General features: G+C 39.3%; 4 protein-coding genes across 6 annotated transcripts; 2 read left to right on the forward strand and 2 right to left on the reverse strand.

The window, feature by feature from the left end:
- Positions 1–4,653: 4,653 nt before the first annotated feature.
- On the forward strand, positions 4,654–13,073 carry clec14a (C-type lectin domain containing 14A). Its single transcript, XM_036593015.1, has 2 exons — positions 4,654–5,932; positions 12,357–13,073. Exon 1 carries the CDS (start codon positions 4,805–4,807, stop codon positions 5,930–5,932), a length of 1,128 nt encoding a protein of 375 aa, XP_036448908.1. The 5' UTR covers positions 4,654–4,804; the 3' UTR covers positions 12,357–13,073.
- On the reverse strand, positions 9,032–10,709 carry sstr1a (somatostatin receptor 1a). The gene has a single exon (XM_036593016.1). It carries the CDS (start codon positions 10,572–10,574, stop codon positions 9,480–9,482), a length of 1,095 nt encoding a protein of 364 aa, XP_036448909.1. The 5' UTR covers positions 10,575–10,709; the 3' UTR covers positions 9,032–9,479.
- A 120-nt stretch (positions 13,074–13,193) lies between the features above and the next one.
- On the reverse strand, positions 13,194–52,973 carry ttc6 (tetratricopeptide repeat domain 6). The gene is made up of 31 exons (XM_036592626.1): positions 52,883–52,973; positions 51,930–52,798; positions 49,883–50,068; positions 49,601–49,731; positions 47,266–47,430; positions 46,851–47,010; positions 44,395–44,499; positions 43,805–43,906; positions 42,061–42,156; positions 40,201–40,607; positions 39,446–39,932; positions 38,988–39,117; positions 38,580–38,755; positions 36,321–36,457; positions 35,921–36,090; positions 34,080–34,200; positions 33,568–33,718; positions 33,337–33,419; positions 32,886–32,962; positions 31,429–31,586; positions 31,035–31,154; positions 30,734–30,907; positions 28,028–28,168; positions 27,766–27,879; positions 27,500–27,619; positions 26,937–27,010; positions 22,896–23,106; positions 18,559–18,711; positions 17,175–17,348; positions 16,814–17,039; positions 13,194–13,410 (listed from the first exon to the last, which is right to left on the reverse strand). The coding sequence occupies exons 1-31, from the start codon at positions 52,971–52,973 to the stop codon at positions 13,253–13,255; spliced, it is 5,667 nt and encodes a 1,888-aa protein (XP_036448519.1). The 3' UTR covers positions 13,194–13,252.
- An 8,450-nt stretch (positions 52,974–61,423) lies between these two features.
- foxa1 (forkhead box A1) lies at positions 61,424–65,209 on the forward strand. 3 transcript variants are annotated; one of them, XM_036593930.1, is made up of 3 exons: positions 61,424–61,795; positions 61,881–62,207; positions 63,445–65,209. In XM_036593930.1, exons 2-3 carry the CDS (start codon positions 62,136–62,138, stop codon positions 64,699–64,701), a joined length of 1,329 nt encoding a protein of 442 aa, XP_036449823.1. In that variant the 5' UTR covers positions 61,424–61,795; positions 61,881–62,135; the 3' UTR covers positions 64,702–65,209. The 3 variants fall into 3 exon arrangements, with proteins under 3 accessions (XP_036449823.1, XP_036449822.1, XP_036449824.1); XM_036593931.1 differs by having other exon boundaries at positions 61,434–61,515; XM_036593929.1 differs by having other exon boundaries at positions 61,424–62,207.
- The last annotated feature ends 4,244 nt before the right edge of the window (positions 65,210–69,453 follow it).

A 69,453-nucleotide genomic window follows, 5' to 3' on the forward strand; every position in this document is an offset into this window, starting at 1 on the left:
CCAGCAGCTTCTTTACAGCCACAGCTACAGTGTTGTCTCCTAACAGTGGAAGGATGGACAGAAACACCTGGGGATTTTTTCAAATCTGAAGCAAGAGTGGAGCTTGCTTCAGCTTTAAGTGCTGCTTATCTGATGGTGATAGTGTTGGTTGTCTACCAGCTCTTGCAGGGTTGTTAGGAGTCCCATTTTCTTTATATCTTTTAAACATTTTTTGAACTTCAGTTTTGGAAATTTCATGTCTCTTATCAGTATAATGGATGTATCTTAATTTCTTCTGAAATACCTTCTTAAAAATGAAAAACGTACTTCATGTCTGTTTTGACTGGAAATTAAATAAATGAAGGGTGTTTTCTCACCTTTACACAGTATTGTTGGAGTACAAAACTGGACACTAAACAGAACTGTAGTTCATAATGTGTCAGCTGTAAAATACAGTTTGCTGCTGATTCAGTTGCAGTAGTTAGAGTCTTGGAAATCTTTCATCAACACACTGCTCTTGAACACAAGCTGAAAAGACATGCAAGCAAGACATTTAACCAGAGAAGGACATGGTTATTAGTTGAAATATGAATGGGAAAGCGCATAATGCTCAACATGGCATCTGTCTACAGAGAAAGTCCTGCACTGCAGTAAAAAGAGCCAATCAGCTTGCTTGCAATCAGCACAGTAGCCATAACAACCCAAAAAAATGTTTTTTTTTTGTGTGTTATTCAGCCAAACACTACAAACTATTTATGAGGATTTGTCGGTGGTTTCCAATCTGTTTTTGAAATGGTAATTTGGCCTTCAGGTTTGAATTCTTAGGTCTCTCCTTATTCAAAGAGAGAGGAGTCTGGTCTTGTACGGCTGGAAATAACTTCCCAGATGAGTTGCCAAGATGGCCGTCGAGTGAACAGACTTTCCTATAATGATACAATTATGGACAGATTCGATCATTACATTTATATTGCAATAATGTAAGCTTTAGAAACAAAACTAAATATGTTCTACCTCTGCTTCCATATTCAGTTTAAATTAAAGGGTTTTCCACGTAAAAACAATCAAACTGCTGAAAAGGGCTGAATATGTGATGGATTGTTTTCTAATTTTACACTGTATAATCAGACTTGAAGCATGGGGTGAGATTAATTGATAGTTCGAATTTTTTTATTTAATCCACACATAGGAATGCAAAAAAGACCGCACTTTTCAGATATGGATATGCACGACTCAGCAGACGGACTGTGTCCATGCATGTGCCATGGCTCAGATGGCCAGGCACTTCCTCCTACACGTCTAAACATGCTGAACATACTGACATCATTCATTATACAGTCACACAGCAGTGTCAGCTTCTGTGTGCCTGCTGCTCCTACAGCTCCATTACTAAAATAAAGCAATTAGCTCCATTATTGGCCAGAAATAAGAACTGACATATCATAGTATGTTTGTACAGCTAAAGACACTGAATAAATTCCAAACAATACCACTGCTTAGTCTCGCTGACATCATATAACAATACGCCTACTATTTTTTTTTCCAGAAGTTCATTACATTACTCATTGCCACCGAGTGTGGTAAGAATGTAGGTCATTATACAATGAATCTGCTGTAGGACACAGACTGTAGATAACAGTTACAACAGAACAGCCTGAACTCCAAACACACTCCAAACTTCAATGCTCCCTGAAAATGTGCTACATGATGGAAAACAGTCCCAATACAAATTGTGTCTTGCTCACACTTATGGTACTGGGCAAAAGTCTTAGGCAGCTAAGTAAATTGTTTAAAACTATTTATCTCAGCAGTAAGTGTGTTTTTGCCAGTAAAACAACTTTGAATGTTAGAATACAAACAAACAGTTTTTTTTGTTTTCAAAGAAAGAAGTTACTATCTTTTGAGCTAGAAGAACAAAATTTGGCTGCAGATTTCTCCCTAGTTCCCCCTGCTATTGCTCGAATTTGTTAATCACCAGGTCACCCGCTTTAACATAAAGAAGTACTGATTAGCCAAATTATGCGTTGGATTTTGACAACCATGCTGAGCCCATGGCAAATCATGGGACAGAAACTAATATTGTGTAGGAATCTTTCTAGCCTAGCAAAGTGCAGCAACACAACGTGACATCGATTCCACAAGTGGACAGAAGACGCGTGGAGGGATGTTGAGCCATGCTGTCCAGATGGCCACCCACAGCTCTGTGGTATTTGTAGGTTCAGGATCTGGGGTGTGAATGGACCTCTCCACCACATCCCATAAATGCTGGATTGGGCTCATGTCAGGTGAACGTGCAGGACACACCAAACATCTGAACACTCCAGAATGCTCCTTGAAGGCACAGTGCATTATCCTGCTGGAATATCCCATCATTGTGGCGGTACATGAAGTCCGTCAAAGGCTGCAAACGGTCACCAAGCAGTGGAACATAGCACTCACTGGTGAATGACGTGTTTAGGCAGACCAGTGGACCCAACCCATGCCATGAGAACACACCCCAAACCAGTATGGAACAACCACCAGCCTGCAAAATGCCTTGTTGACAACTGGGTTCCATGGCTCCATGGGCTCTGTGCCACGCACAAACCCTACCATCAGCCCGAAACAGTTGGTACCATGACCCATTGGACCATGCCACATGTTGCCAGTCCGCTAGGGTCCAGTTAGCAACCTCACAAGCCCAGGTGAGGCGCTGTGTCCAGTGTTCTGGTGTTAACAGAGGCGCTCTGGTGGGTTGTCTGCTCTCATATCCCATGGAAGCTAAATAACGCTGCACTGACCTACGGGATATGCATGTCAGTCCTCCTGCATTGAATGTGGATATGATTTCTGCCAGAGTCGCTTGTCCGTTTGCAAGGAGAATTCTAGCCAGACACCGCTGATCACATCTAGCCTGCAATAACAGCCTGTAATGAATTCAGTGCTTTTGTGATGTAATGGAATCTCATTTACATATACCTGCCCCTTCAACCTACAGCAGTTTAGCCAGTGCTCATTTACTGGAGAGAGATAAAAATATAAAAATGAATGTTTAATATTGGCCATTTAATATTATTTGTATTTAGCAAAGATGTCTTATTGATAGACCAGATAAATAACTTTTAAATGTAATTTTCTCAAGTGCCTAAAACATTTGCCCTGTACTGTACATGGGCACATGTTCTGCTGTGTTATTGTTATTAGGGTTTTCCCCATAAGACCAGGAGATCCGCTGAAGTATTACTGTAGATAAATTCTGCTATGCCAACACATAATCCTAACCCCATCCTAACCTCAGAGACCAAAAGGAAACACTGTGGATTTTTTGCTTTCCAAGCGAAAACTGCATTTTGTGAACAAAAGCATTCTTTCTCATGGGCGCCAGATGTCCCCACATATTAGCATCTCAACATTGGTATTATATGATTTGCAATGAAAATGTTCAAATTTCAAAGAATCATTCTTTATTTCAAAGAAACATTCTTTATGAGGGAAGGGTGGAGTTTTGAGGGTGGAAATTTGAGGGCCAAGTCTATCAATAACTATGTATATAACTATACATATACATTGTGTGATGGAGTCTTAGAGTATGACACATTTTCTTCAGTTCCAACAGTACATGAAGTCACCTAGTCATTCATATATATATATATATATATATATATATATATATATATATATATATATAGGGTGACTTCATGTACTGTTGGAACTGAAGAAAATGTGTCATACTCTAAGACTCCATCACACAATGTACAACAGTTACCATACATTTTCATTATTGTTCTTGGCTGGCAGGAAGTGACGGAGGATCTATTTAGTTGCCATGAGTTCAATGTGTTGTTTTTTACTCTAGGTTTTCCAGTGACTCGTTTTTCCTGCCACTCAAAATTCCATTTCCTTTGCTTGTATCCCACCCCCAGCATTACTGAACAGAATAAGGCACTTCAGTTGTGAGTTAACTTCCTGCCATTCATGGGCATTTCCTCCAGGAAGCATCTGGCGCTCCTTTACAAAGAAGCCCATCAGCCAGACAGAATGGTAAAGCAGCTGTTGGATATGGAACACTGCTTTACATCCCAAGAGAAGCATTTTACACACCTACAGGAGTCAATCAGCACTTGTTTGAAACCATTAGTGTTGAGTGTGAGATGCAGGCCGTTGTATGTTGCTACTGTACAAAGCATTCCCAAGTGAAATGAGCCATGTTTCTTCCTGTTTTCCACTCTCCGCTCAATTCATCCAGTTATAGATCTATTACATGAAAGAGGATGGATTTGCTGAGAGTCTCTCGTCTCTGAATGTAATGTTCACTTATAGAGGTCTCACAATCATAATGTCTCCTGCCTCTTTAGAATATGCCTTTTAGGAAAGTGGCAAAAGCGAAACTGTCAAGTGAGCCATGAGATTTCAGGGAGGATTTTGGATGTTAATTGCTGAAGTTAAAGTTTATGTGACCTGTGGCAGGGCACACTGTATTTTTCCTGCAGTTCTCCCTCTGTTTTGGGTTCATACATCACTCTGATGTGGGAGTTTGTCTGTGGGAGCGGGTTGTGAAGGCTTTGGTAACGCGAGCAGCTAATTCCTTTCAGAGTTGTTATTGTTTTGCTAAGCCAGCACCACCACCCTAAAGGAAGCGGGGCTCTGTATCAAGGCTGAGCACACTTCCTGTGCTCATTATCTTGAGAGGACCTCACAGGGTGGCTAAGAAAGTGCATACAAAGTAGACGGTCGCTATGTTGCAGACAGTGAGAGCCAGGAGGCTGACAGAGAGGCACTGCTGACGGACACGAAGCACAGGACAGAGACATGGATTACTGGATTGGATTATATTTTCTCAACTTTCTGAATGTCGTCTTTAGCGCTCCTGATGCATCCTACACTGTACACTTGGATTACTATTCATTTGAAGACGCTCAAACATTCTGTAAGTCTACTGGTAAATGGTATTCTGACCGACATGGCAAAACCACTGGAAACTAAAAAGATTCTGAAAGCCATTGAGGACAAGAGAAACAAAACCTTAACTTCTTTCTGGATTGGCCTGAAGAAAGATAGGTCAAAGTGTGTTCAAGCAAATCTTCCACTCAAGGGTTTCTCCTGGATTGTGGATAATAGCACTGAATTTGAGGCTGCTAAGTGGAAATCAGAACCTGGAGGTACTTGCACAAGTGTTCTTTGTGGCCTGCTCTCAGTGAACTACAGTGGCTCTACAATAGGAAGCTGGCAGTTAGATTCTGGCAGATGCAAGCAGACATATCCTTTTATTTGCAAATATGAAGGACAGATTGAGGAAAAGCCTTGCCCTGACCCGTCAATAAACAAGCCTTTTGACTTCATGCAAAAAATGAATGACCCATACACTCTTTATCTTATTTGTAAAGACACGAAAACTTACACACTGACCTGTTCAGCGATCACCCGTGAATGGACACTGGTGAACAGCCCCAAGACAGACATATCACGACTCTGTCTGGAATGTGAAAAGGGCTACAAAAAGAATGCACAAGGAAACTGTGTGGATGAAGATGAATGTGAACAATTCCAACCGTGCAAACATTGCATTAATACAGTGGGCTCATACGTTTGTAAATGTCCAGATGGTGCAGAGGATACTGATGAAAACTGCAAGAAGGCAAAAGACTCGCACGCTTTTAAGACTAGCCCTGATGACATCGATTTCCAGGAAAAAACATCATCCTCTTCTGTGGAGAAGATGCCTCAACCAGACAGTACAACTGAGAGCAGTGTTCACATTGAGGGCAGCACTGGAGACCCATCAAACATAATCTTTCCTGTCATTATAGCTTTGCTGATCTTCGTGGTGCTAGTTGTGATCATTGCGGGCATCGTCAAATGCTGCCTCATAAGACGCTCTAAGAAACAGGCCAAGAAAAGGGCGGAGGCCTCTAAAGAGTCAATGGCTCTGAATGGATTGGACTCCATGGAGAAGGTGGACGAAAAAGAGGTGTTCTAAGTGAGTGTTTTAAAGAACTCAGGAGCTCAGTGACAATGAATGTACAGTGGCATCCAAAAGTCTGAGACCACATTGAAAATCGGTGTTTTAGAATTTTGGCCTTTGCACAAAAAGGTCTGTTTGTTTTTTTTCCAAATCTTATCGCCTCCTCTGAAGCACATGTTCAGACGACTCTCAGGTGGGACTGATCTACTCATCAAAGACTTGCATAAACTTTAGAGGAGTTCATCCCAGCCTGAGTGCACACAGCCAATAAAGCAAAAGGGGGACATATTAAACACTAAGAAATTCCAAAATGCATTTATATACATCAAATATTATACTTTTTACTCAAATTATTTGCTGACATTATAATTTATCATAAAAAGTATGCAAAATAGAAGCATGTTTACTACTGGTCTTATGGACCCCAGTGTATATTTGCTCGACTTGGAATTCCACTCTGGAATCATAATCATGTTTTACAGTATGAATCAGGGTGCAGATGCACGAGACAAACATTATATCCAGGAGTTCAATACTACTTTGGACAGATTTCAATTTATGAGGACTTTATATCCAAGCTGTTAATGTGCATAGGTTCATTTATTTTATCAACAATTAATGTTTTGTGTATGGAAACTCTCAGGTCTTTGCAATGGATTATGTAATGGGAAAAACTACATTACAATTGTCAGTATAACCGCTTTTATATATCGCTGCTGTCAGAACAAAACGTTTATCTCCAAAATGGTAACTTTACAGGAGAAGGAAAAAACATACTTTATTTTTTAATGTAAGTCAATGGAACCAGACTTTTTTCCAAGTAAGTTTGGGACATTTCTTTTGGTTTATCCATCATGCAATTTATACACAATGTGAAGGGCAACAGGAATTTTCAAATTACGTCAAAAACTGAAAACGACTACAATGGAAATATGAGGTTTTGGTCCGATAGCAGCAATATATTTTAATAAGACTGAAAATCTACATAGGTCTACACTATATTTCCAAAAATTTGTACACACCTGCTTGTCCAATGTTTATTTTGAAATTGATGATGTTTCTACTCTTCTGGAAAGGCTTTACACTAGAGGTTGGAACACTGCTGTGAGAATTTGATTGCATTCAGCCACAAGAGCATTAATGAGGTCAGGTACTGGTGTTGGATGATTGGTTCTGGATCACAAATGCCACCCCAACTCATCCCAAAGTTGCTGGATGGAGCTCCATCACTCCAGAGAACACAGTTCCGCTGTGCCACAGTCCAGTGCTAGGGGGGTTTATACCCCTCTACTCAACGCTTGGCATTGGGCATGATGACCTTAGACTTATGTATGGCTGCTCCAGAGCACCTCATTCTATTAACAAAGTTTTTAATGGAGATTATTCAAACTTTTTGAGCACCTGTATTAGCAACAGGCGCAGCTAAAAGATGCTGAATACACTTATAAGAAGGGATGTATAGATACTTCTGGACATAGGGTATGGCTTAAAACCCAAAATCATGACAGAAGAAGGAGGTCAATGTATGTACATGTATATCAAAGATTGTAATAACAGGTGATAATGTCTTTCGCAGAACAGAATCATTTGAAGAGAATGTCTGAAATAAACCATGAATTCTGTGTCATAACAAAAATGCATGTTTTGGCGTATAAACGCGAGGGAAGAAGGCCACAAGTAAGCTGACCTGATAAAATATGGCACATTAGTGAAGACACTCATTTTCCTGCACGCGTTTGCTTTAATGCACAGTAGGCGAGAAAATTAACACCACAGCACTAAACAGAACATCACAGTTCACAGGCTACAGCACTATTTCCTCTCATTTCTCATTTCCTCATTAGTTTGCCTGCACTCCCTCAAATCATGTTGAATATGAAATATTTAGAGGTAGGAAACCCCCCAAATGGCATACAAGCCTTACAGAATCTTTATTTTTAATGTTTTTGGTAGCATTTAAAAAAACTCCCTTAGAAATAAGTGACTTAAAGAGAAATGTTGGTCTAATGTCAGTGAATATCCTTACATAATTGCAAGCTACTTATGATGATTCCTTATTGGTGTTTTAATATAAATCCTCTGCATATTCGTCTCAGTGTCATAATCTCAGAACTGTTCTGTTTTGTTCCCACACAGAAAGAAGAGATTTACTGAAAATCTAGGGCAGGCAGTCTCATAACTCCCATCCAAATACATTCTCAGTGCTTTAGTGTAGCACTCAAACATATGGAAGCTCATTCCCACTAGACAGAGGAGAAACAATCACCTATGGTTTCATTCTGCTTCTGTGTTTCTGGCAGCTGTATGTCAAAGTATTCACTTAGTGTCAGTTACTAATTACTAATGATGTATTTTCTCAATACTGACTGAATATCTAAAAAAAATGATGCATTTTCTTGATATATTGACTTAATATCTCTAAATAATGTCTACTTTTTGCTATACATTGACCCAATATTTCAATGTAAAGACTTTTTTTTTCAAAAATTGACATACTGTCTTGAAACAAAGATGTTTTTTTCAAGATTTTGAGATTAAATCTAAATAAGCTACTAAATTTGAACAAAGGGCATTGTATTGTACAGCACTTACATATTGTATTGTATTGCACTGTTCTGTGTTTAACTCTGTTCCTTTTTCACTAGGTGTCAATGACTTTCTGATTCTAGCAGTATCTGAGCTTAGGACTTTCTCTCTAACCTATCGGTAACTAACGAAGATACTTTCTCTGGATAGACAAAGCACTTTTTGTAAGTCGCTCTAGATAAGAGCGTCTGCCAAATGATGTAAATGTAATGTAAATGGTTATTACTTTGAAAAGTCAATATTTTGAGACAGTAAGTCATTATTTCAACATAATAAGCCATTATTACGAGATGCTAAGTTGAACTTGAGAAAATAAGCCATTTTTTTTAGATAATATTAATATGAGACATTATTTCATACTGTATTTAAATACAGTAAGTCAATATTTTAAGTCATTTTTCCGACATAATAAGCCATTTCTATAAGATGCTAAGTCATTTCCTCACAGTAAGTCTATATTTTCAAATAGTCATTATTTAGATGTTATTAATATGAGACACTGTCATTATTTAAATACGATAAGTCAATATTTTAAGGAAATAAGTCATTATTTCGATATAGTAAGTCATTATTACGAGACAATCAATTATTATTTCCACACAGTAAGTGGACATTTTTTAGAAAATTGGTAATTATGTCGAGATATTAAGTCGCAAATTTGACATAGTGCTGCCAGAAAGAAAAGGAGAAAAGTGGGCATGTGTTTTCCTCTGTCTGGTGGGAACGTCTTCCATACAGGCGTTACACCAGTGAAGCATTTATCAAATCGATTCTTTTCTTTTAAGACGAATGGCGCATAATCGTTGTTATCATGTCATACAACTTTAATAACGTCAGTAGAATTCGCCTACACAAACACACAAACACACACACACACACACACACACACACACACACACACACACACACCGATAGTAAAATAAAATAAATACACTTGTGATCTGGCGGTTTGTTCAGTCAGTTAAACACTGCAGCACTACAGCGTTGTAGTTCTGGAGGTGCACGTCCCGTTCCTGTACGCGCTGTCTGACTCCATATTGTCCGGCTGAAATTCGTCCACACTGTACCCCCGACTTTTCAGCGCTGTAGCGTAGTAGTCGATGGGCTCCTCGGCCGCGCTGTCCATCCACCGAAGGCACAGGATTCTTTGGAAGGAGCGTTTGAAATTGTCCGACAGGAATCCGTACAGGATGGGGTTGGCGCAGCTGTTGGCGTAACCCAAAACCACGGCCAGCTGACTGAGCGTGGCGTTATGCTGCTCCACGAACACGTTGACGAGCTGCACGATGTGGAAAGGCATCCAGCAGATCACGAACACGGTCACCACCATCATGACCATGAGCGTGATCTTCCGCTCGGACTTTTTGCGCTGCTGCCAGCCCGCTTTCAGGGCCACCACCCGCAGCTTGACTATGATCAGGACGTAGCACATGCAGATGGCAATGACCGGGAAAAGAAAGCCCATCAGAAACGCGTAAACGATGAACACGGCCATCCACCGGCGCTGCGGCTCGGGCATCTGCATGTTGCAAGCCACCGAGCCGTCCGAGTTCGGGGTAGAGGTGGAAAAGATGATGATGGGCAGGATGACCAGAATAGAGAACATCCACACAGCCAAGTTGACCATTTTGGCGACGGTGGGTCTCCTGTAGCGGGCGGCTTTGATCGGGTGCACCACGGCGATGTAGCGGTCAATGCTCAGCACGGTCAGGCAGTAGATGCTGGTGAACATGTTGATGGCATCGACGCTCAGAACCAGACGGCACAGGAAGGAGCCGAACGGCCAGTGGTGAAGCAGCGAGGAGGTCACCAGGAACGGCACGCTCAGCATCAGCAGCTCGTCCGCGATCGCCAAGTTCAGGATGTAAATGTTGGTGGCCGTTTTCATCTTGGCGTACCTGAAAATGACATAGATGACCATGGAGTTGCCGCAGAGCCCCACCAGACACACCACCGAGTAGACGAAGGAGATGAGGATCGCGCTGCCGTGAGACTCGCCGTGCGTTTCGTTGCCGGACGCGTTGAGGAACGAGCCGTCCTCCAGACTCCGGAATGAGCCGTTGGGCAGCATGCTGACCCTCACTGCGCTCTGCGGGTCAAGCGGTGGAGAAGTGACCTCAGATGCTCTCCGTTTGGCTCGGTCTGATGTCCCCGAGGCGCATCCTCCTCTTCCTCGGCTCGCTCGCTCTGCAGCGTGGGATGCGTTTCAGCACCATGGAGAGTTACTCCAGCAAAGATCCCCTCGCAGTAAATTTAGAGACGCAACGTCAGACGCTGCAAAGTGACGTGGCTCTGGGACTCAACAAGACAGCAGCAGCTCTCTTCAGAAGAAGCGCTGTTTCAAACGTCACGCCGTGACAACTTTGCTCTCGTCTTTGTACTGATGTCACGACAAATGATGTGTCTGGCCTGTGCTTTTAAAAGAGCAGCGCAAACAGTGTCTGCCCCCCCCCAGCATTCAAAGAAAGAGGAGAACTGTTAGTGTTGATTCTAACTTTTGGACTTTTTGGACTTTTGTCCAAGAAAAATAGGCATCTTAATCCTGACAATACAAACAAAACAAACACAAGAGGACATAGTAAACCGCTAGCACCAACTTTATTGATTATACTGATTTATTTTAGTTCAATAAAATAACTTCCGTCTCTGTTTTAGATGCCTGGTGATCCTGACTGTATGCTACAGCAGTCACCTACAGTTTTCACACTGAAAGCTCATGAAATTCATATCAAAGCAGACGAAGGAAGTTTCAGCGTTTTATTACCACTCTGATGTTTAGCAAAGTATGGGTGAATTTAAGGGCCACTAACATTTTCTCTTAGATTTTTGGGCCTCACATTAAAGCTCTGTATAGATTATCAACTGATGTTCACATTGTTAACAAACTATCAGGTGAAATTCAGGTGAAAGGATTAGAATTTGGACCAGGGTGAGGATCAGGGTGATCAGGGTTAGGTTTAGGTTCTGGGTTGAAGTTAATGTTAGTGTTAGGGACAATTCAGTATATATTTAGTTGAATGTAAGTTGGAACAAGTCATATCCTAAGTATAAGTAGTAAGATATGTAACTATAAAGCACCTAAAGCATACAGTCCAAATAACGTGACTGTTTTATTTATGAAAAATACTCACAAATCATTTTTATATGACCATTTTCTAACCTTTCTTTATCCATTACAATTACTGTTACTGTGCCTTAAAGACTGATATTTGTAAATTAGCTCTGCTCTGATTTGCCGCCCTGTATTGCCTCATTAAAAAGCATTCCCTGCTGAAACACTCCTTATATCTTCACCAGTGAATATGTGAATGTGTTTGGTTTTGTGACATCACAATTCAACACAGGCTATTTTTGTAACACAGCTTAGTTTTGATATACAGACTGTTGGACTGAATAGTGAATGGTATCTTTTGAAACCTTAATTATGTTTACATGATACATCAAACTCATCTGTTTTTAAAAATAAAGGAAAGTGTATTTTCTTCATGATGTGGGCCCTTTAAAACAGCCTCCGGAAGTACAGATGGTTCTTGACTGTTCTTATATGGTAACATAGTTAATTAAAAATGGCCTGTCATCCCGAAAAATTTCCCTGTCTCAACAGAAGGTTTGTATGTGCTGTAATACTCTGTTCTGAATGGCAAAATATTTTCATCTATTTGAGAAAAAAATTAATATTATCCTGAAATGAGTTAGTCGGAAGTCTAATAATATTGCTATTTGTTTTTGTTCAGAGAGAAGCTCAAGTTGCCCTTGAAGTGTATTGAGCCCAGCCATTACAGCTTTGTGTGTGAGAGGAGCAGATGGCTGTGTTAACACTCTTTCTCATGTTCTCTCTCTCTCTCTCTGAAAGGTGGAGGGGAGCCAGGGCATTCTGCAGGTGTTATGCTGCTTCTGCTGCATTATGTTTGCCTCCCTATTTTTCCCCACCCATTTTCTTTTTGTTTATTTTGACTGCAATATTTCAGATACTAAATCAGCTTGATGTCATAGAAGTGTTCATGCTTAAAATTAAAAATAAAACTTTTTTTTCTGTTGTTACAACACCATAAAATTCCTGCTTTTGGCTCCCTAATGACCTTTTGAATGGACGGTTCTTTAAAGGAGCACTCCAGCATTTTTCACTGGAGTACGCACACAGTCGATAACCACAGACAATCATTTTGATGCTTTTCACTGTACTTAGAGCAGAGCAGAAAACCCATTCATTGAAAACCCACTGGCCTCTATTATAAATATGGATTCATGCTTTTATGGATTTCCTATTATTTTCTTTGTACAGGAGAAAAGCATCAAACTGATCATCTGTGGTAATCGAATGTGTGCTACAGATGCGATAGAGTATTCCTTTCTACAGAACCATCCATTGAAAGCTTCTTAAGCAAACCAAAGGTGGTTCGTCTATGGCAGCGCTCCATAAAATCCTTTTTAATGTTTGATGAGTGTACTGTATGTCAACGCTATCTTCATGAGAAAGACAAATTTGAAAACAGGGAGGCTGCTGACAATGAAAAAGTACATACAATGCAGATTAAACTGTGTAGTGTTTGAATGTACCCGTAAAATAAATGATAATGATTCTATGTAAGGGCATAATTACATGGCTGTTACAGAACACAAGCTTTAATAACAAATATACTGCTTCAAAATTAGTCATTATCAAGCTATGCTGCTTATACAGCTATAAGAAATAAATTACACAAATTTACACCAAAAATTAAACGGTGTGTTCTCTCCTGAGGGCCTCAATCACCTGTTAAAGAGATTTGCATGATGATGCTGCTTAGCTTCCTGGAGCTCCACTGCAGTTCTATAGTCTTTGACTGCCTGTTCGGTCAGCCCTAGATGACCATGCACATCTGCCCTGAGCTTATACAGCAGAGCATCATCAGGCTGAAGCTGGAGAGCTACAACACAAAGACAGAATACAGTTGTATGAAATATGGCAAAAAATGCAATATTGTATGAATAAGTACAGCAGTACCACATTTAAACATACTATTAAAAACTAAAGCACTGTGCAAAAGTCAGAGAGCACCCTTCATTTGTTTACTTTCCAATCAAAATGGCTGTAAAGTAAAAGTTATTATTTTTCAGGAGATATTTCAGAGCAGATTAGATAAAAAAACAAAAAAAAACAAGAGAAAATGGGACTCCTAACAATTATGCAAGACATTGTAGACCACCAGAACTGCCACCATCAGATAAACAGCACTTAAAGCTTTCATCTTTAAGACAGAGGAGAAATAAAACTCCACTCTTGCTTCAGATCTGAAAAAATCCACAGGTGTTTTTGTCCATCCTTCCACTGTGAGAAGAAAACACTGTGGGTCTGAAAGGACTTGTAGTTGTTAAGAAGCTGTTACTGTGAAAAATAAACAAACAAAAAAACAAGAAATTTTGCAAATCAATCAAAGAAGCTGCGGGTGTTCTTAGAACAATGGACTGACCACCCCAGAGTCTAGACCTCAACATCACTGAATGTGTTTGGGATTACTTGGATCATGAGAAGCAAAAAAACCTAATTTGTAAGACTGAACTGGAACAACAACACTGCAGATCTCTCTGAAAAACTGATTGCAAGCATCCTGGAAGGAATAAAAGCAAATGGAGGACATACTAAATACTGAAAAAAACGGAAATAATTGTATAATTTTCTGTTAATATATGCTTTTCCCTTTTTTTTCTCATGCTGAAAAATGAATCAATTAATGGCTGTTTTGACTGAAAATTAAATGAATGATGGTCTCTGGCTTTTGCACAGTACTATATGAATACAATGATTTTTATTTAAAGTTTCACATACTGCACTGCAGTAAATCTAGTTAAACAGATCTAATTATGCTGTCTTTGTAATAAAACATGCAGTTGAGCAAGTGTTCTTTGAGTACTGACGATATCCACAAGATTCTGAGAATTTGCACTGTGGCATACCTGCATGAAATAGACCTTTTTAAAAATAGCATAAAAAATGTTCTTTAATTAGTATCACCAACAAAATAATTCTATTCACTTACACTATGTCTCACTATTCTCTACAAAGAGTGTTATGAATGAGAGTGGCCTACATCATAAAACTCCAATTAAAAACAAAATCTCCTCTGTAATTTCCTAAATATAGAGTGACAGCGGTGCAGAGGAGGACATTGCGCTTTTCAACTCACGGAGGGGGACAAGAGGGACAATTTAAAACCCATTTGCCTCGAACATTTCCATAAATTACCATCACTCACTCAGCACATTTACAAATGTTGTTTCCTGTGAAGCTTTATTTCAAAAGTGTGTGTATATGTAAAAACTGACTGGACATAAATGGGGAAAAACTATCAGTGTTTATGTAAGTGGACACTGCACACATATATTGCGTACACTTCTATACGCGTAGTCTATACACTGAGCACACGAACGAATCATGCACTTGAAAATGTTCAAATGGAGAGTGATTATTCAATTCATGAAGAGCAGACTCACTCACTACAACACCACCTGTTCACTGATATTCCTCCTGTTTTATCCTCAGACAAGGCAAATAACTGGTCCTAATAATATAATTCTTCATATTATAAATACATGAAAATGTGTCAATTTGAAGCAGATTTTAACTTCACAATTTTAGGTCTTTGTGCTGTTTGAGCAGATGCAGTGGAAAAATAGCACTGGGTTTACACTGTAACCATAGTAACCATCTGCCTCTTGTTTTACACAAAAGAAGAAGGAGTGTCTTGGTTACACGAGCTGTAATGTATTTTTGTTTTCTTTTTTGGGTTTGGGGCAGACAGACAGGGTTCAGTTCCATGATGTTTCTGTGGAGGTGAATATGTTCACCGGGCAAAAAAGTAACCTGTAAACTGAATAATAAGTGTACAAAGGTGGCTGATGCAGCATAGGCAGACAAGGGAAGACAGCTGTGTCATGTCTTCAACATCGCTCTGACAATCAATCTGACAGACACCTCGACTTTGATATTGTCCATGTTTTGTCAAGGAAAGGCCATCCAGTCACAAACTATTAACATATCTTATTGGCATCCATAAAATTAAGCCTAAGAATGGCTAATTTGCTGTATCTCATCTTAAAATGATACAAGAGTGACAGCACAGCACATTCAGATAACAGAGGTAGGCAATATAGTGATATGCTACTGTTATTATGATAAATTGTCACAATAAGCTTTTCTGAGTATATTATTTATATCATTGGTACTTCGAGGACACTCAAAAACTGCATGTGTCTTCAGGAAAACCTAAGATTTAGACCAATTAAGAGGACTCTGTAAAACCAGTGTACAGTAACTGCATCAACTGCATTACACACTACTAACTGTTTTTCTCCTCTCATTCCTTTTCAAAAAGTTTATTTTTGCGAATGTTAAATGCTTTTTTCTGTCTTGCTGGTGCTTTTTGTTCATTCCAACAGGTTGACAAATTTCTGTAAAGCTAAATATTGTGAAATATATGGAGTATCGTCAAAGTGTCTGACAACTTTTGTGATGCTATGTTCTTGCCATATCACCCAGAATTTTCCGAAAATAAGAAAAAATATCCACATCAACATTTAAAATTCCTGCATAATTAAATGGTTAATATGTAAACGAAGTCATTTAGAAATGTTTGATGTGAAATTCACCATTCTAAAGAAACTTACTGCATCAGAATTATTCACAGGTGTGTTGATAGGAACCAGATGTCCGAAGAGTTTAATGCCTCTAAAATCTACTTCACAGAAAGTTATTACATTAAATAGTTATGAAAATGCAGTTTTTAGATAAGCTTTGGGCCTAAAATGTATTTTTTATCTATTCATGACAGAGATGTACATGCAGGTTGTTATACAATCTTAAAAAAGGTGCCACAAAAGGTTCTTAGATTGATGCCATAGAAGAACCACATTTGGTTTACTAAAAGCCTGTCTGAAAAAGGAATCTGTCATGTGAAGAATCTTTTAACGGTTTAATGAACCTACACTTAATGTAAAGTTTCTTTTAAGAGCTTATGGATTCTTCCTAGAACTTTTACATTATGCGGTTCTTTAAACTTTAAAAAGGTTCTTCACACTCATACATCTCCTTCACAAAAATCGACATGTGCAGCTGGTCATTTTGGATATTTAACAAAATCTTTGCCATATTTGCATCATAGACATCACAACACCTGGTTCCCATTACATCCCACCACTGTAAAGAAATCTGACTTTCAAATTAAACCACACTCCACACCTGTTTACATCCCAAGAATTATGTAAAAATTATGTAATTATGTAAACATTTTGAAAAATTCCCTTTAAATAAAGGAACACTGTGTAGTTGCCCACCTTGTGTATAGTCCCTCTCTGCTGCTTTGTACTTCCTGAGAGAGAAGTACAGATTGGCTCTGTTAAAGTAGACATGAGCTGAGTGAGGGTTGAGGTTGAGAGCCTCACTGAAGTCCCTCAAGGACTCTGGAATTTTCCGCAATAGAGCCAGAGTGATGGCTCGGTTCAGGATGGCCGACTCGTCACTGGGGTCGAGGTGAAATGCCCGACTGTAGTACTCACACGCCTGAGCCAATCCCATCCAACCACAGAGGAGAAAAACAGAGGAGAGAGTGACACAGTGATTGATGCTCATATACGCTTTCTAGCTCTCAACCATCCTCAATTTGACATGAAATTAGCATGTGCCCCTCAATTTTACCTGTTCAAACTGTCTGTTGTAGAAAAACAGGTTAGCCGCATTGAAGAAAGCAAGAGCGCATGTGGGGTTGAGGGAAATGGCTCTCTGATAGTCACTCATGGCGCTGGGTTTGTCTCCCATGAACTGGTTTATCACACCTCGGTTCGTCAGAAGCCGATCTGAGTGAGGATTGCACTGCAGAAAAGGTACAGACACACTTGTTCCAACTTAATAAAAAGGGTTTTGTATTTGGATTTTTATTTGGTAAATCCCAAGTTTTTAACATACTTGAACTTATTTTTTTCTCTTAATTTACATATCTCACAACTGAAGCTGGTATAACTTAAAACATATTCTGCATATTCTTTTAAAGTTCTCACTTCCTTAAAAAGTATTCATTACAATTCAACCCCTTTTTCTTCTTATTACATGTTATGTGGTTTACATGGTAAAAAGCACAGAATTTGTCTTTGCAAAAGTCAGAGACCACCTTTTGTTTATTAAATTTACAGGCAAAACAGCCATTAAACACACCCTTTGCCTTAACTACAGCTTCCATTTTATTAAGAGACTTGCTTTCAGTTTTTCAAAGAAATCTGTAGACAAATATTTCCACACCTCCAAAGTTCAGTCTTAGAAGTTGGGTGCATTTTCTGCTTCTCACGAAGTTGTCTAAAACCCATTCAGTGATGTTGAGGTTTGGGCTCCACATCCAGTCCATTGTTCTAAAAATACCAGCAGCTTCTCTGTCTGTTTTGCAAATGTTCTTTTTTGTCTATTTCCTTTTCTCAGTAAAGGCTTCTTGACAGCTACATATCCTTTCAGACTCATACTGTTGAGTTGTCTTCTCACAGTTGAAGGATGGGCAGAAACACCTGTGGATTTTTTCTAATCTGAGGCAAGAGCAGAGCTTGATTTTCTCCTCTCTCTCAAAGATGAAAGCTTCAGGTGCTGTTTATCTGATGGTGACAGTTTTGGTGGTTTACCAGATTTGGCATGGTAATTTGTGCATCCCATTTTCTTTATACTTCAAGATTTGGAAACACCTGTTATTCTCACTCATTTAACTTTGACTTTTCCCCTCATTTATGCAAGTGAATTATCTTATATATGATCTCCTCAGAAACATCTCCTGAAAAACTAATGGCCTGTAGTTAATATCCCCTTTGACTGGAAGTGTGATTAATGAAGGGTGGTCTCTGACTTTTGTACAGTATGCTCGAATTAAAAAAAATGCATACTGAATCAAAACAAGAATAACTGAACTGCTCTATTTTGTGCTACTCCTAAACAACACATGATGCAGTGGAATATAAACCATGAGTAGCTTTGCCCCTGAGCAACAATTCTATATATACATACCTTTCTATCTCAAAATTAGATCAACTGCTGTGGGCACAGATACCTTCAGAGCATTGTTTATGTCCTGGAAGGCTGCAAATGTGTTCCCCATCTGCAGACTGACAATAGCTCGTCCCTCATAGGCAGCCCAGCACTTTGGATTAACCTCCACAGCTACGGTGAACTGATTCCAGGCTCTCTTGAAGCATCCAAAAACCTGGGGCAAAGGGAAGGGATACTGGCAAAGCTCAGTAAAATCAATAACAGCATGAGGGGCAACAGGCACTTTGAGATATCACTGCCATGCCAAAAGGAAAGACAAATAATGAGGGCAAGGATTAATTCAAGGCCACAGGAATCAAATATCTCTGTTGGTTTGGGTGCGCATTTCCTTTGCACTTCGGGCATCATCCACCAGCATATTTGTGTTTTCCAGTATCAGTTGTGGATTTTGAGAAGTGAAAAGGGTCAGATGTGTTAAATGGCCTAAACAAGCAGATATAAAGCAGGCAAAAATGTGAGCCATAGCAGACCAGAATGGTTTGTACTTGCTTTATATTCGACTCTGACTGCTTAGCCCTTTCTTTCTCACACCTAGCAGAAGGCTTTTCATGGGTAACAGTATTCAATAGGACAGAGCTTCACATCTTTGCCAATGGAAGATAAGGTGTAAGCCTTCTTTGCTGCTGTAAATACAGCAATGGGCATGCTGGAAAACAGAAAGCTGCAGTGCAGAATCAACATTGAGGAGAAAGAAAAATGGGGAAAAGCTTTGAAATTAATGCTGCTGACATCAGATGTTTGACTACACTATATGAAATTAATTTAATCAGTAGAGCTTTGTTAACTATTTCAAAGTTACAATTATGAAAATATGGGTCTATATGATATGATGGTTGCCCAATCTTATTCACAAAGGCCCGGTATGATGGAAAGTTTTCATTCTAACCGAGCAGAAGCACACGATTCCACTTGTTTAATCAGCTGGTATGAGCCTTCAAATAAGGGATTACTTAAAGTGAGACACTATCCTACATTTATGTAGATTCTAGTCAAAATGGCAGAAAACTGTGCTGACATTTTCCCGATGGTTCTTCCTCATGAATGTAGAAAAAAAAGAACTTTATCTCTTTATTTAGAGGGCAGTGTTTGTGTGATATGGAGCTGATAATGTGAACGGTATGCAGCAGAGATGAATGAAGGTATTGATTCACTTTTGGAATTCTTCAGGTCAGCCCTCCAGCAGAGTGTAATTCCAAACATCATCTAATACAGCTGCTTCTGAAGACCTTGGTTAGTTCTTTCAGGTGTGTTGGATTGGAGTTTAAATTATCCCAGCCTTAGGTGCAGATTTATTGTGGAATAAAAGAAAGTAAATCTGGCTGTGCATGCACAAACAATCTCAAAAAAGAATGCTGGATCCACAGGAAAAAGCTCACTTTGTCACACCCCTGAGTTTATTTGCATTGCTAGAATAAAATATGTGACTTCTACTAGATATAACCCACTTTCCTTAAGCTTTACTAGTGAAATACAGTATAACACAGAACTAAACAAAGTGATGTGCAGTACTGTGCAAAAGCCAGAGACCACCTTTCACTTAATTACTAGCCAAAATCATGATTAACAAGTTATTTATTTTTCAATGTCAGGAACACATATATTTACAGAAAATGACACAGAAGCCTCAACAATTAAATATAATATCATTGTTTCAGTATGCAGTGTGTCCACACTTTTTCTTTATTACAGCCTCTGTAATTTCCACACCAAACCACCTGTGGATTTTTTACAATTTGAAGCAAGAGTGGAGCCTGATTTTCTCTCAGCAATGAAAGCTTTAAGGACTGTTAATCATTTTTTGAATTCCAGTTTTGGAAACCCAAATCCCACTTATTTTCCTTTGACTTTCCCTTTCCTTATGCAAATAAAGTAGCTTATATCTAATCTCTCAAGAAATATCTCAGGAAACTAAATAGGACTTAATTAATGGCTGTTTTGACTGGAAATGAAATTTTAAACAAATGGTGGTCTCACAATTGCACAGTACTGTATGTGAAGCGCACTCCTACTTGGTTGGAATGAAAATGTGTAGCCACTCTGGCCCTTTTTGACTAAGACTACTGAACCCTTTTTCAAAGGGCTGACCTCCCAGAGACAGGACTGGTCTTATTGGTGACGAAGAAGTACATGGAGACATTTTAATTCACAATGTCAAAAGGGAGCGATTCACAGTCAAATTGAGTTATATACCCTATATTGCCAAAAGTATTTGCTTGTCTGCCTTCACACGCATATGAACTTGAGTGACATCCCATTCTTAATCCATAGGGTTTAATATGATGTCGGCCCACCCTTTGCAGCTATAACAACTTCAACTCTTCTGGGAATTTTTGACCATTCTTCCAGAAGCGTATTTGTGAGGTCAGACACTGATGTTGGACGAGAAGGCCTGGCTCGCAGTCTCCGCTCTAATTCATCCCAAAGGTGTTCTATCGGGTTGAGGTCAGGACTCTGTGCAGGCCAGTCAAGTTCTTCCACACCAAACTCGCTCATCCATGTCTTTATGGACCTTGCTTTGTGCACTGGTGTGCAGTCATGTTGGAACAGGAAGGGGCCGTCCCCAAACTGTTCCCACAAAGTTGGGAGCATGAAATTGTCCAAAATCTCTTGGTCTGCTGAAGCATTAAGAGTTCCTTTCACTGGAACTAAGGGGCCGAACCCAACTCCCGAAAAACAACCCCACACCATAATCCCCCCTCCACCAAACTTTACTCTTGGCACAATGCAGTCAGACAAGTACCGTTCTCCTGGCAACTGCCAAACCCAGACTCGTTCATCGGATTGCCAGATGGAGAAGCGTGATTTGTCACTCCAGAAAACACATCTCCACTGCTCTAGAGTCCAGTGGTGGCGCTTTACACCACTGCATTCAACGCTTTGCATTGTGCTTGATGATGTAAGGCTTGGATGCAGCTGCTCGGCCATGGACACCCATTCCATGAAGCTCTCTACGCTGTTCTTGAGCTAATCTGAAGGCCACATGACGTTTGGAGGTCTGTAGCGATTGACTCTGCAGAAAGTTGGTGACCTCTGTGCACTATGCGCCTTAGCATCCGCTGACCCCGCTCTGTCATTTTACGTGGCCTACCACTTTGTGGCTGAGCTGCTGTCATTCCCAATCGCTTCCACTGACTGTGGAATATTTAGTAGCGAGGAAATTTCACGACTGGACTTGTTGCACAGGCGGCATCCTATCAAGGTACCACGTTGGAATTCACTGAGCTCCTGAGATCGACCCATTCTTTCACAAATGTTTGCAGAAACAGTCTGAATGCCTAGGTGCTTGGTTTTATACACCTGTGGCCATGGAAGTGATTGGACCACCTGAATTCAATGATTTGGATGGGTGACTGAATACTTTTGGCAATATATTGTAGAGCGGAGGTTAAACATACTGATTCTGAGGGGGATATCCTGAAGCCATGGCAGTTTGATTAATGAGGCCTCACTTTTTTCCATTCATCTATGTTTGCAGAAGCTTGAACTTCAAGAGAAGTTTACATTATTCGAACATATTTCAAAAAATGAAGAATGCGTTATAATATCTTAATACAAGGTATGAGGTAAATAATATCCACAAGTACAGTAAATGTGCTTGAAAGCATACATCCCATAGTTGCACTGAACCTTCATTTAAGGCTTAAAACAGAGGTGTCATTAGGTTTTTAACATCCACCAACACATAACCTAGCAACTAGCTCACACTGCATGAAAACCATAATATTATGCAGAACATATGATTATACAGTACCAATTACTGAATATGTCACACCTACATGTGTGTCATATCTATAGGGTGTTATAAGCCCCCAATATCCCACATTATCTATTCTTTCAGACAAAGCCCAACGACTGTTGTGTCATATCACACTCATAAATAGCAGCATGTACTGTGACAAATACTAAAGCAATTGAAACTCATTTGATCAGTTTAATGAGAACTGTAAATGAATAGTCAGAGCAGTTCAACAATGTAATAGGCTCTGTGCTGGGCAATTAATTCTGAAGGGACACATTCTTATATGCACCAGCAAACTGAATTAGTTGTATTCTAGTTATCCCTCCCACGGGAGACATGTTTTGCACAGTTAGAATGGCAGCCCAAGGCATATATAAAGCTGCAATAAATGTGATAAGGCTGTCAACACATGGTTAGCTCTGTGAGAGACAGAAAAAGACACTTTCCTTTCAGAAAGCTGAGATAACATGGCATAGCCAAGTCCACTTGCCTTGAGCAAGGCCATTAAATGTTACATTCTGCATTCTTGTGAGAGTATTTCAAAACCTTTTCCTTAAAGATGTAAATTATGCAGTCATGTATCTAACACAAACCAGCACCTGGAAGTTGTAGGCCAGGCCAATGCGGGCACTGGAGCACTGAGGGTTGAGATGCAGGGCAGAGAGGAAGTCCCTTTGGGCCTGTTTGTTGGCCTGGGCATGACCGTAGTCCATGAAGACATCACCGCGTCCAACATAGGCATCAAGTAGGAAAGGGTTGAGTCTCAAAGCCTCACTGTAAGCCTCCACAGCTTCCTGCAGTTGTCCTAACCTTCAAAATACACAATAACATGATTCTAGTGCACTGTGTCATTATGCCTTCATATGCCTTCATAAATTAAAATGAGCTACTATACTGTGAAAAGACAGAGAGCACTCTTCGCTTATTTAATTTCCAGATAAAACAGCCATGAAGTACAAGGTATTCATTTTTTAGCAGAAAACACACATTTAATAGAAAATAAAAAAAATTATTAAAGACAATATAAAGTGTTCATCACATAGTGTGTCCACTCTTTGCCCTTATTACAGCTTCCTTTCATTTTATGAGACTTGCTTTCAGTTTTTCAAAGAAATCTGCAAGTTTTTCCACATGTCCAAAGTTCAGTCTTAGAAATTGGCTGCATTTTCTGCTTCTCATGATCCAAATAATTCCAAAACATGGTTAGTCATGTTGAGTTCTGGGCTCTGGTGTGACCAGTCTACTGAGAACACCAGCAGCTTCTTTGTTTGATTTACAAATGTTCTGTTTCTTGTCCATCTCCTTTTCTCAGTGATAGCATTTTGATAGCTACACATCCTTTCAAACTCATTGCGCTGTCTACTCACAGTTAAAGGATGGACAGATACAACTGTAGACTTTTTTCAGATCTGAAGTGATCTTGATTTTCTCTTTCCCAAAGATACAAGCTTTAAGAAAGTTAAAAAACATGCACACCAAGACTATTTTGACCTGAAATTAAATAAATGAAGGATTGTCTCTGACTTCTGTAGGGTATTGTAAATGATACACTGATAACACTATTCATCACTTTATGACTCTATTAATGATATGACTATCATTAATAGCCCACTACTACCATGGTGTCTCTAAGTGTCCTTGATGAATGAAGCAGACATTAAAACTCCATTTAAGATCTATATACACCATCACACACACATAGACATATATATAAACCAAAGTCATCTGCACTGTCATCATCCGATCATTAGCCTGTATTACTGTATTACTTAAAAAGCTGTTCCCAAAGACATAAAACACATTTAGTAATGTGCTTGTATTTTTACCCTGGTCTCATACTGCGATGAGGTCATTCTTTTGTTACTGAAAAATGAATTCAGGCAGACAAAACAATTCCTTTGTGGCGAGCTATTGAGAAATATCTCCCATTATGCGCCATGTTTGCTGCAAGCGTTGAGCTGTGCTCTTAGTCATTCTGATGGTAGGCTGATTAAAGCTGCTCTATACGCATGCCAGAATGCTTATGTCTTTCTAATGATGATCAGTAACCAACACTGAATGAATAGTGGATGCTTGTTCATCCCATTTTGAGAAGATATTATGTTCAGATAAGAACAATAAGATGCACTGTTTACAAAGAACATCACTGACTATTAATGAAGCGTCAAACAATGCATCTGCATGCGGTGTTATACAAATGCAATTTCAAAAGTTGGGACTGTATGTGAAATGCTAATAAAAACAGAAAGCATTAATTAGTAAATTCTGTTTGACCTGTATTAAACTGAAAGTGGTACAAAAACACAACATTTTACATTTTACCTTATGAGCTAGGGGTGGGCGATATGGCAAAAATATAATATCATGATAATTGAAAAAATTTTCACGATACATGACGTCACAATATTTATTTTTCTTACATCTGATTAGTTGGAACAGACAAAAAGAACCTCTAAAAAAACACTGTCAATAATGATTTTCATTCAGCATTTCACATACCGCGTTGCACTAAATCCAGTTAAAGAGGGTAAATGAACATGCAAATGATCAATATTCTTAAAGTACACAATATCCATAATATGGTCAGAAAAGCATACTGTAGCATATTGGGGCATCATTTTTTATGATAATAGTAAATATTGTCATATTGCGCAGCCGTACTGTGAACTTTGTGAAAACTGTGAAGTTTTTAGTAAATATATGCTTATATGATTGCATCACCTGCGTAAGATGTTTTTTGAACATTTCACTATGTTCCTAGTCTCAGTTTGCCTCAAAAAGTTTTCTGGCATTTGCCCTTAGGCAATGTTGTCCTTACTGTACTCATATGAGACTGTTACAAGACTGTGGAGAAAGAACAAACAAACAAACAAACCAAAAAAACAGAACATCCCTATTTCAAAGTCGAAATGAAAAATATTTTGTACTTCTTCATGTGGTACATTTTAAATGCCACCTGGGACTGCAAATGCAATGCAGAGCAGCAACAGTGGGGCCATATGTGCTTCTCACTTCAAGGACTAGATCAAATGCACAATAAAATACCATTCAGCTTAAAATGTGTGGTTTACAGTTGTATGCAAATGTTTGAACAACCCCAATCAAATTATATGCTGTGTTGATTTTCTAAGTGAAAATAAGTTAACACATCCTCTACAGGAAACTTAAATATGACACATTTCTACAAATTTCAGTGCGCAAACTATTTTTCTTTTTATTGACTTTTACATATTGGAAAAAATAAAAAATCAAATGTGCCATAACGTTTGCAGAGGTTATTTTTTATGTTTTTCCACTATGTTAAATTCAGCAAATAAACAGTAAATGTGTATTAAAATATGCAAAATATAATGTGTACTTATTTTCACTTTGAAAATCAATAAAACATGTAATCTGACCAGGGATGCCCAAAGATTTGCATACAACTATAGTCACTGCAGACATTCAACCTGATTCAACCTGATTCAACGCCTCCCCGTCACCGCCCCCAGCTTGCAGCGCGGCCGCCTGGGTCGAACGTAAGGTATCCTGAAGCGGCCTCGGGACTCGCTCCTTGCCTTGGTGCCTCTCGTGGCCGGCACTATCGTCCTCGTCCTCCTCCTCCTCACGACGTCCCTCGCGTGACCCGCGATCGTCGGCGGAGCTCGGGCTTTGCGCTCCGCCGCCTCCCCACTCGCGGCTCTCTCCCTGCTGTCCTCGCCAAGGTTCGTCGCCGCTGTGTTGGGGGGCGGGCGCATGCCACATTATGTAATTTTACAAGTGCTCAATATGAACCTCCTCCAGCTGTACGGACAACATCAACACGATAGTCAAATTCATCCCATACTCAACTGAGCATGTCAGGTGTCACTGTACTCACAGCTCTTTCAATGTGATTTCGAAAATCATCCAGTGTTGTGGAACCAAAGGCGAATGCTCTGAGCTATTGGAGCTTCACTGCTGACGAAAATGCACGTTGCACAGTTCTGACGGATTCACTCTTATTGTAGTGGAGAACGCAAAACACTTTCTGCTCAGGGGTCGCCATCTCCTCGCAGACTTAAGGGAGCCAGTGCCGGTCAGAAACTCTATGATCCCCTAATTCATGTGGTATGTGATTGGTTCCTAGGCGCCTCACGGTTGTAAAAATATGCCGCTTTGAAATCGGAATTATCTTTTTGAATAACCCTGTATATTCAAATGTAGTTGGATCAAACACAGTGAGAACAAGACAAATGTCTAGTATTTAAGTCTGTTACATGTTTTCAGCATGCATGTTATGCTTAAACTGTAATATTTTTTACTTTGTGGCAATATAAGCCTTTATAGCACTGTGTTTCACCACTTTAGTCCTTATAAGCCCCTTGTGCTGTATAGCCTTCCTTACTTTATCAAACACTAGCTAAATATCAAGCTCTTCATGAGTTAAATCTGGTGTATTAGAGTGGAAAAACACAAAACTGTGTAGTGTAGAGGGACCCTCGGGACTGGAATTGGAAAGTACTCCTATAGAGTGATATCATTACTAATGCAAAATAGTCCATAGAGACAACAGATTAATAAATCTTTCATACAAACTCTACACTTGGATACAGTACAACTAGCCTGTACACTGTACCTCTACAACTTCAAAGACTATGGAAGGCTAGGAGAGAACAGACCTGTGGAAATGGACTCCCAGTGAATGGTGGATAGATGCATCCTCAGGATGTTTCATGGCAGCAGCTTTAAAGTCCTGCAGGAAAACAGAAAAACTCCATTATTATTCTATTCATTTCTCTTGTAGTGTTGCAAGACTAAATACAGCATTTTTCTACAAGTATTTTTTTGTCATGAAATATTCTATATTAAATATAAAATATGTTCAGAATTTCACTTTTAAACTCTCCTCTCAGAGTGTAAATAATGAGAAAAAAATGAGAATTTATTTTGGGACACAAGTTAACAATTTAAAAAAATTAACACATGTGGCCAGAAGTACCTAAAAATGAGAAGTGATGTTCTTATATATTATTTTATCTTTTCTCCAAACTACTTCTATTCACAATTTCACAAGCTCATTGTTTCAAAGTTTCATTGAAATGCTGTAAATGATGGAAGGCACTGTAGAGAAATGACTGTACTATTAGCAGTAGAAGTAATAACACTAAGAAGAAGAACATTAAAACTGCAAACACTGCAGTGTTTGACCTGATTAATAGAGTTTAACTGCAGTTCAGTCTACCTGAAGGGCATTGTAATGGTCATCAAGTTCCACATAGACAAGGGCGCGATTTATCAGGACTTTAAGCTCAATCTCCTTCTGACTGGGAAGAAGCAGCACTATGCTATAGTCTCTGAGAGCCTTTAAGAAAGCAAAAAGAATGGTCCTAAGCATCAGAGGAGAGGATATGCAGTAAAATGTGCAAATGGTTCAGATGCAACATTGATGAAAATTGCTCTAGAATGTATTATGCTTCTGAAAGAACAGTGAATAAGAAAAAATATCACCAGCTCATATTCCTTCAGCTGCTGATAACACACGCCACGGTTGTAGTATGCAAAAGAGCAGGCACTATCGATTTTGATGGCCATTGTCAAATCCTCCACTGCCCCCTTATACACCTGAAACAGAACAAACTTCTTAATCAAAACTAATCAAGAACACATTCTAAAGTATTTAAATGATTAAAGCACAGCAGCACTGGACATACAAGGAAAGATCTGGGAATTATTCAAAGCTCACGTTTTGGCTTCAAAATTTGAGTTTTACCTTTGAATGGAATTTGAGAGCTCCTCTGTATAAGTAGGCTCTGACACACTTTGGCTGGATCCTGATAGCTTCATTACAGTTGAGAATTGCCTTTGAATATCGTCCTTTAGCTCCATAAAAGGCAGCTCGACTTAGGTACACCTAATAATACCAGGAAAATACTGGAGTTAATAGTACAGTCTGTTTAAGAATGTCTCCATGAATATGCCATGAATTCTTTAGTAAGTTAGTAGTAAAACAGCTTGTCAAAAAACATCATTAAATAAAAAAAAATCAGTTCTATTCATATATTTATACATATAATTTTGCTGTATATATTTAGTTGGCCTTTTTATACATACTGTGGTATCTTAAAATGTAAGTGACTAGACACCAATTCCCTTTGATTCACCATATAATTTACATTTATTTGCAAGTTTTATTACATAATTAAAGCACCAATATTTCACAATTTCACAATAACTGTATCATTCCACTGAGCACCGTTTGACAAGTAACGACTTGCTTTTCACTGCAGCTCACTGTTACTAAGTTTCTACTTTAGTACATAGAAAAACATTTATTACAGCATCTATAAGATAATAATTGACCTGCATGTCATTTGGTCATACTTTGAAGAGGAGTGTGACAACAGGCCTACAAAAAATTCCAAACTTCTCGTCTCTAAGCAAGCTTTTCAGTTGGCAGCTGTGACAACTAAACAACTTGAACGATTCGATTACGATTCAGAGGGCTGCGATGCGATTATAAAATGATTATCGATGCATCTTGATGCATCTTTTTTTTTTTTTCTCCCTACTGTCTGAGGCCTTGGTAGTTTTAAAGCAAAGTATTTGTAATGATCCATAATGAATTTACTTCCAATATCTTTCATTAATAAATCAAATGGAAGTGATATGGCAAGTGAACTAGAAGGCTCTCATTCACTGCCTTTGGAGCACATGAGACGCTGCTGCCACTCATCTGCGATAAAACGCGCAGTTACGGTGACATAAGATCCAGTGGTAATGGATGTCCACACAGCACGTTACAGCTGTCCTACCCGTTTTCTTTAGTGATTTTATAACTTCAGTTTTGGTCATGTTGTAGAGAGAGGGGGGAGTCGCTGTGTCAGAAAAATATCCCTGAGACAGGATGTGTGCAGCATAGCACAAAAGCCCTGTTTTGCAACGACTAAGAACCGGCATGCAGACTGCAGGTCACACAGCAACGATGCGTTATTCGCATTTATAAGCAGCGCAGTTGGTTTCCTGGCAAGTTAAATCTGCAACAAGAGACTGTCAAACACTAAATGGTTGCGAAGATGAAGTCGCTTCTCTTTCGAATTTTCCTGTTCCACCTTAAATGGTGCCGCTTTTACATTCGGCGCCTCGGTCAGAATTTAAGGTGTAACGGAAAAATTCAAACAAGAAGCTGGAGAATAAGAAGCGACTTCAGCCTCGTAAAACAGTCGAACGCTGAGAGACATTTTATAATAAGCTGCTCTAGTTTTGAGGAAAAGTTTTCTGGCGGAGATGGGAGCAAAGCGGCTATTAAAGCTTAAAGCAGAGCAGAGTAAATCTGCGCTCTCGTTTATATTGTTTGGGCCAATACTAGGACATTATCCCATACTGAGACATACTGGACATTAAATGTTGTGGCTCCCAAGCTGGTTTGATTTTTGTTGAAAGGACAAAATGGCTCTTCTTATCATTTGGGTTGTGACTCCTGACCTAACCTGGCTTTTAATGCAGAGGGAGCCGGTCGGATTTCTCACTCATCCAGTAGTGTTTTGTTGTGTGCCGCCACAGACTGTCCAGGTGCTGCACTTCCGCACTTCCAAGTTCTGCCTTTTACGTTCCGTCAACATTACGTTATCAATTATATATTCAGAAAATCGATTTTTCACATTTGTGAATCGATTCAGAATCGTTCATATCCGCATCGCGATGCATCTAAGAATCGATTTTTTCCCACACCCCTAGAATACATCAAATATACAACATGCTTTACAGACTGGTTAGAACAAAATGACTTTCAGGTTAATCTGGCAAATACTGCACCTGATAGTATACAGCTGTATAACTCTACAACGCAAAAGGCTATTCACTATTTCTACTGGAGGAGAACAACTGTCAAAATTAAAGAACATTTGATACAATAGACGGGGCTTCTTTGCATTACATGGCTGCTTTACATTTACATACAGAACTCTTGTATAAAAGCAATAAAACACAGATTGTGTGTTATCAAGAATAACATCACTGCTGTGATTTGGTCGCAGGCATGAACTGAAGAGGAGTACCATAGATCATTACAGATAACACACTCTCTCGTTTTCTACCGCTTATGCATTAGTTTTAAACTACCTGTAAAGGCCTACTGTGTTGCATTAATGCAATAATATTCACAATATTGGTTCACTGATTTTTTCATGTATTCTAAATGACCAAACTGTTGACCAACAGGAGGCGATTGACTGGTAATTTTGCTGAGGACTGGGAAGAAGACGATACATTCCAGTGTGTATGTCCTCCAAACATCTAACATAACATTTTGAAGGTCAGGCAGCCAATAAAATCAAATAAACAAATCTGTCTCTTAAGTAAAACATTGGAAGGATGGTACAAGGCACATTCCTCAGACTAACAAAACAAGAAATGTCTTTTTTCCTTGAGCGGATTTGTTGAGTTATGAGATGGAAGGCTAGCTACAAGTTGAAATGACCTGAAAGAAGTTAGGGTTGATGTACAGCGCTCTGTTGAAGTCTTGCACACTCTTGGACTGCTGTAGGCGTATGCGGCACAGGCCTCTATGGTGGTAAGCATCAGCGTGGTCAGGATTTATTCTAACTGCATTGCTGAAAGCTTCCAGAGCCTGAGGCAGTAAAGAGTCTTCTCCCTGGTATCAAGCAGCATCATATAACATATAAGAAGGGGATACTGATAGTGGTTAGTCACAAGACATGTTTTAGTGTAGGAGGATCTCTACTGTCCACATAAGAGCATATTCCTTATATCAGCAGAACCTGAGCCATGTAGCACATGCCAGTGAGGTAGTACAGCTCAGAAGCCTCAGGCACATCACAGAGGTTCGTCTCAGGGGGACACAGGAAAGACAGAGCTTTTTTGAAGCTCTCTACAGCTTCCTACACAGACAATAAGAGCAATTTTGTATAGTGTTTTTGGCATTACATTGCATTTTGCAACGGATGTCATACAGACATCAGCAAAACCACATTAAAAGACAGTTAAGTCAGTATAGTAAAAAAAACAAACTCGTTAACAAAAAAGAGAGATTTGGACACAAAGGCTACACAATCTGGATCTCAGATTGAGATTTGTGTTGTGTACCATTTAAGCCGACTCAGTTTTGGATTGCTGACACAACAAACAGGAAGCCTCACAAAATGTCCCTCCTACCATGAACTTGCGTGCCTTCATCTGCGTCTTTCCTAACAGGATGAGGACAGGAGAAGAGGGGTGGGAGTTGGCAGCCGACACCAGGCAGGCAATAGCTTTGGCATCGTTCCGCAGGAAAGACTGGACAGCTGCCTGCTGGACCAGAGACGAGCCCAGAACTACAAGCGAACAGAGGAAACACTGCAGAGGTCCTTTACCAATGTACTGTGACTACAACAACACAATGTGTAACCATGTGTTGTTTAGGTTCGCATTAGTTCTACATCAGGGGATTTGCATAACACAGTGAAAAACAGCTTAATATGAAACAGATATGCTTCAAGAACCTTGTTAACCTCACTAAACTCAGAATTACAGTACTGTGCAAAGGTCAGAGACCATCTTTCATTTATATATATTTTTCAAAAATGGCTTTTAAGTACAAGTCATTCATTTTTCAGGAGAAATTCAAAGGAAAAATTCATGAAAAAAACTGAAGTTTCCACAACTGGAGTTCAAATAATAATTCAATGTGCAAGACCTGGTACTCCACCAAAAAAGTCACTATCAGACAGACAGTGCTTAAAGCTTTCATCTTTGGAAGATAAGAGAAAATCAAGCTCCACACTTTTAGATCTGAAAAATCCACAGGTGTTTCTGTCCATCCTTCCCCTGTGAGAAGACAACTCACTATGAGTCTGAAAGGATGTGTAGCTGTCAAGAAGCTGGTACTGAGAAAAGGAAGTAAACAAATAAATAGCAAAAAGCAGCTAGTGTTCTCAGAACAATGGACTGACAACCTCAGAGCCCAGACCTCAACATCAATGGACATGTTTGAGTTTACTTGGATTGGGAAAAGACTGAACTTGCAGATTTTCTTAAAAAACTGAAAACAAGTCTCCTGAAAAGTATGGAATCTGTAAAAAGGCAAAGGGTGGACACACTAAATGCTGAAATAAATAATTGCTGTAATAAGAGTTTGTTGTTGAGGCTTCTGTGTAAACATGTATTTTTTGCTTTATTTCCTGACTGAAAAACAAATAACTTGTTTGTTGTCATTTTAATTGCAAATTAAACAAGTGAAAGGTGGTTTCTGGCTTTTGCACAGTACTGTACAGCACTTTGTTTAGTTCTGTGTCAGACTGTATTTAACTAGCATAGCATATGTCTAGTAGAAGTCAGTTGTTCTCTTTTAGCAACTCAAATAAACTCAGGGGTGTGACAAAGTGAGCTTTTTCCTGTGGATCCAGCAATCTTTTTTGGGATTGTTTGTGCATGCATAGTCAGATTTGCTTCCTTTAACTCCACAATAAATCTGCACCTAAGGCTAGGATAGTTTAAACTCCAGTCGAGCACACCTGAAAGAGCTAACTAAGATCTTCAGAAGCGGCTTTAGTAGATTATGTTAGGAATTACACTCTGCAGGAGGGTTGCCCTGAAGATGCAGGTTTTGAAAAAATTCCAAAATGAATAGATACCTTTATTCATCTCTGCTGCATACTGTACACAGAATGTTGCCAGGTCAAACAGCCCCATATCACACAAACACTGCCCTCTAAATGAAGAGATAAAAAGTTACTATTCTTTATTGCTACATTCATGAAGAATCATCAAGAAAATAGGAACACAAATAAAAGGACAAAGGAGAATATGAATGCTAATGCAGACTATACTTTGAGGAAAACCAAGAGTTAGCAAGATTTTTTGATTATCTAGTATTTATTCTTCTCTACCATTCATTACTTTTATCTTTCTATCATCTGTTTAATATAGGGTTTCTTAGCTGTGCCTCTGAAGGTCTACAGAGAGTAGTTTCAGATCCATTTCCAATTTTACTCCTTATCTGACTTGGAAGTCAGAGTTACACTGAGGATGGAACTAAACTGTACATCTCCAAATGCAATGATGGGTACCTCTGCTATGTAATACCTCATGATGTGCAGATGTTGGGCATCTGGTCTCATGTGTATGGCTCTAGTAAGATCTTTCAGAGCTCTCTCCAGATCATTCACCTTTTGTCAAAAGAGATTCACCAATTCAATGGTGTATTATGTATCAAATAGCACACATTTCTAAATCATCTGAAAGTACTGGATACTGCTTTCCCAGGCAATCATTAGGAAACAATGAGCTTAAACTGTTTGACAGCTGTTTTCATACCTTGTGATAAGCTCTGGCTCGGCATATGTAGCCTCGTATGTGTGTAGGGTCCACTTTTAAAGCACTGCTAAACATTTTGATTGCATCATAATTCTGGTCCATTGTCAGCATGTAGATAAGTCCCAAGTTGATATGGGCTACAGCAACAGTCCTGTAGGTCAAAAGTAACAAAATGGTGGATAGAGTGGCTTTGAATTAAGAGCAGCTTGTTTAAACTGAAGAAATAGATTTTTAGTCTAAAGCTATGCATTCTTTAGACCAGATGTGCCAAACTCAGAGGGCCACAGTCCTGCAGAGATTAGAGTTTTCCCTCCTCTAACACATCAAATTCAACTTACAAAGACCTTGCTTGTTAGCTAATAAGTTGAATGGTAGTGCTTACTGAGGTAGAATGCTAAACTCTGCAGTGCTGTGGCCCTTAGGACTGGAAACAGTCCTGCATTAGACTGTAAACTTCTTTTCATTTTTTTGGTTTTGCTGTACTTTCACACAGAGAATGAAGTGGCTGTCACCTGTCGAGTTTGATCACAGCTTCAAAGTCAGCCATGGCCTGCTGCCACTGCTGGCACTCCGTGTAGAGAAGGCCACGATGAACGAATGCACCGAGATTCTCTGAACTATCATTGATAAGCACTGGAGCACACATACGCACAGACACATACACACAGATAATGAACAGAGCTGCCTAAGAAAGTAGGAAATTTTGAGACCATCCTTTACAAAGGCCTGCCAAAATTCCCAAAGCATATGGTCACTGAGAAAAGACAGTATATTACATTCACTGTTAGTGTTTGACACACTGTGTAGCAGAGCACACTGTGTACGTGATGTACCTGCTCAGCGCTTCTATAATAACGTTAGATCCATTTCTTCTCAGGTCATCTATTTACAAAATATTGTCAGTAATATTGCCAATGATGTAAAAATACAAAATATTTCAAGGTATCAGATATGGTGGGCCTCAACAAAAATAAAGCAAAGGGGATATAAGTATATGACCCAGACTCATATGACCCAGACTAATCTCACACCTCTAAACAGTACATGACAGCTGTCACAGGAATGAATAGAAGAACAGAAAACAAAGCAGGAAAAATTTTGATGTTATGCAGAGGAGATGAGGTGTATTCATGGCCATTGGAAATCAAGGGTCTGTACAGAGAATTATGTTCACTTTACATGCTTTGTGTGTTTATTTTTAGCTCTTCGGTAAAGACTAAATGTCCTCATTATGAGAGGAAAACATTTTTAACAAGTATTCTCCAAAATTTTGCCATGTCCAATTCCATTCACTAGTTAGGTCTCCCCCAGTTACACAATGCAAGTGGACAGCTCAAAATGCTTGGAGGACATTCACCTGCACTTTCTATTGGTCAACATTTTTTGAGTTTGCAGCTGTTAGCACTAACTAGCCTAGCAGTGTCCACTAAAGGGCAAACTAGGCTAGCCATACTTGTAATGGAACTGAACTGCTTAAATATCTAAAGTTATTCGCTGCGTTAATGTAAAGACACTCGTTTAGAGCAGCAGCATTTTGTAAATGCCTGTGAAACAAGAAGATATTGAAATAACAGTCTTCATAAACTCCAGAATGGAAAGGCCAACCATGGCGTTAAGCATACTCCCCTTATTCTAGTGAATAAATATTACTGCTTATCAGCTGTCTCACGGCAACAGTACCTCGTACCTGGCATTAGTGCTACTTTAACGTTATTTTTCTCGACCCACAGTACAAAAAATTCAACAATTTCCTGACCAGCACACCTGATTCAGCTCATGGAGGGCTCGGTAATCAGCTGATGAGCTGCATCAGGTTCTACAGGGAAAAGAAGTGTTTAAATTGCTCATATTGACGAATATGCCAGGAAAACACTGCTCTCAGCAGTGCCAAAAATCAGAAGCAAAAGAAAAATTTCAGAAGCAAAAAATATATCATCAAAATCAGCAAGCAGAAAAAAATAAAGCAAAAACTGGCAAAACTGTAGAAAGATTGATTTAACTGTAATGATTTGTATTTGCAATGTATTTTTAGACATTTTGATACTCAATATTTTGCTTGTGGATTTTATTATTTTATTTGAAACCTTTGGCACAAAATTAACTCCATACAAGAGAGAGAGGCCAATTATACTCTCATGGACTGGATGGGTGGCATCACCAGGGAATGAACTTGTAATCTCCCAACAACAGGGCCAAAGCTTAGACAGCTGAGCCCCTTAGGAGCCCTGAAAACATGACAGTTTTGTACATGTGAGGACATCTGAAAAGTCCTTGCCAGAGAAACTGCTCTTTGCAGCTGTGTGAGTGTGTGTTTGTGTGTGTGTGTGCGTGTGTGTGTGCGCGTGCTTATTACCAGAAATACTGAAGTCTCTTAAGGCCAAATCAGGCTTTATCTTCCTGAGCAGACAACCACGATGGTAAAATGCCAGCCAGTCACTGGGATCCAAGTGCACAGCCAAAGAAAAGTCCTCAACAGCCTCTTGAAAAAGGCCAAGCTTGGCAAAGATCTTTCCTCTGTAGGTCCTACACAGTTCAGTGAAAAAATTAGCAAGGCAATTATTAAAATAAGTTAAATCATTCATTGTATTAATCATTGATCATATATAATCTGAATCCAAATAATTTGGATGTTTAGATAAGATGTGAAGATGCCTGTCTCAATGAGACACATATGGATCTTTTTTGAGGTACCTATCTAAATGTGTCCATAAATAAACACAAATAAATAAATCATATATTGGGCCTTAGAGCACCTGGCTCTGGCGTTTGTAGGCTCCTGCTTCAGCAGCAGAGTGAAGTCTTCCAGGGCCACCCTCCAGTTAGAAGTGTGGAAGTGGTGTAGGCCATGTGCCATTAGTGCATCTGTCCTCGCTGGGTTAAGGGCAAATGTCTAGATATAAAATGTGAATATTCAGATTCAGAAGGCAGGACACTTCTGGAACACTACTACAAAGATGTGTGGGCAGTCAACTGTTCAGGTACCTGCATATGAAAAAATGAAGAGACTGACATTTACTAAGTGGGGTATCTGCACGCTGACCTGACAAATCTAGATGTCATTATGTTCAAAAAAGTTCAAATATCTAAGTGTAGTGTCAGGCTGTTATTTTTGGGGGATCAAAGTCTGGAAAAAGTCTAGAGGTGTACGATCAGAATCAGCTGGGTTTGGAATCACAAACAAATTGTGTGTATATATATATATATATATATATATATATATATATATATATATTACACCCACATTATTGTACAATATATATTAATTTGATTAATTTTGTGAATAACTCAACAAAATATAGATAACTTAGAAAATTTGAATTTATTGAAAATTTGTTTTTTATTTTTTGTTTCTTTTGGCAAAAGCAGAAAACTCCAGTGGTCTTTTCATGTACCAGAGTTAAACAAATCCATATAATGGATAGAAAGTTTCTTTTGAGTGCAATATTTAACAATCTTTAATATAAAACAAGGTTAAGTGCTGAAAATTGCAACAAAACCAGCCCATTAACCGGCTATATTAAACATCTTTAAGATCAAACCTCGGAAAACCCTAAGGTTGAATCTCAAATGGCTCACTGCTCCCTATACAGTTCACTATGTGAGTTAAAAAATTAGGTTTTTATACCCAAATATTGCATTTTATCTCCATTTTTAAAATTGTGCACACATATTTACTGTTTAAATGCAGCAGCCGTTATTTTAAGACCTATGTGCTGCACTTTGTAGGGATAAGGGAGCCGTTTGAGATTCTGCTTAAAACAGTTTGCGACAGTGTTGCATCACCTAACCTGAATACTGCGCGCTGATTGGCTAAACAGATTTATTGGGTTCTGCTGGTGAACAGCACTGGCTGTAAAATTTCTGCTGTAAAATGTGAACTTGCAATGCATTGTTAATGGACAATAACGGCTTTTATAACAAAACGTCTTTAGGGTTCAGAATGCCCTATGTGTTTTACAGACAATGGGAAGCAAAGAACTCCACAGCAATCACCTCTATTCCTAAACTCGCAAAACTCCTCCGCTAATAAGGAAGCACAGAGATTACGGTCTGAAATTTGCACATGAGCATTTAGACAAAAAACAATGTACTCGAGTCAGATGAAACAAAAACAGAACTCTTTGGCTCACTGTGTTTGGAGAAACAAAGTTCTGTATCTGGTACCAAGAACATAGAAGCCACAGTGAAGTATGGAGATGGGAGCATCATTACATGGAACTGCTTTGCAGCGGTACTGGGGCATTACATTGAAGGAAACATGAACGAAGCGACTTCCCTCAACATATTATAGCAGAATTCAGTCTAATGGGCCAAGAAACTGTATTTGGGGAGAAGAGAGACGTTTCACCTAAACAACGACCCTAAATATACAGCCAAAATAACTCCACACTGGTTTCTAAAAAAGAAAGGTGCTTGCACGGTCTAGCCAATCTCCTGTCTTAATCCTACTGAAAATGTATGGGGGATTTTTAAATTACCAGTCCATCCCCTTTTAACCTTGAGGAATTTAAGATGGTTGGCCAAGAAGAATGCTAAAATATAACCACAATGCAACAACTTGTAACTTTATACCATACACATCCTAAACTGTAACTGTCAACATCGGCTTTGCATCAAAGTACTAATGTTACTAATTTGTGGTGCCTTTTTCTCTGTTCATTTTGTTTTTTTAACATCTTTATGGCTATGAATAAGTACTTTTCTGTTCATATTTGTAAGTACAAAGTGACACTATATGTATAAACTTGAAGTAGATATTGTGTAAAATTGTGTAAAAGCAGAAATTGTGTAAAATAACAAAAACAAAAGTTAAAATACTTGTTTCCCCTCACTGTATTCGCTCCTAACACATGATGTGCAATCAGTGTAAAATGTGTTTTAACCAATCACCCTATGTGTATCAGTGCATTTATTTAGCCTGCAAAAACTCTAGAAACAAAATTGGCCATAACAATTCATACTCCATACATCCCTAAATATGACCTGTTAGTAGTGTTTAGAAGGGGGCTTACTTTGGCATAGTCCTCCATGGCCAAAACGACCTCTCTTGTCTTCTCATACATCTTAGCCCTTCTGAAGTAGTTTTCAGGATCATCTGGCTTGCACTTTATGGCTTGTGTGTAGTTAATTATGGCCAGATTGCTCTCTCCTCTCATTCTGTAGATTTCTGCTCTTGACTTAAAGGCATCTAGAGGCAAATTCCAACTGACATGAGCTCTCACATACATTAGGTTAATCAACTGACGTTATCTGATGGCCTGTCTAGCTCAAAAAACATAAGAAACACCTCGCAGCTTGTTATAACTAGAAATCGCAGAATATTTGGATTTTTCAGTACAGGGCAGACAAACACAATGCTGTTACATCACTTGCTTCTTATCCTTAGTCTGGTCAAGATAGAACTGTACATTGAGGTCTACCTGCATGCTTCTTGTTGTGCTTAATGATGAAGTTGAGATCGTCAAGTGCACTACTGGGGACATTTCTCAGCAGGTAGATGCTGTGCCTGTGCCAGTAGGCATCCAGTAAATGAGGCTCTAGAGAGATGGCCTTTTATAGAAACACAACAAATTGATTATTTAACACATACGAAGCTAGTTGTAGCATAAGGTCATACTGGTGTGGTATAACTATATGTACAATTATTGTACGCCAAAAACGTGATGCTTTGAATTTACTTTATTTAAATGTGCATGAAGACATATCAACAATATGTCTTTCAGTTTACCTACAATTGGCTCTGTTTATATAATATTTTATGTAATATTTTATATTAATTGGATTCATGTTTAAACAATGTAATTGATTTAAATTTGAATCAAGTAAAATCAGTGCATTGCTTCTTCAGTGTAAACTGTGTAAAAAAAACAAGCCTCACAGCATTTAGATCCTCAAGTGCTTGGCTGAGTTGACCAAGTTTTTTATATAGTGCTCCTCTGCGACACAGGTCAAAGGCACTGTCCCTCCCATGTTCAGCCATAGTCTGGGTCAGCTTGGCTACCTCCCTCTCCAGGTCTGCAGTGGTTAGGCCCTCATCCAGCGCCTCAGAGAGATCCACTCTGTCCAGAATGCGGATCTCATTCTGTAAAGGCTGTTTCTCTTGCTCACTGGAGACTGTGCATGTTTTCCTGGATTGCTGATCACTCCTGATACTGCTCTCCTCACGTGGGGGAAAGACCTCATCAAACCAGGTGTTCCAGATGTCCCTAACCCACTCTTGGGGTGGAAGCGTGTCAGGAACACTGCCTCGCTCCGCAGTAAAGACCTCAAATTCCAGTAGCAGTGGCAGGCTTGGGTGGCGGAGGAGAGCAGTCTGCTCTGCAGATACTTTGGGCTTCTGTGGCATCTCACATAGAGATTTACTCCTGTTTGGACAGAGAAAGCTACTTATTATAAATGTTACAGAATATTGTGCATATTCAGGAAGGAGCATTTGCAAAATGTTGTTGAGGCCTTTGTGTAATTTTCTGTTAAATATGTTTTCTGCCTTTTTCTTGATGCTGAATATAAATAACTTTTTTGACTGGAATAAATGATGGGTGGTCCCTGATTTTGCACAATGTGGTTAAATTCACTGTCATTGTTTCACTGTATTTACTAGAACATGACAAACAGAAATTGGGAAAATATAACCTTGTTAGAGTTCGTGGCAGCTCCCTCAGTTTCTTAAGAACGTATGCCAGCTTAGCAGAGCTGAGTTTCTTCCCTGTTTTGCTGGTCTTGCGTTTGGACTGGGTGGCACTTGTACTCCTGATAGACTGCTTTGCCAGGGCTCTCCTGCCTCTGACCCTGCAGGGATGTGATACACTGTGGCTTAGGTCCCAGCTCGACTGCTTTGGAGAGCTGGGCTTACTATGAGTATCCTGAGACTGAACCTGGCTGGCACTGAGCATGTAGTCAGACTGGGTGCAGACGAGGGACTGCTGCTGCTGGACGCGGTCCAGCTCTCTGCTGATGGTGGTGGAGTCAGACTGCAGCCTCAGAGAAGAGTTGGGATCCGGGGTTAAGTGTGGGGCCGAGAAGGGACGCTTCACCAGAAGCTGTAGGAAAATTCAGAGGATACTGTATTTATGATAATGGCAATTATAGCAAAAAAAAACATCCCCCAGCCCATCTTTGTCCAAACACAAATGGAAAACACTTATTCATAAAAAGATTCATAAAAATGCCCATTCTAGCAATAAACAGAAAATAATAGCAATTAATAACAGCAATTAAGCTGCTGCAGACAAGAGAGAAATTAAAGGAAAACCTGAACGAGGAGAAAAATAACAAATGCAGACATTTCCTGATAGCTGTACTGCACGATACAATTAAGCAATTAACATTCTAGATTGCTCTGTGTCATGTATAAAAATGCAGAGCAGGTCCAGTTGACCCCCAATATCAGATCAAGATAGCAAGACGAATAGATCTAAGTGACTTTAAAAGAGGGATCATTACTGAAGCACGGACGGCAGGAGCTTCAGTCAGAAAGATTCAACTGGCCAAATTTTCAATAAGAAGAATGACTAAAGTGTCATCTGCATTTAGATACAGGGAAGACATTAGTAAACAGGGTTGGAAATTATGGTCTGCGCACATTTGCTGATTTTGACGCTTGTGCATTATGTGCAATTTGTAAGAAAAAACAGACGATCAACTGTTCCTCAGGTGACTGAGAATGTCAGCTATACATCCACTACACAGAGAATGATACAGTGAGTTGCAGCATATTAACCCCTCATTACAAAAACAAATGCACATTTACAAGTTCAGCGGTATAAAACCCATAGGCACTGGTCTACAGAGCTGTGGAAAAGTGATATGATCAGATGAGTCATCCTTCACCATCTTCTCCAGATATGGGTGAGTGCAAGAAAACTGTACAGCCCTGAATGCTTGACACCTACAATGAGGCTACATTATGCTGTGGGGGGCAATGGGCTGCCACTTCAGGTCACTGCAAATCAATAAACAGTTACCGTAACTGATGTCCTTTATCCTATGACAATACATTTCTATCCTGATAGGAGTAGTCTTTTTCAAGATCACAATGCCCCATCTACAGGGCAGGGGATTTTGGATGGATGTTAGACAGTGCTCTCCACCACCACCATCAAATAATCAGTTGTGGGAGTTGTGTTGTTCCATTCCACCAGTACTGTTCTATAGACTTGCAGAATCTATATCATGGCACACTGAAGGTGTCCTTCTGGCTCATGGTGGCCCAATTCCAGATCAGGTCAGTTACAAACTGGTTTAATCAGAGAAACCAGCTGACCCTTTCAGTTTAAGACAAGTTGTATTGCACAGTATAAGCAAGACAATAATTCTCAGTGTATCATTTCAGTGTATCATTCTTTACAATTAGTAGTCTGCTTCTATCAAAAAAGTGGATATAACATCAAGTTCCCAGATGGGTGTAATGATAAAGAAGTCTGCATGTATTTTTGACCTTTGAATACATCTGCTTCCTCTGTAGACATTCAGTAAGAGAAAGGACAACAAAACCTTCTGTTCCAAGCAGACATCTGGTGAAGGCACTGGGTCCGGTTCCTCTGCTCTCAGGTCCATCAAAGACTTGTGCTTTCTGGACAGAATGTTTTCCTAGGGAAGAGGCCAGACATTCAATAAGAATACTGAAATACTGTCACTGTTTTAATCTACTCACACTATATTTTTACATTTTAAAGTTAATATACTCCTTTATGTCCATGGGCACTTAAAAACTGTGTAAAGTAAAAAACCCAATAATTGTAAGACAATTACCTCAAAACTTCCTCTTTAAAATCTGTTATTTTGCAGCAAAAAGTAGTAAATTAGCTTATATCACAGGATAGACATTATCAGGTGTCACGATAGATAAATGCTGTGCTAAAGTAGTAACAATGTCATGACTGAATTATGTATTAAACAGCAGAATGTCCGAATGCCAGGCTGCACAGTCTAGTAGCTAGTAGTGAGCTCCTGTTGTACACCAGCTAAAATTCTTCCTCAGGTATGAGTTTTGTCATATCTGTTATATTGGTATGCCACAAATATGTTGCAGGTAACGTGATGTACAAATAGTGCAAAACACACTAATGTCAGTTCGCTTAGCTGAGTGGCTGAGTGATGGGTGTTTCAAAATAAAAACACAGCAATCCTCAATCACCTCCTGCTGTCTAGTCTGTTGCACTTGAAGTAGTCCACTTTGTTTCTGAAGCAGTGGACATTATAGAATGGTTGGTCTTTTGGGGTTGGCCTTAGACGCACGGATTGGTGTGCTTCTGTTTCCTCTCGAATTGCCTGAGAAGCCATCTGACTCAGTCAGCTGCAGCTGCTCATAGTCACAGGGGTCTTGTCTGCACAACAAGCCCTAGACCAGCTGGTGGCGTGAATGACTTTTCCAAATTTTCCAAATTCCAGCAGCGTCTGACGGTTGGAGGTATGGGTATATAAGATGTACGTGTGAGACAAATGACTTCAGTCTCGTAGAAAGTCATATATGGAAACAATATATAGCACCATTGTTGCTGGGCCTGTCGGACTAGTGTTAGAAAGCAATATTAACATATTTTATCTATACATTGTTACTTTACATTGTACATTGTTACTTTGCAACAAAATATTCTAGTTTTACTTTGGCTGTAAATAGTGGTTCTTATATAATGAATAATGTGGACATCCCAGAATAACAAGCCATTGTTAACCTACAAAAATAGGTTTATATAAGCATCTGAAATGGTTTTGTTTGAGTGTGTGTATATATCATGGTTTATATGGAAACTGTTAGAATTTTTAATTATATTGTGACATGACACTTTTGGCCATACTTCCCACTATTATATGCAGCAATCAAAAAAGGGTTTAACACATTATAGACCACTTTTTATCCTATGATAATGCTGTTAGGAGTGAGCTTTACATATACAAGAAATATCAGTGCTATATTATGATTAATAGCATATTTATTTGAGAACTGTGTTTCCATCATATGTCAACTATTTGTCTTTTCAAAAACTAATTTTATGTAAGATGGCTACAATGGATATACAGCATTTTGGAATGAAACTCCAGTTGTTTAAAGCTCTTAAGTAAATCAGAACCACACAACAGGAGGAAACAGATTTGAGAGAGACTCAGTCAAGAGTCTGGCAACATTTAAACATGTATTAGACATGGTAAATACAGGGTAAATAACTACTGTGCTGTGAATGACTACAGATGTACAGCAGTTGGTGCACTGCTTAGTGTAACAGAGAAATTAACTAACCACAGCAGTATTTATCTTCATGTCCATCTGACTGCTGCCTGATTCTGTCACAGCTTGCAGACCAGCCAAGACATTCTCACTGGATAGATCAGGAGGGGTAGCCTAAAGACACAGTATTGTAGACACAGTAATGTTTCAGAACATAGAAGAATTCCAGTCTTAGTTTCAGTTAAATCACCAGTTTGAGACCAAAGGGGACAATCATTCTGAAATGAGTAATTTCAGATAAGACCACACCAGAGAGTGATTTAAAAATCAACAGTCCAGTTAAGGCACCTGCAGCTCTTTTTTATTTAAAGATTGTTCTAAAATAACCTTCTTCAGTATGCACCCAGTGCTCTCTGCTTCTTATGAGATTAATAGGCGAAGCAATATGACACATCAGTTTTAATCTAGGGACAAAAAAAGCTACAATATGTTCTTCTCTGCGGAATAAAAAGAGACCAGAGAGTACGTACTAACAGCAGAGAGCAGATGGGGGTGGGGTCATGCTGTATTTTCTGCAGTAAACACTGCTGTTAAGAGTCCCAGTGGACTGGCAGAGATATACAGGTCCATCTGCTGACTGTATGGGTGCACTGCTACTGTACCTGGTACTGGGGGAAGAGTTTGTCTTTTATAACACACGGAGCACAACTGAATTTCGGAGGTGCTGGACTCCAGAACATTCTCAACTGACCATCACACAGTTTGGCCTGAGGAGTTAAAAAAAATGAAATAATGGATAACATAAAATAAAATAGAATAACATCACATTATTATACACAAAATATAAATTGGATAAGCTTGTCTAACAATACCTTTAAACTTTAACACTACAAAATTAAAATAGAAATGATAGCTATCTAAATATCTTACATAAAATGTACTATAGTGCCTTCAGTCCCTAAACTTCATGAAAAATCATTATAAACATGCATTTATTATTCATTTTTAATGGAACTGCAAAATAGCGCTATTAGTTATATAACATTTAAATTAACTACTAATATTTGATGTAAAAATAAATAATAAATAAATGATATTCTAAATATAACACAATAAAGAGGCAGAAAGGTGCTGAGTCACAAGAGTGACAGTGACAGAAACATCAAAATCTTTTAATGTGTCAAGGGGAACCTTGTCAAAAACCATGATGGCATATGTCAAACCATGAAAAATTGCCTCAGGAAAGAGGAACAGAGGCTTCAAGTGGAAACAGGCATGGACAGACTCTCACCTATAAAGTACAGTTGATAAAAACACTGAGCAATAATGTGCTTGATTTGAATTCATCATTGTGGTACATATTTAAGGCATGGCCGGCCCTTGTGGAAAATTAAGAAAGCAGCATTTTGTGTTATTCATTCACAGTGCTTCATTAGATAATACACCTCTGTGCAAAAGTCAGAGACCACGCTTCATTTCTTTTCCAGTCAAAATGGACATTAAGTTGCTAATTTTGCAGCATCAAGAAAAAAGCAGAAAACAGAACAGCAAGTTACACAGAAGCCTCAGCAACTAAACATAATCTCATTTTTTTAGTATTTAGTGAGTCCACACTTTGCCTTTATTAAAGCTTCTATTCTTTTCAGGAGACTTGGAGTTTTTCAAAAAAAAATCTCCAAAGTTCAGTTGTAGAAAGTGGTTGCATTTTTTGCTTCTCATGATCCAATTAGGGCGGCACGGTGGCGCAGTGGGTAGCGCTGTCGCCTCACAGCAAGAATGGCCAGGGTTCGATTCCCGGCCGGGCGACCAGGGTCATTTCTGTGTGGAGTTTGTCTGTTCTCCCCATGTCTGTGTGGGTTTCCTCCGGTTTCCTCCCACAATCCAAAGACATGCAGTCAGGCCAATTAGAGATGCTAAATTGCCCCTGCGATGGACTGGTGACCTGTCCAGGGTGTATCCTGCCTTCTGCCCGATGACAGCTGGGATAGGCTCCAGCACCCCACTGCGACCCAGAAGGATAAGCGGTTTAGATGATGGATGGATGATCCAATTACAAATTCGACTCATCAGTCCATAAAACTTTGCTCCACATCTTAGATGTCTAGTTTCGGTGCAAATTTTCTTCTTTTTTTGACATTTCCTTTTCTCAGTAACAGCTACACAACCTTTCAGACTCATAGTGTTGAGTTGTCCTCTCTCAGGGGAGGGAAGGATGGACAAAAACACCTGTACATTTTTTTCAGATCTGAAGCAAGAGTTTGACTTTCTCCTCTCTTTTAAAGATGAAACTGTTTTGTGTACTGTTTACCTGATAGTGACAGTGTTGGTGGTCTACCAGGCCTCCCACAATTGTTAGGAGTCCCATTTTCTCTGTATCTTTTAATAATTCTTTGAGCTTCTGTTTGGATACTCCTGTTTTTTCTAGCTTATTTTCCCTTGTACTTTGCCCTTCCTTATGCAATGTTATAATATCCAATCTCCTCATAAACTGCTCCTTTAGATGCACATGAGAAAGAAATTTGCGAGGTGACTAAAGTGTGTTTGGTAGTTGTTTGTGTGAATGTTAGTGTTTCTTTGAAGGGGAATAAAATGACACATTTTGTTGGGAAGACACAGCTGTAGCTTGATATTATACTTAGTGTTGGAAATTCTGACAGCGGCCGTTTTGACTGAAAATTAAATAAACAAAAAGGTGAACTGCAAATGCCCCTCTTGAAATAAGGGCTATCAACACTGAACAAGGCTTGAATCTCTATTATGAATTGATCACGTTTCTGAATGACCTTTTATTTTGGTGACGTCCTGTGCAATACAGCTAATTCTCCTTTTCCACAGGCTTAGAGTGTGAAGTGATATGTGTGTCTGATGCCACCTAGTGACCTGACATAACCCATTATGGAGAAACAAAGCAATGAACAGGCAAGGCCTATTGCTTGATTTCCTATTGATCTCTTGAGGATAATTACCACACTCTGACTTTAATAGAAACATGCTGTTTAACCAAAAAGGTCAAACCTTATTACTAACTATTAAATTGTAATTTGATTCAGTTACTGTAGATGGAATCAAGTTCAGCTTTCATGAGAGACTGAGTACTTTAATGAGGTGCCTGTCTTACCGCATGTCCACACATAATCATCCTGGGTTTTTCCACGTAGTACTCTGCGATCCTCTGCCAGTCTGCTAGAGCATCTGATGACTGTGCTGGAAGGTATGTGACACCACCTGTCTGCTCTGTGTCTCCAACATGCTCCACAGGTACACCTTCACACATCACCCTGTAGCGCACACTAAAGCACTGATCGTTTCTCACCACAGCCCTCATACTCACATGAGAAATGTTCACAGTCATAAAAGTGCCAGCCACATGCAATATATAGGTCCCTAAAATGGTCTGATAGGTTTCAAATGCAGCAAAAACACATGGATAAAGTTATTAATAACTTGACTATCCATTTATAGCAGTAACAACAAAACAAAACAAAAAGTACAGTTTAAAAAATACAGGAAAAGAAGGCAAGTTTGATTCGTACCTGTGAGTAACAGGGTGGACTGCTGCCCTCTGCTGATGAAACTGTGAAGATGCAGCAAGTATGTCCTGAGTGTGGTATAAACTAGAGGCCCGTTGTAGCTCCACTGGCAAGACTTGACAGGCAGGAGTGGTACAGAGGTGGTGGATGGTTTTGTACTCTCCTGAACTACAGAGGATACAAATAATTATAAGAGAGTATATCTCCCAACAAAAGCTGCTCCCAAAGCTCTGACATTATGTTCCCCTTCAAAGAGACATGAACATTCACACGAGCAACTACCCAAACTCACCTTAACTATCTTCAAATTTCTTTCTCATGTGCATCTAAAATGACTAAAGGAGATAGTCCGGAGGAGATTAGATATAAGATAATCCACAGTGCATAAGGAAGAAGAAACCTAAGGAAAATAAGTTTAAAAGTTTTCAAAACTGGAGTTGATAAAAAATGATTAAAAAATACAGAGAAAATTGGACTCCTAACATCTGTGCAAAACCTGGTAGACCACCAGGTATACAGCACTTAAAGCTTTCATCTTTGAGAAAGAGGAGAAAATCAAGTTCCACTCTTGTTTCAGATCTGGAAAAATCTGTTTTTGTTCATCCTTCCACTGTGAGAAGACAACTGAACACTATGAGTCTGAAAGGATGTGTAGCTGTCAAGAAGACTACTGAGAAAGTCACAGTTTCCCTTCTCCAAGGGCTCGTTCCACTCTCTGCCCCTCTCACTTCTAACCAAACTGTTTCCCCTTTTATCACTGACCCAACTGTCATTATTTAAAACCACGAGTTTGCCCATTCTGACCAGTCAAAAGTGTCCATATGTTTAAATATCCCCTAACCTGTAAAGGTACCACTAAGTCTCTGAAGTGTAGAGGCAGATCAGAAGTGGAGTGGGGGTAGGGCACTACTTTTTCAGTCCTCCAACAGTAATGTTTTAGTGTTTCAATGTTTTTCTCACCTTCTCATATGAAACACTTTGAGATTTTATTACTGAAATGAAAATTGTTATGGAATAAAAATAATGATGGTGAAGATGATTATGATGGTGATAATTATTATTAAGTAACAAAGCACTGACATGAATGCCACATTTTACATGATTGGGTAACTGTTTTCAATTTAAAGAATATTATGGAAATGTAAATGATTATTTTTTGAGACAAACACATGTTCACCTGAGAGAGAGCCCATTTAGTCTAACAGCCATTAACTTGCTAAAAAAAAGGCATCTAGCCTCTGTGCTATAAACCGACAATTTACACAGTCTATTTACACAGATTGACTGCACTATAACTTCTCACCACTGTTTGAACTGGAGACAGAGGAGGGAGAAATCGTGCCTGTGTCTGTGTGTGGGCCCATTGTGTTAGTCAAACTTCAGGCAGGCAGGAGAGGGAGCACGGCTGCCTCAATCTCCACTGACAGCAGCAAATTTATGGTGGGCATTCACTTTGGCTTGTCACAAGCCAGATTTATCACCTTTCTTTGGCACAGATAAGCCTCAGCGACAGACCTGGAGGGTCACGCCAAAGTCATCAGCCCTGCCTTGCCTGAAAGGAAACATTCCTAAAGTGTGAAGGGCAACCTCCAACCCACTCTCTATCCATCTACCCTACAGACAGGCCGCTCTCATTTAAAGTCTCTCAAGTGCGTCCAGATGAAACTTTTCGGTGACCCTCTACAAGCTGGAAGAAGCTAGTAATTATAAGGCACTTGTTGTGCTTGTGTTTTTGGAGAGGGGTTGTGGCCTGAGTCCAACTGTGCACTTGCAGGTAGTAAATCGTTCAGTGAGCTGAGTGAGGCAGAGACTGAGAGGAGGAGTGCAGGGGTGCAGAGGCTCCAGGATGACCTGGCACAAAGCTAAGGGGTGGAGGTGAAGAGTAATTATTAGCTGCGTCACTGCCTCTTAAACGCAACTGAGAGGGAGCTGATGACAGCTTAGTCACTCACTCAGGCTCCCTGAAACTGAAACTGAGACTTTGGCTTAACAAGAGGCTACCCTCAGTGTCCTTACTGGTAGAGAGATGTGCGAGATTGACATGCTGATAGTGAGTTGAAGAGGTCAGTGTATGAGTTTGCACCATGATAGAAGAGGCTGCTCAGAGCTATGCCAGACCTAGGTTGCATGAAGAAAAAACCTGCAAACCCAAAAACAAACAAAAAAAACATACCCAAATATCTGAGGTAACATGGTTTAGAACAATGGTTCTCAACTTCACACCTGATCCAGTAGTCAGGGACTACTTAAAACTGTGCAGAGCAGTGGATCCCCAGGCCTGTAGTTAAGAACCAGCAGATTAGAACATCTACGCTATTGGCATTTAGGCAAGGTTTACTTTGTTTTAGGAGTCCAGGTTGCGAGAAAGGAGAGGCCATGAATGGCTCTTGGTTGCTGGGATACTCTTCGAGGTCTTGGGACTAGAGCAAAACTACCCCCTCGAGCCTCCATTCCAGCCACATCAGTCACCTTCAATACAAACAAAGACAGCAACATATATGCAGTTTATATTCTGAATGTTATTAAATATTAAAGTTTGAACAGTGTTACATATAGTAATATGATTTCTATGGCAAGAATGTGGAATGCAATGAACCTTGGGCAGTGATTATGAATGTACCTGAGAGAACAGGTCCTTGAGACTTTCCTCATCAGAGATAAGCTCAGGAACTTTCTGTGAGGCTGGCATGTCTACCTTAAAGCTTCCTGATAAAACAGGTCCATAATGCACAGGCCCTGAAGAAGGTTTCTTTTCACTGACACCTTCTACTAGCTGTTTTGCTAGGAGGTCCTTCTGGCTCCCAACCTTGGGAAAGACACAATCATTCTGTCTGAAGAGCTTTTATACCTTATTAGGATCTGGCAATAAATATGAATACCTAATGCAGAATAAGTATGATGATGTTAAGATCTCCTTCTCTACATAAAATGCAAGCAAACAACTGTCTAAACTGTTGTGTCCTTTTGAGAGTCTTTATTGTGAGGATACATGCATTTAAATTTGTGTGATTATACAGAGATGAATACAACTAGAGATGTACAATGATATCAGAATCTTATTGGTACAGGCAGATATTAAAGTATGTAAGATGTTAAAATTGAGAGAATCAGCATTACTGAGTCAGGAGAAAAAAAATGTTAAAACTGTGTTGTTGGCGAGCTGCTTGAGCCACCCTGTAAAGCCTGAAATAGTCAATTAAAAGTCAGCGGTGTGGGGTCAGATTTCCTGGGAGTTTTTCACCCCACATCATACATGTTTATGTATTAACGTCACACGCACAGGCTCAAAAAAAAGGTCTGGCTCAAAATTTAGGTCTCAAATGCAGTCAGTGCAATTACAGAATTTCACCAGAGAGGTCTCCATATCCCCAAATTATTGGCATCAAAAAGATATTTAGATCTGACTAATCTTTCAAATCGATCACTGATGATGTATTTACTGTACTTTGGAAAAGTACACGCTTAGGCAACACAGGGCTACCGTACTTGTATATCTGCAGTTTACTCATTTTACTGCATTATGTAAACTTTTACAAATAAGTGTTACTTTTTTTCTGAAATGCCAATCCAGGTGGGTGTAGTCCCAATTTCTAGATAATCTCAAATGTTTATATATCTGCATCAGTATTGGCACCAGAAGATATGCAGGGGAGACCAAGTATTGTAACATGGGGTAAGCTGTAACACCTTCAGTTTCACCAGTTTCATCAGAAAAAAGTTACAGGAGAAGTTTTAAAACTTTGCATGAAACAGTGATGTTTATGCTAGAAAGTAAAATCTGGATTATAGCTTGTTCAGCACTCATAAATGGAGGTTAAATGTTTTAACTCTAAATCTAAAGTCTAAATCAGTAGTTTTTCTCGTTTAGTTTCATTTGTAAAATGTACGCTAGTTTCAAACATACCAGCAATGTCACAACCGACCAGGACGGGGTGGTTGCAACACACAAGGTAATGTAGGGAGAAAAAGATCAACAGGCCTACTCACATTTCTTACATAAACTCATTCAAGTAAGGTTAATTTCAACTGTCAGTAAAAATTGTACTCCGTCCTACATCGTGTGCAGCTTCCTTCCTTCTCTCTTTTTCTTAAATGACCACATATATACACTGTGTTATGTGTAGGCAGGTCACATACATAGTCACCTAATCACAATTACTTGAGATGATCACAATGATTTACGTTGACTGCAATCACTCAGTCAACAGTCGTTAGATTTCAGAATCATATCATGCCACTGGATTGTGTTGGACTGAGGCAAATAAATCACCATGAGACTCATGAGCATAAAAAAATCATAAGTATAACAGCATAAGTAATGTTTATTTGTTAGCCATGAAGCTAACTGAAACATTTCTAGCATGTATGCTCGCAGAATATTTGCAATCAATAAACAAAAAAGGACAATTAAATCATCAATCGTAATTATTTATGTGACAATTTATCGTTGGCTATAATTTCATGATCATGACAGCCCTGGTTACGTGTTTAAAAGATTTTGATATAGACTAATAGGTTTAATATCTGTGTTTTTCCTTTTGTTTCTTGCTTTGAAAAGGAGAAATATAAATGAATAAATTAAGATTTTTTATTTATTTATTTTATACTTTTATTATTAGAGTTAAAACAATATCACACAGAGTACAATGGCTATGTGATTTGCTTACCTCCTCATCAGAAATATGAAAAACGTCCACAAGCTCTCTCCTCATCTGCTCTTTAATGGTCAGCTCAGAGGGGGATCCACTTTTGTCCTGACTCTGCAGAGAGGCGATGAGCTCATTCACTGTGTGTCCACTTTCCTTCACTAGCGTTTTTGACCTTGCTTCCTGTGGCACCCTCTGGTGGTCAGTCTCCTGTGGTCGCTCTGCTGCAATTTCTCTCGCTTCCTCTAGCAGTTCAGCAACAGACTTCACACTCCGAATAGTGCTGGATGCAGAGCTGCTTTTGAGACTGCCTGAGCTACGATTTTTAGGGTTTGTCTGCTCCTGCGGCAAGTCCTTTAGTTGTCTTCTCTTTTTCTTTCTTGCCTTTCTGTGCTTCTGTCCATTCTGTTCTGACTCGTCAGAAGCAGACTCATCACTGTCCACTGCACTTCCATCAGAGCTAGAGGAGGTCAGCAAGTGACCTCTGCTTAAGACAGTCGACCGCTGAACCCGAGTGGTAGGAGATTTCTTTTTTTCACTCGACACCTGCTGTGAATGAGTGCGGTTCTTAAAAGTCCCCCCTGTTGACAAAGGCCTCTCTGATCTGTGCTTAGCAGGTGGCTGAGGCCTTTTAGACATAGATACTGATCTAGCTGTTCCTGCAAGAGATGCAATGGCGGGTTTCATGGCTGCATCTTGTCCAGCTCCATGCTTTGGTGGAGGCTTTGCACTTGCGTCTTCATGGGGCAGATTTTGTTGTACGCTTTTTCTCGTTTTGGATGTCTTTGAGAAGGAGGGGTGAGGAGCACTTTGTGAGTTAGGTGACACATCAAACAGAGGTGGTTCTCTGATTTCAGGTGTAGTTAATATATGGTGAACGTCTGCAGACACTGGAGTCAATTGAGCAGTTAATCCAAGAAGAACTGGAGAGTCCATATGTGAATTTGGTGCTGCAGTGCTCCGCTGTGACTCACCTTTCTGCTGAGGTTTTTTACGCAGTTCCTCAACCAATTTCTTCATCTTCAGCTCCTCACTGTACTTTAATGTCCTCTGTGTTCCTGGCATGTTCCCTGTGTGAATGCATATAAGTCATCAAATTGACATTAATCAAAGCTAGGGGCAATGATAACTGAATCATATTTTTATCAGAAGATATTTGCTTAAGAATAAATTATCAGCAAAAGACAGACTTTTAGATTTGACTGATGTTTGTTGATGTATTTATTGTACTTTAGAAGAGCAGAACATTTAGGTGATGCTAAGCTACTGAGCTAAAATGTCTTCATTTTCTTCATTTTCCTGTATTTACAATCCTCTACAAATAAATAATATATTTCTCTGCAATGCTAATCAAGGTTGATTTAGTTCCTGCATATGCAATTTATAAATATTTATGTATTGGTGTTTACATCAGCAGATGTGTAAAATATGAGACATTAACATCAGCCCACAATTCCCTTATCAGGGCATCCCTAATCCAAAAACTAAATTAAGCTGTTCAGTATGTACTATTGAGGTGGAATAGTACACACTGACTAAAACAGAAGTTATAAAAAGTCACAGTTTACTGTTCACCACTAATGTGGTCTTTGTATAAGCGCAGAGGGAAAAAAAAACATTGTCATAAAAAGAAAGGTTATGAAATTGCAAACTGAAAAGTAGTGCACTATTTTTAATAGATAATAATTTTATTATAACAACCAAATAGCTTGAAGGAACTCTTGAAGACAAGTAAAAAAACAATAAAAGAGATCCTTGACACTAAGTTAATGTTATAATTACTTACTATCTCATTATAATGAAAATATTTTCTCATAATTATGAGAAATTAAGTCATAATTATGAAAAGGTAAGTCATAATTATGACATAACTGTTACTATGACCCGCGACCCAGAAGGATAAGAAGGTGGCTTAGATAATGTAATTTATGGTTTATGGGGTGGATGGTGTGGGGTTTGGGCGGTTGGTCTGATTGATTCTCTCTCTCTTTTTTCTTTTTTTACAGAATACAGCTTTTTAATTCTCTGTATACACAGCTATTTACTATTATTATTTTTTTCCTTTTTGCTATGCTCAAATCTGATCTGTTTCCACATCAGCACTACAGATAACAATTTAATATAAAATAGATCATTTTAATAAATTTTAATATTTAAAAATATTATTTAACATTTAATACAAATACGGTTAGATTTTTGCTTAACTTACCCTTAAAATAATATTCTGTCACATTAAGTGACTTGATGAAGAATGATAACATTTAATCCTTCAGTGGAGCGAAGGCTGACTAAGAGCTGATGAGTTCTGCTTTTGTTCAGCACTCACAATTTGTTGCTAGCTCTCTGCTGAACTGGTCAGCTTATTCTAATGAGGGCAGAATAAAGTCACAGAGAATCTAAATAGTAGACCAGTTAGTCAACGGTAACCAGGTGCGCAGCCAGTGGCAGCGGTGCGATTGGGCCTAGTGGTGCAATGCAGCCTGCAGCAAATCTCCCAGTGCACTTTATTTCCTACTGCGGTGTTTTAATAACGCTTAGCAAATGCCTTACTTAATACATCATTATATTCTGTATCTATTAAGTGCCTCATATGACAAAATATGTGTGAGGAAACTTAAGGATGAATGAATGTTTAATATGCAAATGAGATCAAGGATCTGCGCGAGAGAGGCTAAAAGTTTGTAAGATAGCTCCTTTGAACACTGCTTACTTTTTAGCTCGTAAGATAGAACCTCGTTCATTCTGCAGCATAAAATGTGTTGCTGTGTGTAGCCATGAATGCTGCTGTGCTAATTGATCACGTTTAATTTACTGACCGAGTTATTTACTTTTTCATTTTCCTTCAGTTCTCTCAGTTTGTCCTGCGTTTAGTGAAGGTGGAGTAGTACGCTCAGTTTGTGCGCTGAACGCCCTCATTGGTTTACTTTTGCTATGGAAATGGGTCCCGCCCCCACCAATCTACAGCACAGACGGACCGGCAATGACTGACTTGTATTCAAGTACACTGCCATTGACTGTCCAGGGCGTAAGCAATCAGTAAAGGCTAAGCAGTACCAGGAAACTTTGTGAGGTTCAAATTGTATTCTTTTGTAAAAATGTGTGAAAGCGTGAGAGCTGTCAGCCCTGTTGCAGTTAGCCAGCTAGCTACCAAACAAACATTATAATGCAGCTGAATGTCAGTTATTAATTGTGCTAATAGCTAACTGGAGACATTATCCCCACCTGGTGGTTGGTCATAGTAATGTAGGTGAGTTTATATAGGTGAGTTTACAGTTTATTAACTTTTACATCCGTGGTGATAACTGTGTTTCACTCACTGGCCTGCTAGCTAAGCAATAACAATAAATATCTGTCTGAAATCATAAACTAACCAGAATTACATTACTTGTACTAGAAATTAGTTACTTGTATGATAGCTAGCAAATGCTACAGAATTTTTTTATTTGTTTACTTGTGTTATGCTTGTAGCCATTTCTCTCTATTATAACTATGGCACATACAGAGGGGCTTTTTCTCCACACTAAAGTCAGGTTATTCTTAATCGAACATGTCTTAACGGGTTTTCTATCATATGTTTCTTCTAAAAAAAAACGTACGAACAGTGAGAATTGGCACACTACCTTTGTCACTGTTGAGACTTTGAGGCCTGCAGAGCCAGTACCCGGACAGAAATATCAGGTATCTAGGTGTTTGCATTGATAACAAAACCCAGTAAAAGTTTTCATGTAAAAAATTAGTTTCAGCAAGAAAGAAACAAAAACTAGTTGGTGTCGCTTAATCCAGTGTGCGGGCAGAATTGGCTGGTTTTTGTAGGGAGTATCAGGCCACTTACAATGCAGCCAATATATTGCTGCTTTCAGGACAAAACCTCCAAAATGATAACTTTACAGGAGTTATGTAGGCCTAATGTAAGCAAATCTTTATTAGTTATTCTTTATTAGTTATTCTGGATCCTTTAGCCATCTGATTCTTTATAATTCTTTATTTTGGTACTTAAATTCAGGAGGCCAATGGAAGCTGAGTTCCACAGTATTAAGGGTGCACTGTTATAAATATTTATGTATTGGTGTTTACATCAGCAGATGTGTAAAATATGAGACATTAACATCAGCCCACAATTCCCTTATCAGGGCATCCCTAATCCAAAAACTAAATTAAGCTGTTCAGTATGTACTATTGAGGTGGAATAGTACACACTGACTAAAACAGAAGTTATAAAAAGTCACAGTTTACAGTTCACCACTAATGTGGTCTTTGTATAAGCGCAGAGGGAAAAAAAACATTGTCATAAAAAGAAAGGTTATTCCACATATATCAAACATGACTACACGACACATGGAATTCAGGCACTCAGTCATTTTTTTCAAGTAGGCCATGTTCATTAAATATTAGAGGGTAATAGCATAATGGTCAGTCATATTGGTAGGGCTTTTCTATTTAAGGCACATTAAACTGTCTTAAATGTGCAACACAGACACATAGAAACCTCAAGAAAACTTAATCTGTGTCGGTACTCTGCATGCCACTTTCCACTGTCCATCATTATAAGAAACTTGGTATCCAAATTTAACTCCCTCTGCAACACCAGGATCAACAAACACAACATATTAAACATTCAGTCAAGTTGGATCTTGTTTTACATTTTCTCTTTTAGGTCACATGACTCCAATCCTCCACCATTAGAGCAAAATGACACTTAATAAAAAGAACTCAACTATTAATCAATTATTACTTAGCTTTCGTCAGTATTCCAACATGATGTCCAGCATTTAGCAGCCTAGTTGTTTTCATCCAGCAACACAGTCTAACTTGTCCAGCGTCTGGTTAAAGTAGGCTATTTAACTCTAGGTGATGGGTTAACATGAATGTCCAGTTCATCAGGATTGGGTACATCAACACTCTATCCAATAAAGGCTCAGTTCTGCATTTACCCAAATTACCCAAATCGGGTTCCTTTTAACGCAGCATTTAAGTGTAGGAAGATGCTTTAGTAACAAGTGACTAAAACAACATTAAATTAAAATGAATGTATAATAAATACCCTACAGCCATATTGTATTTCCAACTGAAATATTTTAAAGACATTTTATTTACATGACTGTGCAAGACCTTTTTTTGGGGGAATTGGTAGGTACAGAAAAGAAAGAGGTCAGCAGATGCAAATTATTGGAGGCAGATGAAAAAAAAAAACAGTAATGGAGCTCTACATGAAGATGAAAAACATACTGAGCTTCAGACATTTTTGGTCAGTTTGTAGCATTTTGTATTGCTTTTGGCTCCTTTTTTTAAACCCATATCTGTTTATAAGTATTTTCCACACCTACTTAACTAGTTTTTTGTCAAGAAGCCACAAAAGAGTTGTCAATAAAATTAAACAACAACGAAGAAAGTGAAAATCATAACACATTACCAAAGATATAGCCGAAATATTAGGAACTTGAAAACGGTAAACTTGCAGAAGTGTGTACACAGCAAGATGCAAAACACAAGGTTCAAGAACTGTATGGTTCAGTTACAGCTTATTAACAAGTACCAACAGCCTGCTGAGTTCTGGAGTCTTACGGATGCAGTACATGTTATGCTGGACCATGTAAGGCTGTCACTGTAAGTTATTTATCTTTTAATTGATAAAAGGACTGTAAACTGTACATAAAGTAACACACAAATCTCACTGGATGATGAATCATCCACTAATGATAATAACCCAAAACACAACGTGCTGAGAGGCAAAAAGATTTTGAGGATTTATAGGGTTAAAAGTAGAACATTTTTACAAATCAACCTATTTAAATTCATCCATTTAAAGTATGTGTTTCAACTGATGACAAAGACGCTGAGCTTATGAGCTCATAAAATAAACAGAACTTATCACATCTTAGGTATGAAAATACTTGCAGCTCATCTGCCCTGTAATTACTGTCCTTTTAAGTCACATCCCTTTCAAATGAACACTGCTTGAGCAAAATAATACGTGTGTGGCTGTCCAAACAGTTTTGCAGCTCGCTGTATCTATGAAACTGGGAAGGCCTTGCATCAGCCTGTAAAAATGTGGTGTAGGTTTGCACATAAGCATTATTCATTCAAATGCATTGTAACAATAGCATTGTTTGATAATCTCATATATGACAAGTCTTGCAAAGAAAGCAGATGTTATCTACTTTGCATCGATGAGTTTAATCCCTTAGTATTTTTCTGATTACGAAGAGAACTCTAGAGGAAAAAAACAACTTTAGAGAGAGATTTGGATGTGGAAGACTGTTCTATGTAGTTCTATGTAGAACCTTAAACACTCAAAGAACCTTTTGCATGATTAAAGGGTTCTTTGCATCATGAAAGTGTTCTTTAGACTGATGGAAACGTCCATGAATGTGCTGTGGATGTTTCCGTACGCAACTTTTTTGAACAGGATTCTATATAGCACCCAAAAGAGTTCTACTATTGTTACAAGCTTCACATCATAACAATGGAAGAACCCTTTTCTTTTCAAAAAAGTTGTATATAGAACCATCTACATCACATTCTCCATCTGAAGAATTTAATGATGAAAAGAACCCTTTCGTCACGCAAAGGGTCCTTTGAGTGTTCACGGTTCTATATAGAACAATTTTCTTTACTAAATAACCCATTAGGAGAACCATTTTTTAAAATGTGTATACAGAACCATTTCATGCTTAAATGGTTCTTTGAATGGTGAAATGGTTCTTGATGGAGAATGTGTTGTATGTGGTTCCTTACAGAACCTTTTTGAAAATGGTCCTATATAGCTTCTACTGCTGCAAGCTTGACATCGTAACAGAAGAACCATTTTTGGCGCCAGAAATAAAAAGGGCATAGTTAAACCTAATGGCTTAATGTTTTTTTTTTTGTTTTTTTTTGTCTTTTATTTTATTTTATTTTGATTTTTGATTATATATTCAATATATTCATTATATATTCGTGTTAGCACATAGACATTTCTTTGAAGTGAGCGTGCTCGTAATGTAGCTCATTTGTAACCGTTTTTGTCCGCTTCTGCAGATACGCTTACAGTTTTTAGCGTTAGCTTGTTAACGCTAAGCTAGCCTGCTAACGCTAGTAAAGCCTAGTGAGCCTAGTTTTCCATTAAAGCGGCTCCTACCTTTTAACTCAGGGCTTCTCTCAGCACTTCGCTGATTTTCCGGTTTATTACAGATGTCGTGGGTTGTGTACGGCTGAAAATCCAGGTAAGTTAACTTTATAAACTTACTTAAAGCAACTTTTCGGAACTTGTCTCCACTCTCGGCGCAGGGCAGCAGCTCCGTCTCTTAGCAACCGATACAGTAAACTGAGCTGTGGAAACGAAGCGCCGGACACTTTCAGCTTTATATTAACCCGTGAAGCTCGCATTCAGTTCCGGTGTTCAGTCTGAAACCGAGCAGCTCAATAACTGGTTGGACTGGGTCTGCTTTTGTGTCCATGATTAAGTTAAGAAGTCCACTGGTTTAGTTCAGCGTAGGCCATCAAAACTCCCGGCATCAGTGCTGCGTAAAGGGGAACCCCACCGACTTTTAAAAATTTTGCATATTTCAGTTGTTGAGATATGAACAGTCATTTTGATCGGGTTGATGTGAAGTGGCACATTGTTGACAAACTTATTTGCATTTATTTATGTTTACAGCACAAATTTAGCCATTTTATTTTATTTTATTTCATTTTGCAAAATGACTAAGTGCAACTACTAAGGAACTACATACGTCTAGAATGAATGGATTTGAAAAAAATACATTTTGGACCAAAATCTCAAAACTACTGTAAAACAGTATATCCGGCATCAGGAAGTTTATTGATAACCATTTCCTGTAGTAATTTTCTGTGAGGTGATTTTAGAGTCATAAAGCTCTTCTCTTTTAACCACCACTGTGAAAAATTCTGACTCTAAGTTTCTCTATAGTGCTGCATTTCACACCAAACCCTTCTGAATGACTTTATTTACATCTTAACAATTTAATGCTGCAGAATTTTTTTTTAAATCAGTGAAATTCCCTTTTAAGCGTTTCTAGCCTGGGAGTTGACTGTGTAGCCAATCAGCAACTGTGAATAATAATATCTCGTTCAGACTCTTTATTAAAAGACATAGAGCCTATTCATTTCTGGTGGGGAGTCTAATTGATGAAGTCACAGGTTATAGTGAGCAGAATAAGGCCGCCTCTGTAACTTTAAACTGTAACTGTAAATTTATTTCCTAATTGATGAAAGGACTGCAGCCTACACAGACTGTACATAAAAGAGTACTAAAAAAAAAAACCACCAAAACCACAAACTTCTCTGGATCCATGGAGATTTCTGGGATCAAAAAGTAAAAGATTTTTGACAAAAGAAAATGTTCAAATGTTGCCACAAACAAAGAATCTTGAACACTAAATCTTAACCTGAGTGCCTAGGCCTACATAGAAAAGCGTGTAACTTAAGACATGAGGCGTATTTTGCTCATGACAACTAAATGATACTCCATATTCAGGGTTAAGCAAAATACTTTGAAAAAGTAGTGATGGATTAACACTGAATATACTGTCCTAAATGTATTCAATAACATATTCTGTTACAATACAACTTGTTAAAGCACATGGGAAAGACTTTTTTTACTTCATTTATACTGTTCCTAACTGTTATCGGCTGGCAGTTCTCTTCATGCAATTATTCTGTTAATACATAATACAGTGTAACTTTTTTCCTTCTCTCATTGCCTGCTTCAGTCCACTGCTATTCTCGTAATCCATCCAAGCAGGAGTTCAGTACACCAAAGCTAACCTTATTTGAAAATTCCTTTAGCAGAGCTCAGTAACACTGAGATTAATAACTGATCATCACATTGATTTATCAGTGTACTCAGGCTTTAGCAGAGCTCAGTAACACTGACATTAATAACTGATCATCACATTGATTTATCAGTCTACTCAGGCTTTAGCAGAGCTCAGTAACACTGGGATCAGTAACTGACCATCACACTGATTTATCAGTCTACTCAGGCTTTAGCAGAGCTCAATAACACTGGGATCAATAACTGACCATCACACTGATTTATCAGTCTACTCAGGCTTCAGTAGGAACTTCAGTATTTATAAAGAATCTGTTAACTGAGTTCCTCTTTAGGATTCATATAAAGAGAATGTTTTCTACATGCCGTGCACTAATTCTAAAATAGTTCATAAACAAACATTCATGGTGTTTCCTTTAAATATGGGCTATATTTTTAATTCAGTAGGTATGTATTTTAAAAGTCCTCTCCTAAAAATGTAAAAACTGTACTGGCTGAACACAGATACTTGTATTCTGAATGTGTGTCCCCAAAACTTGTATTTCGTTACATCCCAGCCCTGTCCATTGAAATAAAGTCTTTCTCAGTCCATAAAACAGTGCACTTGGTTTTCGACTCGCGGTGCAGCTCAATCCCACTAAAGTGCAGCCCCCCTCTCGGGGGGCGGTGATAACATGATCTAATGTTCTGCTTCAAGAGCCGTTTCATTCCGCCCCGTGAAAAATCGATTTGTGCTGTAGTTGTGTGAGAGATCACTCGGAGATAATCCGCTGTAAGTGGATGATGAGCGCTGTTATTCGCTCATTAGCAGGTGCGGAGCTACAGTGGGGAAATGTAAGCCTTGTTTATCCTTCAAAGGGGCGGGAAGGTGGGAGCTGCTTCAACTTTATGCGTTCAGCAACAACGCCGCCTCCAAGAAGAGCCACACTTCACTGAGCTCGGCTAGAAACACACGACGTCTGCGTTACTGCGCTGTTTAGGCCACTTTGTGTAATAAGATCGATTTTTGTTTTTTTTTTTTAGAAAAAAATGCAAAAGTGATTTTTTTTATTTTAAAATGTGAGGCCTATAGTGTGGAATTCGTTAGGGATCTGTCTTTAGACTATTTATTTAGGTATGAGAGCTGCAGGGGTCTTGTTATATTTTGTTTTGTTTATATTTTGAAATCTAGCACTACTTAAACCAGCTCTTCTGTCCAGAGGCAGCAGGACTGTGAAGGTGTTCGCTGAGTGAGGACAGCGCTCTAGGCAAATGAGCCAGTGAAGTGGGCTGTGCCGCTCCCTACGTAACGACTAGGGGAAGATCTCCACAGCCCTCAACTCACTGCGCTCCCAACATTTCCTCACTCCGCACACGCCGCGCGCAACATCCCACCGCTGATTTGCGCACCGTTTGCAGGAGGACTTTCCAAAAAGCGAGAACTGCATGTTGACGACCGGCAGATTTCCACTAGAATGCTGGGCGCAGTGAAAATGGAAGGACGAGAAACTCCTGACTGGAGTAGCTATTATACCGATGCACAAGAGGTACGTGTGATCAGTCCTGTTTACTGTAGCGTGGGCACTGCAGCACAGTCAGACAGTTTAAAACAAGTTTAACATCAGTGGAACTCAGAGTTTGTGTAACTGTGTAAGTATTTTAAGGGAGACTTTCTCTCTTGGTCGCTTCTTCAAGAGCAAACGGCAGCCTGGAAATGAAAATAGTTTTTTTCATGGTTTTTGATCAGGGTCTACCTGGAGCTGACGGCCCCGCTTGGTGGCGGTAGTGATCCCGTTGTGAGGTGGCCGTTACGGTGTTACTGGTTACTGAAGGGCTCGTGAAAAAATGCTTGAGTTAAACGTGCTTCACTGTTTTGGTTTGTTAATGTTAAACATGATTTTTACTGGATTTACATTTTTCATGTTAATTTTAGAACCTCGAATGATTACAAAACGGACTTTTTCACGCTTTTTATTTTCTTTAAAAATTGAGTGTGGTGTAAATTCATATTCTTGCATAGGCCTGCTGTCTATATTTTTTGAATATCTTTGAATTTTTAAAAATATAAAGTTTGAAATATTTGTAAATATATATATATATTCATATTGTATATATATATATATATATATATATATACATATACATATATATATATATATATACATATACATATATATAGATGCACTGAATCTGGGATGTTAACATAATTTTATCATTTTTTACCTGCAGAAATATAAATGAAAATAAAAAATACATATATACATGCAGTATAGTACAAAAATAAAATATATCTATGTATATATATATATATATATATGTGTATATATATATATATATATATATATATATATATATATATATATATATATATATATATAATTTATTATATATTATACTATTTTGTTTTATTTTTGAGGGTAAAAAATGATAAAATTATGTCCACAACATCCCAGATTCAGTGCATCTTTGAAACTGTCACTTTCAAAATAACGTAAAATAACCCAGTAAATTGAAAACTAGTGCTGCTGACTGTGTTCTGTTTCCCCTGTAGGTTCTATCATGTTTACTTAACATACTCCAAAAGTTTGTACGAAATTATATCTGCAGAATATACAGAATTGGAGTGAACAGGTCAAACGCTATATATCACGGAACCTTTCATATATTTACACACGAGTTTCTTAATGGCTTTATTTATATACTAACAAGTTTAAAGCCCTGCATTAGCGCGCTAATAATAATAATAATTAAATAATAAACTTATTTTTTATTGTTTTATATCAGGTTTACTCTCCCATGACCAACAGCGGCATGAACGCTGGACTGAGCTCCATGAACACCATGAACAGTTATATGAGTATGTCCACTAGTGGGAATATGACCTCTAGCTCCTTCAACATGTCTTACGCGAACCCTGCTCTGAGCGCTGGACTAAGCCCGGGGACTATGGCGGGCATGCCGTCGGGCGCGAGCGGTGCGATGAACGGGATGAGTGGCGGGGTGTCCTCCATGGGCACGGCGCTCAGCCCCACCAACATGAACGCGCTTTCGGCTCAGCACGGCTCCATGAACGCGCTGAACCCTTACTCGAGCATCAGTCCCACCATGAGCCCAATGAGCTACGCGCAGCCCACCCTCAACAGGGCGCGGGACAACAAGACCTTCAGGAGAAGTTACCCGCACGCCAAGCCCCCCTACTCCTACATCTCCCTCATCACCATGGCCATCCAGCAGTCCCCCAGCAAGATGCTCACGCTCAGCGAGATCTATCAGTGGATAATGGATCTTTTTCCGTACTACCGCCAGAACCAGCAGAGGTGGCAGAACTCCATCAGACACTCGCTGTCCTTCAACGACTGCTTCGTTAAAGTGTCCCGGTCGCCCGACAAGCCGGGCAAAGGCTCCTACTGGACGCTGCACCCAGACTCTGGAAATATGTTCGAGAACGGCTGTTACCTGCGCAGACAGAAGCGCTTCAAATGTGACAAAAAGGTCGCGGGGGGCGGTGGTGGGAAGGGGTCGGACGGGAGGAAGGAGCAGCAGAACGGCTCCGGCTCGCCCTCCAGCGACAGCGCGAGCACCAAGGCCGGCCACATGGACTCCAACTCCATCGCCGGCGCGACCCAGTCGTCCGGCCCTCACGGCCTGGAGCACAGAAGCGGCGCCGCCATCTCCGAACTGAAGAGCGGCGGCCCGCAGATCCACCCCGCGGCCAGCTCGGCCACGTCCCTCTCCTCTCTCCCTTTACCCCCGCACTCTATGGCCCACGAGTCCCAGCTGCACCTAAAGGGAGACCCCCATTACTCGTTCAACCACCCGTTTTCCATCAATAACTTAATGTCCTCCTCGGAGCAGCAGCACAAACTGGACTTGAAAGCTTACGAACAAGCGTTGCAATATTCGTCTTACGGCTCAGGTATGTCTTCCAGTCTGCCGCTGGGCAGCGCTTCCATGGCCGGCAGAGCCAGCATGGACCCCTCCGCTTTAGAGGCGTCTTACTACCAAGGTGTGTATTCAAGGCCGGTTCTTAACACTTCTTAGTCCCTTCTTATTCTGCGCTGATTGACAGATAAACTTTATTTTATTTTTTTTTGCATGCACCCGGTGCATAAAGGACTGTTACTTTAAAGTATAATAATGTGTATGTGTATAATAAAAACATATTGTAAAGTGTCCCCCCTCCCCTCCCACCACCTGAATGATTGTATATCCCACCTATAAAATCATTGCTAGTGTATTTAAGGCGATTTCCGAGCTTGTAAAATAATGTTGTAACCCCCAAACTTGTAGACCCCTATGCTATGATGTGTCCATGTGTTACAATGTGCACGAATGAAGGTCTTGTGGTTCGCGCTGCAGGTGTAAAAAAAAAGAAAAGAAAAAAGGCGACCTGTCTGTTGCAGATGTATCTGGATGTTGTCATTTTTACTCGTTCTTTTTTGGCTTTTGTTTACCTCGTTGGACGGAAAAAACCCAATCTTGTACTGAACTAAGTTAATCAAACGTGGAAATGCATTACGAATAAAACACGTATTTCTTAATCACGCCAGTTTTAGTGGTCGTTGGATCTTTATGTTTAAGGTGAGCAGAAGACTGTGTGCAGGACTTTACTCTGGGTTTATTTAAACACTGGCCCTCGACGGGATTCGTTTATGTTACTGTTTCTTTTTCTATTATTATTATTTATTCTGCTTTGATTTATTATTATTATTTTTTTTTTTTTGAGTGTTCAGTTTTATTTATTTATTAAATCTTTACTTTTTCAGCTCTCAGTTGATCTCAAATCTGGTCGAATTTCAGTGGAGAGGGTCTGCGCTTCAGCTGTACGACCCCCCCAGCATTTTCGCACACATTAAAGCAGTTAAACAGAAAATAAGTCAGTAAATAAATCTAAGAGAAGTTGGTATTAAAGAATGTTCAGTGCGCGCTGTGAGTCCTGAGCCGCGTCTCTGAGGTGCGCGCAGGCAGCGCGCGCGCTTTGGCTGATACTCGCCTGCTTTGACTGCGTGTTGGTAAAAGACCAAGAGAAAATCCAAGTCTAACACAAACGCAGCCTCAAAGCCCCGCGCCAGAAAAGATCCGATCGCTTTTTAAAAGGGATTTTTAACAATATCTTAGGGAGGCCAAATCATCTTTTTGTGGAGCGGTAACCTACACGACGGCCACGTGAACCTGAACAGATTTTACTTTGATCATGGTATTTTGTAGACACACATTTTGGCTGACTAACCGTGAAATTCATTTAATTATCATGTAATTGCCCCCCGATGCGTAAATAAAATGGGGGCAGTTGAGCTGAGGCTAGTGTACCGCGCTGACAACGCGTAACCGCCACTGAGATTTCGTCCTCCTTCACTCAGACTTCACTCACGCGCTTACTTAACTTTTTTTTTTTTTTACTTTATAAAACATTTGAACCCAAATTACACTTAAAACGCTCATACACTCAAACGAGGCCCGGCACATCTGCTGATGACCTCATCATCCTAAACATAAAAGCTTATGAAGACATCAAGCACGCGCTGAAACGCCCCTGACACTCAAAGGACGCGATGCAAAAAAATATATTCATAATAAAAAAGCTATTATAAAGTAATAAATTTAAGGAAGGAGTGAGTCTTCTGTCCCCGTGTGTAAAGGCGCGCGCTGGATGGTGCGTTATTCTGCACACTTTTTCATTTGAAACAAAAACCGTTTGATCTGAGTACTTTATATGGCCGCATGTTTTATTTAAAGTGTAATATTTCAGGGTGTTCAGACAGCAGTGACTGTAGAGTAAATATAACAGAAATTACGACAGAACAGAAACAGAAACATCTCCCCCCGCGCGCGGTGGCTGATTTTTGTCTTTTCTAAATGATGTTTTGTTAGTGGTCAGCATCAGCCACAGCCGCGTGAGCTATCAGGTTCAGTGCAGAGTGTGTGCCCGACCACAGGAACTGAACTTATTTACCTTCTAACTCTCCGTTAGAGATGATCAAACTGGGCTGTGCGGCTCTTACAAATGATGTGGTGTGAGAAGCGGCTCTTATACTCAGCTTTAATCTGCAGCAGTGTGAGAGTGCAGGATGGAGCTGCTTCTGCTGAAGGTGATAAAGATGATAAAGGTGCTTTACTGTTTTTCTGTTTTCGTAAAGAATCTGACAGTCAGTCTGTCTGAACAAGTCAGAGAGTTTTACAGCAGCGCGGAAACGGAGACAGAAACGAGTTGAAATTGAAACCACTGAAGAAGAGCTCGAGGACTTTTACAGTCATATTTCTATAGAATTATAACAGTTTATACCGTTATTTTAATAGGCAATGTGTGCAAACTGTCAACCACATTACTGTGATAGTCATCTTAACTATAAATTTACATGAAGACCACCAGCGTGTTTTATAGGACACAGTGTGGTTTAGAAACATTAGACTAGGGTCTCTGTTAGACTAGAGTCAATTATTAAATGTTTTTGGGGTTTTTTTGGGACAATATCATCATTTATTTATAGGTTTATTGATGTACTATAACAACAACAACAATAATAATAATAATAATAATAATAATAATAATAATAATAACAACAATAATAATACATCAATAAACCTGTAATTAAATGACAGTATTGCCCAGGTTTAAAATAAATGAATCAACAACAACAACAATAATAATAATAATAATAATAACATTATTGTTATTATTATTATTAGTGGTAGTAGTAGTATTTTATACATATTGGTTTTATAATTATTTTTGAACATGGGCAGTATGGTCATTTAATTACACATTCTTTGGTTTATTATTATTATTATTATTATTATTATTAGCAGCAGCAATATAATATATATATATGATATTTTAAATATGGGCAAAACGGTCATTTCATCACAGGTTTATTGATGTATTATTGTTATTATTACAATCACTGTTATTGTTTTAAGGACTATTATTATTATTATTATTATTAATTAAATATCTACGCTAGGTCCTCATTCTCCACCTGACTGAATGCTGATATTAATCTAAAACCTTGTGTATGGTCACTTCTCCTCTGTCCTCCTCAGAGCAGCGCATCGGGCTTTATTAATGAGGAACATATGTTAGCAGCGGGCAGTGTCCAGCCCGGAGGCTTCACCAGCGCCTTGTTTTCCAACTTATGTGGCATTTCTCGTTACCCCATCAAAAGCTCTGGCGCTTTCTTCGGCCTTATGGACAAAAATGTGTTGAACAATGCGCAGGGCCCTTTACTTCAAAAGCGGCCATGAGCGGCCTCGCAGTGGACCTTTCTTCCCCGGCCTTTCATTCCGAGTTTAGAAAGCCACTACAGGGCCAAGGCGCTCCTAATACCTTTTGATGGGGATTGAATTAATTATCTCCAATAACACAATTGTGCTTGGCCAACGAAAAGAGCAAAGCATTAGCCCTCCAGAATCACACACACACACACACACACATACACACACACACGAAAGAAAGGGAGCTTTCAAAGGGCGAGGGAGAAGAGGGAGAGATCTCTATCCGAAATCAGCTTTAGAAGCAGCTGGTTTTCCATTAAAAATGATACGGGAGAAGTTTATTAGGGCTTTGCGGCCCCCCCCCCCAATATGCATCAGCCATGTCAGGTTGGTGGTCTCCGAGCTCCCCTACTCGAGCTCTGTGTTTTCTGTCTTCATTAGCTCCTCTGAAAAAGCTCTGAAAGTGCCAGTTGGAGTTGTTTTATGGACGCGGCGGGGTCTCGCTCTTCAAACGCCGCGCGCTCTGTGCGCGTCTAAAAATATACATATAATCTGAGCAGCGCGCGCTCTTGAACAGATGTGTTAAAAAAGCGACACATTCTGTCTCAGTCTGAACACATCAGTGCGTTCAGTTGGATTTGGTGTCGCTTTTAACACAGGTGTTAAATCAGAAAACAATGACACAAAAGGTGACAGAACAGGGAACACAAGTGTGTTATTATTTATCTCATCACTCTTTAGAGTGCAAGAACAAATTTGATCAAATGTACTGGGCTGTGATGAGGGATGCAGAGCATCACTCAGCCACCTGAAAGTTAGATTCGTTGAGCACAGTGTGTGAAAGATTTATTTATTTATTTATTTATGAGTAAATAAACGCGGGTATATGAGAGTAAACGACCCTCGTTGCTGTGAGAGCAGCGCGATCAGACGTTAGTGTTTTAATTCGGATGGCTGATAGTGGACTATAAGTAGTCTGCAGTGTCCGACTGAAAAGAGAAGGAGGTGGGATAAAGAGAGAGAGAGAGAGAGAGAGAGAGAGAGAGAGAGAGAGAGAGAGAGAGAGAGAGAGAGAGGCTTGACATATTTGGTGTCGTTATAGCAACGGGATCAGTCACGCTTTTCTCTGAGGGTCATTCAGCAGAGGCTGTCGAAACACGGTTTTAATTAAAGCGTATAAAAAGTTGTTTTGTAGTCCGGTCATCGTGCTACCGATTTTAGGGAGGATAATCGGGATTTTGCCTTTTGTTACGGCCCAGCAAACACAGGCTGCGGGCCTCCACAGGGACACAGCAACGCCTCCAACAACTGCAGCAGCAGCATCTACAGCAGCGCTCCTCTCAGCGCTCACTGTCCACTCAGAAACATCATTTTCACTTTCTCTTAAGACAAAAGCCGAGAAGCGGGACGGTCTGGTGGCACAGGGGGCTCGGTAAGGGAGGTGCGGGACCCCCGAGCCGCGCCATGTCCGCGGTGTTCAAGCAGTGAAAGGGGGGACCTGCGCGCTTGTCCTGGCGCTGGGACTGATTAGAGGGGAGGGCAAGTGAGCAGCACGAACCGCCTTCAGCTGCCCCTCCTTTC

This window comes from Colossoma macropomum, unplaced genomic scaffold, assembly GCF_904425465.1.
Source record: "Colossoma macropomum unplaced genomic scaffold, Colossoma_macropomum, whole genome shotgun sequence".
Lineage (NCBI taxonomy): Eukaryota > Metazoa > Chordata > Actinopteri > Characiformes > Serrasalmidae > Colossoma > Colossoma macropomum.

Coding starts and splice junctions, on each gene's coding strand:
- clec14a (XM_036593015.1), top strand. CDS start 4,805: ATGTCGTCTTTAGCGCTCCTGATGCATCCTACACTGTACACTTGGATT.
- sstr1a (XM_036593016.1), bottom strand. CDS start 10,574: ATGCTGCCCAACGGCTCATTCCGGAGTCTGGAGGACGGCTCGTTCCTC.
- ttc6 (XM_036592626.1), bottom strand. CDS start 52,973: ATGCCAGGAACACAGAGGACATTAAAGTACAGTGAGGAGCTGAAGATG. Junction 49,732..49,882: donor TCAAGGACCTGTTCTCTCAG/GTACATTCATAA, acceptor TTTGTATTGAAG/GTGACTGATGTGGCTGGAAT. Junction 32,963..33,336: donor CAACATCTGCACATCATGAG/GTATTACATAGC, acceptor CTCTTCATTTAG/AGGGCAGTGTTTGTGTGATA.
- foxa1 (XM_036593929.1), top strand. CDS start 62,136: ATGCTGGGCGCAGTGAAAATGGAAGGACGAGAAACTCCTGACTGGAGT. Junction 62,208..63,444: donor ATTATACCGATGCACAAGAG/GTACGTGTGATC, acceptor GTTTTATATCAG/GTTTACTCTCCCATGACCAA.